General features: G+C 35.9%; 3 protein-coding genes across 3 annotated transcripts; all 3 read left to right on the forward strand.

The window, feature by feature from the left end:
* The first annotated feature begins 3,369 nt into the window (after nt 1–3,369).
* LOC140450902 (uncharacterized) lies at nt 3,370–18,341 on the forward strand. The gene is made up of 4 exons (XM_072544583.1): nt 3,370–3,535; nt 3,683–3,790; nt 4,213–4,979; nt 15,651–18,341. Exons 1-4 carry the CDS (start codon nt 3,370–3,372, stop codon nt 18,339–18,341), a joined length of 3,732 nt encoding a protein of 1,243 aa, XP_072400684.1.
* Nucleotides 18,342–36,426: 18,085 nt separating this feature from the next.
* Nucleotides 36,427–37,545, forward strand: LOC140450903 (uncharacterized). The gene is made up of 2 exons (XM_072544584.1): nt 36,427–36,988; nt 37,424–37,545. The coding sequence occupies exons 1-2, from the start codon at nt 36,427–36,429 to the stop codon at nt 37,543–37,545; spliced, it is 684 nt and encodes a 227-aa protein (XP_072400685.1).
* A 10,269-nt stretch (nt 37,546–47,814) lies between these two features.
* On the forward strand, nt 47,815–48,432 carry LOC140450905 (uncharacterized). The gene has a single exon (XM_072544585.1). It carries the CDS (start codon nt 47,815–47,817, stop codon nt 48,430–48,432), a length of 618 nt encoding a protein of 205 aa, XP_072400686.1.
* Nucleotides 48,433–72,089: the final 23,657 nt, after the last annotated feature.

Consider the following 72,089-nt stretch of genomic DNA (forward strand, 5'->3'; position numbering starts at 1 on the left):
TAGAACCAAGAGCAATATACTACTTCAAAAGACTGACCATGGTCAGAAATGCTTGTGGACGATGAGGGTATTCTTTCCTCTGTTCCCACAGAACATGATTCTGAGGTAGACGAGGATATTTTAAATGAGTCACGGCAAGAAGGGACTTTAGAATCAGACTGTGTGTTATTACCGAAAACAATGACACAGTTACTATCCACGCCCAAAGTTACAAATGAAGCAATTGGTAATCTCAGGGTTGAAAAAAATATAAAAAGAAAAGCAAAAAATGAGATATCAATTGATAAACTTGTCAATACTTGCACAAGTCTAGGCCGGAATATAGAACAAATTCTGACCAATAATGATACCGACCAAGAAGACTACCATTTTGCCATGGCGCTTATGCAGGAACTGAAAAAAATTCCAAACAGCAGCGAAAAAATTAAACTAAAGGCATCATTTTTTATGCAAATAGCTGTGTGGTGGATAAATATTCCAAATGTTTAAAACAAATAATTAAAAAGCTTTAAATCAGAATTCCATATTTATTTATTTCAATTCCTACATGAGTTATCCCAGTTTTTAGGTATTTAAATTTTAGTACAATTTAGGTACAATACAAAATACAAAGCTGCACTAAAAGGAAAAATATAACATGTAAATGGTTTGTTCTTTTATATATATATATATATATATATATATATATATATATATATATATATATATATATATATATATATATATATATATATATATATATATATTATTGTTAAAATATATACTGTCTCTTCTTCTTCTAATGCAAAAAAATAAACAGACAAAAGAAACAATACACCAGTAAGTTTATAAAGGTAAGGTCTATAAATCTGTGAAATGGGTGTTTGGAAAAAAACGTAGATGTAGAAAAAAAATTATTTAATTTTTGTCATATTTTGCTTGTGTGTATTAGTCCTTAAATTTTTGGTACTACTTAGCTTTAAAACGATTCCCAAAATATTATATTTTATTCTCTTGGTTTATTAATCGCACCACGATTAACATAATTCTCCTGCCATGGAAGCCACCCTTCTCGAGAAATAAAATAATCTGCCAATCTCTCCCTTTGCAGTTTGGCACAATGTGTTGCATTGTTTGATCCAACCTTGTTGACTGTTCTTAAGGAGTAGGGATCCTCTCTCCAAGTCCCAGGATGTAGGCAGTCCCAGATTTCAGAGTAAGGCATATCCTTTTCACTACATCGAAGAAAATTATGTAATACTACTGTAGCCTGCACAATTAGTTCGCTACCTTCTAGTTCCGCCTGTATGGTACGACGTAAAATTTGCCACCTCTGACTTAATATACCGAAGACATTTTCAATAGTTCTTCTCCCTCTACTACCTCTGTAATTAAAAATATTTTTTTCTCGCCCAAGTTATTTCCTGCATATGGTCATTATGTTTTGATGTAGAGGGAATGCAGAATCTGCAACAATATAATGGTTTATTAGGAGATCTGTTTTGGGTAAGGTCTTTGGGGGAGGAAGATTTAAATTTCCATTTAGTAGTGCACTCCCTAAACCACTGGCTTTAAAAATGACCCAATCATGGTTCGATCCAAAACCTCCAATATCCACCATTGTGAAACGGTAATTTGCATCACATGTGGCCATTAAAATATTACTAAAAGTTTTCTTGTAGTTGAAGTAAGTACTTCCAGATTTTGCTGGTGCTTTTATTGCAATGTGTTTACCGTCCACTGCCCCAATGCAGTTTGGTAAATTCCACTGCTTGTAATATTCCACTGCTTGTAATATTCCTCTGCTCTATTTTTCCATTCTCCAACTGTTGGGACTGGCAGTTGCGAGGGTGAAAGGACATTCCATAGTATTTCACAAGTATCTTTAATAATCTTATGTGCTGTTGTTTTGCCTATTCTGTAATTCCATGCGATTTCTTGCATGGAACAGCCTTCTGCTAAGTAACTAAAAACCATTAAAAAACTGAGTAAAATGCATTAATATTTTAATGAAGAACTTACTGCAAAACTAATACGAGTCGATGTTCTGGTGTCAAATAGCCTTTCTTTCTGTTTCTCTGTAGGTATGGTCTTGTTATACGTAGTAAATAATAAAACTGTTTTTTTGTTATACGTGTGTACTTAAAGAACTGTTCCTCATCCCATTCCAGCTCTTTCATACCTTTAAATAGAGTAACAAAAAGCCCTTCCTTATCACGCTTTCTATTTATGGGTCTTACACCAAACCTTCTTACTCTTCTTTGCTTGTTAAGAACTATGGCAGATATAGTCGCTACAATTGTTAAATAAAGTGGGACTGCTGCCATGGCCAAAGCAATTTTTCTGTTAATCTTCATATTTAGGATTTACAATTCAATATGTTGATATGAAAGATCATGAATTAAAATCTATAATGTTAGGAGTGCATGAATTAAATGAAAGGCATACTGCTAAGTATATAGCAGAAAAACTAGAAAATTTATGCACAGAATGGGACTTAAAGAAAGATTATATCACAATAGTCACAGATGGAGGAGCAAATATGGTAAAAGCAAGTGAAATATTTGTAACAAAAAAAAAATTAGGGCCGATTGTTCGAACGCTAATCAAAACTTGATTGTAAACAAATATTTAATTACAATAAAATACGTCATAGCAGCTGTCAAAATTGTTAAAAATTGCTTATTGTTATTGATTTGTAAATAAAAACATGAAATTAATATCAGAAAGAGTTTAATTATGGTTTATTTTAAATTAAAACGCAAAATAATAAAATAGAATAAAATAAATCAGTCAACCTCAAAATGTGGCGTATTTAATTTAATTAAATATTTGATTACAATCAAGTTTTGATTAGCGTTCGAACAATCGACCCTTAGTTTGTTTTGCAAATACACTAAACTTAGTAGTTGAAAGGTCAATTCAAAACACACAAGAGTTGAAAGAACTTATTAATGAAGTTATACAAATAGTTACTTGGTTCGATGAGTTACGTACTTTAACAAACTACAAATTAATTCAAGAGGTATGTACTTTATGTATATATTTTATTCCAAAATGTAGGATATAAGTTTCATAACATTTATTAATAGGTTAGCACACGTTGGAACTCAACATATTACATATTTTGTACATTGGAAAGATTTCTGAATTTAAGAGGTTCAATAAGTAACATAATAAATAAAAATATTAGTGCACCATTAATGCTAACAACTCTTGAATGTGACTATGTTGGTGAAATTTTAAATCTTCTAAGGCCCCTAGAAGAAATAACGAAGGAAATATCAGGCGATAAGTATCCAACCTGTGGTATGATCATACCACTAATAAATGTGTTGAATATGCAAATTTCTAAAACAAAACCACAGTATTCTATTAGTGAAATCCACTATGGCAGTATCTACCTTACTTGATCCTAGGTTCAAGAAGCTACAGTTCCAATATGCTCAAGCACTGGCAAAATCGATTATTGCTTTAAAAGAAGAATATAAATCGATATCAAATATATTGAATCTCAATGAAAGTGATGAATCATCAGATTCAGATCATACATCAGGTATATAATTAAATTACATTTTATATTATAACAATATTATTTATTTATAAACCAAGAATATGCTTAAGTGAAATGTTTGTTACAGAATTCAATTTATGGCAAGATCGCCATAAATTGTTAAAAGAAAATTGGATTAAATTCAAACAGAAAACAGTGATGCTGATAGTAAATTACCAGAAATCTCCATGTATTTTCAAACTCCACCAACAGGTCGAATTGGAGACAATCCTTTAGATATATGGAAAGAATTGGCAAGTATTTTTGTAGTGTTGGGACCCATGTCCCTTCAGAACGTATATTTTCAAAAACTGGAATAATAATTAACCAACAGAGGAATCGGTTAAAACCCAAAACATTAAATCAACTGTTGTTTCTACAATGTGTCCAGGACAAATATTGGGGGTTGGACTAGCTTGAAGTATAATTGATTGTATTATTAAGTTTTGGTAAAATTTAGTTAACCATTTTAAGTTTAAATAAATTTTACTGATCTTAATTATAGTTACTAATATAATTGGCTGTTTCATTTTTACACCAGAACTCAATTTTTAACTGTGGAGTGGCCAGCCAAAAGAAAAAAAAATGTTTTCCCCAGTGACCTTGAAAACATGGAAACTATCCTTTACATGTTGCATTTTTTCAAAGCCAGTGAATTTATGATTTTGATTCAATATCAGCATTCAGCTCGAGAATTAGAACGGGAGTCATCTCAAACCTCAAACATAAGGATCCGGGCAGTTTCCTTCTCGATTGCAAGGCCCTGCTTAAGCGGAGAATCCAAAACGCCCTTAAGAAAGACGAGGCAGTAAAGGTGAATATGACATTTGGTGGAGACTTCGAGATAGTCAGCGGAGAGAAAATCCTTAAGGATACAAAATATTTTACTACTTCAAACTCACCAATCGATCGAGACACCAATCTTGATGAATGGTTTGAAAAGAAAGTAATGGAACCCATCAACAGAGACTTGGAAGAATTCCAAGAACGTGATTCCGGATGGGCACTAAAGGCAGTTGTTAACCTGTGGGTAAATATAAACAAATATACGCCGCAACTTGGTTCCTCATACATCGAACTTATTCCTCAAATAAAGAGAAAGAAAGCATGCGTTAACGTCAAAAATGATGACGAGGCATGCTTTGCGTGGTCTGTCATATCAGCGTTGAATCCTGTTGATAAAGATCCTCAAAGAGTGTCAAAATACCCGCATTACTCCCAAGTGCTGAAGTTGAAGGGAATACAGTGGCCAATGTCGATGAAGCAGATTCCTAATTTTGAAAAACAGAATGATATATCCATCAATGTTTACGTTTTGAAAAAAGAAAAAAGAGATTTTACGACCCTCACAACTTATTTAACTAAAAACATGAATAATAAACATGTGAATCTGCTTCTTGTTCAAGATAAATACGATGATGCACAAAGTTGTATTAGATACCATTATGTATGGATAAAAAATCTATCCCGCCTCCTTTCTAAGCAGCTTAGCAAAAATAATCATAAAAAATATTTCTGTGATGCTTGTCTTCACTATTTTAGAACTGATTGTAACAGTCGTTACTTATACTGTATTGATATAAAAATAATTTCAGAGATAATGTAACAAAATACTGGGGTGTGTAGGAGGAGAGAGGTATAAGAAGAGTGGTCTATATATAGGGGATAAAATAGATAACAATTAAGTAAAGAAGTATGAAAGAAAAAAAATATTGAACGGAATGTGGCTAGGCTAGCAATGTAGGCAAGAGAATGACCACTAGAAACTCAAGGATGGATACGGCCAATTTGCATGCCTTTTAAAGACAGTAAATCAGGAAAATATGTATGATGGATAGAAAAGAAGATATTGCTATTAAGATTTCTAGCACGGAATTGATTAGCTATCTGCCACCTACCATGGAATTATAAATTTCCCTCAGAACATCCGAGGGAGAGTACCACTTCAACTCTATTAGAATCAGGGTCATTGGGACAAGCCACAGGGAGTATTATCTACTCCACCCTCATTTTTTCTCCAGCCTGCACCTAGAGGTAGGGCAGGACAGTCATCATCGGAACTGAGCCAATTAGCACCAGCTCCGTGCTAATTTCGGACCTCAAGGAGGACTTCGCTGGGACACCGAAACCATTCGGGAGTATCCTTCCAGACAGCTGTAGGAGGACAGTTGGTTTTTCTTCAGAACTATATATATATATCTTGTTTCACTAGTTCTAGTTTTTTTTTATAACATATATATATATTAATTAATATAACTCCCCTTGGTGTAAGGTATCGGTAAGTTTGAGCTCAAATTCTACCCAGAGATTATCTTCCATTGTTTTTTTGTATTAACCATTTATTTCTTTATTAACTTTAATTATTTCATTATTAACTTTAATTATTTCATTATTTGTCTACTTAACTAATTTTTTATATTTCATCTTGCGTTATTAACTCCGGTTATTATCCCTTCAGGATAATATACCGTTTCAATTGTTTAATTTGGCTTGTTCCCATTTATATATATTATTTTGTTTGTATGTGCATTTAGAGTTGTTTAACAATATTGTTGGTCATATTGTAGGTTAGTATGATATATTTACTTGGCTATACGTTCTTCCAACGTTAGCATTATTTTTTGTTTAAGGTTGTTTTTTAACCTAGATGTAGGTTGTACACTCTATATCAGAGTTATTCTGTGTAGTTTTCAACTTTTTATTATAGTTGTTTTAAACATTTCTTTTTTTTAAAATATTATATTGTGAAATTTTCATATACTTTTTGGTAACTTAGAGATTGTCAGAATCTAAGAAGTTATATTTAATAAACTTGAATTTGTTTTGCATATTTTTTTTTTTATTAATATTTCCTTACCTTTTTACATTTACAGCATTTTTGTTTATTAGCTCAACTTTAATTAATTTTAGCAGTATACGATACCTGGAAGAGTGACCGTTACTCTTTTTAGAGTAGTATCCCTCTTCTGGCGCCCTCAATTTGTTTTCTTTGTTAACTTTCATTATATCTATTTATTTTTCATATCTTCTTTTCTATCCATCATACATATTTTCCTGATTTACTGTCTTTAAAAGGCATGCAAATTGGCCGTATCCATCCTTGAGTTTCTAGTGGTCATTCTCTTGCCTACATTGCTAGCCTAGCCACATTCCGTTCAATATTTTTTTTCTTTCATACTTCTTTACTTAATTGTTATCTATTTTATCCCCTATATATAGACCACTCTTCTTATACCTCTCTCCTCCTACACACCCCAGTATTATGCTACATCGGCGTCCCAACGCGGTGCCTTTTCCAAGTTTTTGGTTTTAAGACAGTAGCTTTTAGCTGATTTCTTTTTTTTTCTTACTTGAGTTTCTGTATTTTTGCTTTTTCTTTTTTTTTACGTATATTATTGCTGATTTATTCTATCTTTAAATTTTTTATTAATACTAAACAGGTATACTTATACTGCTGTATTGATTTATTAGTTTATTTATTAGATTTATTAGTTATTAATATTTTGAGACCTCAGTGATAGGTTATAGTAGTACAACTTACATTCTAGGTTGAATTTTGTATTTTTATTGAGAACTTATATTTACTTACTTACCTACACATACTTATATCGTATATTATATAAACTTTTATTCCTACAGCCAACAGTATTATACTTATAGGTACTATTAATTGTTGCATATATATTAATATTTGGTTTAGAATAGTTATAATTTACATATAACTAGAAATTATTTTGAGTATTTTAGTAAGATAACTAAGGTATTTATTTGATTATATATATATATATACAGGGTGGCGCACCGAAAACGAAACAGATGCATTTACTGGCAGATGATTCCTTTTTAAAAAAAAACGCTTCGACCCGTCGATTTTGTTATCGAGGGGGAAACAAAATTGGCATAAAATCACATTAACATTTGCAGCCCTCTAAGCGGGGGTGGCACCATCCCTAAAATCTTAAATGGAAAGGGGGGTCGAATGATCCATCATTAAAAGGTCTTTCAACTCCCTTTACAATGATGTAAAATTCATGTACTTCAATTCAGTAGTTTTGGAGATTTATTGATTTAAAGTTTAAATACATCATCGTAAGAGGAGATCAATACATAGCAGCAAAGTTGTTAAAAAATAAAGAATGAACTGACCTGTCAGCCGAGTAAATGTTGAAAATGACCACCATTACTTTTCATGCAATAATAAAGATTTTGCTGAAAACGTTGCCGGACATTTTGCAATATTTGAGGAGTAATTTGATGGCACTCATTCACAATTCTTTGTCGTAAATCTTCTAAGGATGTTGGCTGAGTAGCATAGATTTTGCTTTTTAAGTAACCCCACAAAAAGAAATCTAAAGGTGATAAATCTGGCGATCTTGGGGGCCATTCAACGGCACCTCTTCTACCAATCCATTGACCTGGAAAGGTCTGATCTAAATAATGCCGAACTCTTAATGCGTAATGTGGTGGGGCACCATCCTGTTGGAACATCAACATATTCTCAACGTATTGACCATCATTCTGATTTTCAATTATAACTGTTAGCGCAAGATCTATGGCATTTTGCAGTAATTCCAAATACATTTCACCAGTCAAATTTCCAGGTAAGAAAAAAGGACCAACCAAATGATCGCCAAAAATGCCAGCTCAAACATTTAATTTTTGTGGCTGCTGTGTGTGTACCTCATGGTAAATTCTGGGATTAGAGTCCGACCAATATCGACAGTTATGACGATTTACTTCGCCATTTAAAAAAAAAGGAACATTCGTCGGAAAAGCAAATGTTAAATAAAAATTGTTCATCGTTTGTAATTCGTTCACTCATAACTTCACAAAATTCTAATCGCTTATCAAAATCGTCTTCATTAATTTCTTGTACAAGGTGAATTTTATACGGATAAAAATTATGGGCCTTTAGAATCCGTTGGATAGTACGTCGACTAACACCACACGAAGTTTGCAATTTGCGGGTACTTAATGTAGGATCTACAATAACTTGCCCTAAAACCCCCACTTCTTTTGCTTCGTTCCTTATAGGATTTTCAATATTACGTTTTTTATTGGCGACTGATCCAGTTTCCTGAAATTTAGCTACAAGTTCTAGAACATATTTTCGGTGCACATTATTGTTCTCATGTCGCTCATTAAAAATTTGTGCTGTTCTATTAGCGCACTGATTATTTCCGAAAAATATTTCAATAATTTCAACCCTTTCTGCCGTGGAATATACCATGGTTAATTTATGTATAAAGCAATAAACGATATTTTAACAACAAAGATTGGTCAAATCAATCGCAAACTAATGTACTATTTCCTATTTAAAATAAGTACGTGGCATTCTCTACTTATCTTTCTTCAAGAAACAACTTTTTTTGTCACAAAGGACACTTCAATTGCTATTTTTATTATTAATAAACCATGGGCGTAGTAAATAAAAGCATTTACTTATCAAGAAAATGCTTTTACTCAAATTTCTTCTGAAAGAAGTACAAACTAATTTGATGTACCTATTAAAGTCTACTTTAAACTTTAAATCAATAAATCTCCAAAACTACTGAATTGAATACATGAATTTTACATCATTATAAAGGGAGTTAAAAGACCTTTCAAATAATGGATCATTCGACCCCCCTTTTCATTTAAGATTTTAGGGATGATGCCACCCCCGCTTAAGGGGCTGCAAATGTTAAAGTGATTTTATGCCAATTTTGTGTCCCCCTCGAAAACAAAATCGACGCGTCCGAGCGTTTTTTCAAAAAAGGAATCATCTGCCAGTAAATGCCTCTGTTTCGTTTTCGGTGCGCCACACTGTATATATATATATTATTTTTGCTGGCTATTTTGATCTTGGTGGTGTGTTGCTAATAATTTGTCCACATTTTTTTTACAACTTAGGTATAATTAATAATTAGTATTTCATATTTCTGATCTTGGTATCACTTTGTCCATATTTTTCCTCTCATCATGTGTGCTTTCAAAGTTGAGCATCTTTTGGTAAACGAATTGGATTACGAATTGAATGTTAGGGGTATAACGCCTGCAGAGTCGGCAAAGGTTGAAGACAAACGCAAGCTTTTGCGTGGAGATTTAAAGCAGAAACAGGAAAATAGGAGTTTTACTCAGATTTCTGCTACACACATCCCTTTCGATGACCAACAGAAAGGAATATCCGAAACCTTAGATGATTTGTCGACGAGAATAGGAGATTTCAGGGGAACTGTACAAGATAACTTGTATGCGCGACTAACTTCTCGTTTAGCTCATATTTCTGGCCGCGTACATTTGTTACATTGCACTACTGAAGAGCAGGAATCTTTTAAAAGGACTGTTTCTCTGAGAATACTTACATTGGAGGGTGAACTTGATTCTAGAGTTAATTATATTGTTACATCTACTCCTAATGCTCCAGTCAATGTAGTTCCTAGCTTTTCGTACTCCAAACCTGTGCAAGTACACAAATGGGGTGTTTCATTTTCTGGTGAAAAACAGCACACTGATGTGATGTCATTTATAGAAAGGGTTGAATGTCTTCGTGTTTCTAGAGGTGTCTCTGAAGAGGATTTGTTTGCTGCTTCTGCTGAACTGTTCACCGGTACAGCTTTTACATGGTTCATGAATAATAGAGGTAATTTTTCTTGTTGGTCTGATCTGGTACACAAGTTGAAGTCAGATTTTCTTCCTTACTCATTCCAGGATGATCTATTGGACCAAATCAAAAACCATAAGCAGAAACCTGGAGAATCTGTCACCATGTTCATTAACACTATTTTGGGCATGTGTAGCCGTTTGGAGACTTCTTTATCAGATTCTGCTAAGATAAAAATTATTCTTAAATGTCTGTTACCTTTTTATCATCAACAGCTAGCTCTTATGGACATCCAAACTATTGATGACCTTACTGTAAAGTGTAAACGTTTAGAGGAAACGTTATCCTGGTCCTCTCAGTCTTCATCCACATCTCGACCTTCTTCTAAGTTTTCTTCTCCGCCAAACTCTTTTAGTCATCGTTCTTGGCAAAATAAGGGCCCTGAACGTAATGTGTCAGTTGTAAGTTCTATCGTCTGCTGGAATTGTCGTCAGTCTGGTCATTCGTTTGTTGAATGTTCGATCCCTCGCACTCGTATTTTCTGCCATGGTTGTGGTAGGGAAAACACTCTAAAGAGAAATTGTTTTAAGTGTTCGGGAAACGAATTGTCGGAGGTCCGTCCCCTGAGCGTTTCTCCGTCCACCATCCAATCAGGGAATCAAACCCAAACTTCAAACGAGACCGCTGGTCCAAGCACATCCAGCAACCCAAACCCATCTCCGAGTCGGAAAGGGAAAGGGGTAACTTTCAAAAAAGCAAAGCACACCACAAGACAAAATCAGTCCCGAAATTAACTACTAATCATGAAACGTTGAATCCGCCTGTTTTAAGTGATCACAGATGGTCAACTACCAATTCTTCTTTACCCAGTAGAGTTAAACACAATTCTAATGATTACAGTAGTGAAATAGTTCCATTATCAGTATCAACTTTTAGGTTTGTTGATGATGATGATATGTCTATGGTTGTACCATATAATATTTATAACCAATCAAATACTTTAGATTTGCGATTCTTTGTTGGCGATAGAGTTTTAAAGAGAAACTTTGTAAAATCAAGTAAAGGTGATGCTATTTCGGCAAAATTTTGCCAGAAATACATTCCGTGTACGGTTGTAAGGGTAATATCTCCTTTGGTATATGAATTAAGGGACAATTCGTCCAACAAACGAATTGGTCAATTTCATGTAAAGGATTTACTGCCTGATAACACCATCGACGAGGTTAGTTCTTCATCCTCAGAAGAAGACTAACTTAACACTTTCGTTTAAGCTAATCTCTTTCTCTGTTTGTCTTTAGCTTATTTTGATTATATTTTGCATTTTAGTCTAAGATTTTCTTAATCACCAGATAACGTAGGTACACCGCTATTTTTTGTATCTTTTGGCATTGGTTAATGACTTCTATAACTTATTAGATAATTAGTATGTATGACTTATCCATTTTTTTTTGTATTATAAATGATGCACTTTATAATGAATTAATATTCTTAAGTACTAATCTTCCCAGGAGAATTACTCCTTTTAACCTCATATGATACGAGGGTTGTTTAGTATATATTTACATATTTAGATTTATACTTATAGTTAATCCTATTAAACTGATAAGGAACTATGGAACTATGTTGTTACACTACTGGATCATATATTGTGTGTTATATCTTTGATATTTGATTCCTTGGTATTTGTTTTGATATATTTGTTCAATATTTGCCAATTTGGAAAGATGTTGTGATTTTTTTTTATCTTTGGTCTGCTTTATTCTCACTTGTCACGAAAATCTTAAATACTCTACAATAATTTATGTCCTGATTCCATATACAGGATGGTTCTGGAATTAGTTTGGAATTTTGAAGTAGGTAAGGATGACCGGTGTCCTTCTTATTTCTTCTTATTTATTCTTCTGAATTTTCTGTCAATGAATCTGTCAATACTCAGCTTTAGTGAATACGTGGGTTCGAGATTGTTGCTTAGCAACTGATCACTGCTGCTCAATTAGGTTCGTACTATATGTGTTTATTGCAGAGTAGGCAGATGTTTATGCCTCATAATATTTCTGGTCAGGAAATGCTCGCGACATGTCCTAACCATTCTTGTGTGATTGTCCAAATATTCCAGTTACCTTTTCACAACTTGATAGGGAAGTTTAATTAGTCCATATTAGTTATCTTACTTCAGGTTATGTTTTTTTTCTTTAACTATCCCTACACATGTCAAGTTAGTCATTTTCATTATTTAAGAGTTTAGACAAATGAGTTGTTCTTTTAGTGTAATCCCACTTCTTTCCTTAGGCATAAATTGCTGTTTAGATTTAGGACTATTCCCGGATAATTCCATGCTGCGAGAACTTGTTATAAATCTACAGTTTTGTTCAAAATTGGTTGCTTGTTCTCGACATATTTTTTTTATCGTTAGTAATGGTATTATAGGAAAAGTCCACCACTTATATTTTCTTAGGATTTCTATTGGGATTCTATCGGTGTCTGGTTATTCTCATACATCTGTTGTAGCCACATGCGAATACCAGCACACTCAAAATTTATTTAGCCTCTGAATTCCTTTAGTCCATTTTAGACTTTAGGTATTTATTTTTATCTTTGGTTTAGTTCAGTTACATATTACATTACTTAGTCTGAATAAGTGTGACAATGTTGCTTCACACTTTAGGAAATTTTGCTTTATTGTAATTACTTAGTTGGTATTGGCTCATATTACCGGATGAGGGTAAGAGCTAATTTAGTTATTAGCATTAGTGAGAATTGGCCCTTTCCTGATCGTTCTTCTTTGGATATGCTCTATTTATAAATCTGGTGTCCATCGATAGTCCGATTTTGGATTCAGTGTCTGATTCCTCACTTATTTGGTTTATTTGGTTATGTAGGTTCGTATCACCAGATGTGGGTGTACGTAGACCTCATTTAGTTTTGAGATTTAGTATTGGTGTCAATAGGTCCATAAATCTTCCTGGTCGTTCTTCTTTGGATATGCTTTTATGAATCTGGTGTCCATTGATAGTCTGACTTTGGATTAAGCGTCCTATTTCACATTTATTTTAGTTATTACGTCTTTGATATACTTTGGTATATTTACGATTTAGATTACTATTTGTGTTATTTGGTTTGGTGAGAATTGCTCCATAAATCTTCCTGATTGTTCTTCTCTGGATATATTACTATGAATCTGGTGTCCATTGTTAGTTCAATTTTGGATTAAGTGTTCAATTCTTAACCTATTTAGTTTATGATTTCTTTGATCTTAGTTTAGTATATCTCCGGGTGAGATATTGTTTGAATTGGCTCATACATTTGCCTGGTTGTTCGTCCTTGGATATACTTAATCTTATAAATCTGATGTCCATGGATAGTTCAATTTTGGATTTAGTGCCCAATTCGACATTTATTTGTCAGCAAGAATTTAGTTGGTATATTTAGTTAATATTTGGCTTTTAAGCATATTGTCGATTGAGATTTGGATTCGACTTTGAGTCATCTGAGTTTGTGGTGTCTGGCGCCATGACCATTCTTTCTTTTTTTTTCCCGTGATCTTTAGTTCGTGGTTATTTTTTTTTGTGTAAACTTACGGATCAACGTGGAATGTTAGGCCAGTACACTTAGTTATTGATACTTTAATTTTATGAAAAAAAAAATTTTGATTAAAATTTTTTTTTCCCGACTAGTAGGGGAATGTAACAGTCGTTACTTTTATTATAATTTATATTAAAATAATAAACAATTTATAGTAAAATAATTTCAGAGATGTAGTATGGGTTGCCTAACTTTAAGTGTTCATTTGCCCATTAAGTGTGTATTGTTAATAATTTAAGTTGTCACTCTGTTCTAATTTGGTACCATTGCGAACCAAAAAGATGACAGGAGATGAGGAGTAGTGGAAAAATGGCTCTTCTTGGTTAATTAACTGTGAATTAAAATTGACTTTTGATCGGAAGTTTGAAGTGGTACATACAAGTGGCAGTTAGCGAAAGAAAATCCAATTAATGCATAGAATTTCCTTCACTTCAAGAAGTTAAATATTCCATGTATACCATAACGATTTAATTGACGGTGTTTTCGCAAACTCGGGAGGTGAAGTGAGATTTCTAGCACGGAATTGATTAGCTATCTGCCACCTACCATGGAATTATAAATTTTCCTCAGAACATCCGAGGGAGAGTACCACTTCAACTCTATTAGAATCAGGGTCATTGGGACAAGCCACAGGGAGTATTATCTACTCCACCCTCATTTTTTCTCCAGCCTGCACCTAGAGGTAGGGCAGGACAGTCATCATCGGAACTGAGCCAATTAGCACCAGCTCCGTGCTAATTTCGGACCTCAAGGAGGACTTCGCTGGGACACCGAAACCATTCGGGAGTATCCTTCCAGACAGCTGTAGGAGGACAGTTGGTTTTTCTTCAGAACTATATATATATATATATATATATATCTTGTTTCACTAGTTCTAGTTTTTTTTTATAACATATATATATTAATTAATATAACTCCCCTTGGTGTAAGGTATCGGTAAGTTTGAGCTCAAATTCTACCCAGAGATTATCTTCCATTGTTTTTTTGTATTAACCATTTATTTCTTTATTAACTTTAATTATTTCATTACTAACTTTAATTATTTCATTATTTGTCTACTTAACTAATTTTTTATATTTCATCTTGCGTTATTAACTCCGGTTATTATCCCTTCAGGATAATATACCGTTTCAATTGTTTAATTTGGCTTGTTCCCATTTATATATATTATTTTGTTTGTATGTGCATTTAAAGTTGTTTAACAATATTGTTGGTCATATTGTAGGTTAGTATGATATATTTACTTGGCTATACGTTCTTCCAACGTTAGCATTATTTTTTGTTTAAGGTTGTTTTTTAACCTAGATGTAGGTTGTACACTCTATATCAGAGTTATTCTGTGTAGTTTTCAACTTTTTATTATAGTTGTTTTAAACATTTCTTTTTTTTAAAATATTATATTGTGAAATTTTCATATACTTTTTGGTAACTTAGAGATTGTCAGAATCTAAGAAGTTATATTTAATAAACTTGAATTTGTTTTGCATATATTTTTTTTTATTAATATTTCCTTACCTTTTTACATTTACAGCATTTTTGTTTATTAGCTCAACTTTAATTAATTTTAGCAGTATACGATACCTGGAAGAGTGACCGTTACTCTTTTTAGAGTAGTATCCCTCTTCTGGCGCCCTCAATTTGTTTTCTTTGTTAACTTTCATTATATCTATTTATTTTTCATATCTTCTTTTCTATCCATCATACATATTTTCCTGATTTACTGTCTTTAAAAGGCATGCAAATTGGCCGTATCCATCCTTGAGTTTCTAGTGGTCATTCTCTTGCCTACATTGCTAGCCTAGCCACATTCCGTTCAATATTTTTTTTCTTTCATACTTCTTTACTTAATTGTTATCTATTTTATCCCCTATATATAGACCACTCTTCTTATACCTCTCTCCTCCTACACACCCCAGTATTTTGTTACATGATGAAAAATTAAATGTTCATAAGGCATGCTGCAAAGGCCAATCAGATCATATCTGTGATAGGTGCTTACAACCATTTTCATCGGCTGTTCAGCTAGAAGCCCACACCAAGGATTGCGTAAGAATTAACGAAACAGCCATTAAAATGCTCGAGGAAAGCAATAAAATGTTAAAATTTAAGAATTTCCGGAATAAGATTAAAGCCCCCTTCGCCGTGTACGCGGATCTCGAGAGTGCTTTGAAACGTACAGGAGATCCTAAAAAACCTCAAGAACATATTCCTCTAGCAGCTGGTTATTTCTTTAAATGCTCGTATGATGACACTTTGTCGTTTTATAACTCATATAGAAGAAAGGATTGCATGAAATGGTTCGCAGATGAACTTAATCAGCTTGCTGAGAATGTCTCTACGGTGTTTTTGTGCCCATATGATATAAATATAACAACTCAGCAAGAGAGTGATTTTCATGCAGCCACTCATTGCCATATCTGTGAGAAACGCTTCTCTCCTGAAGATAAGAAAGTTCGAGAACATGATCACTTTATTCCTGACAATAATTATCGCGGCGCAGCTCACGAAGGGTGTAACATTAATTACAAAGATGCTCATACAATTCCAATAATATTTCATAATCTCTCCGGATATGACGCACATTTTATTATTAACGATATTGCTGCACACATCAAAGGCCCCGTAGATCTTCTTCCTATTACTAAGGAAAAATACATTTCTTTTACAAAACATATTGATGATGCTCGAATTAAGTTCCGTTTTATCGATAGTTTTCGATTTATGTCTTCTTCTCTTGATAAATTATCTTCTTACCTCCCCGAGTTTCCTAATCTCAAGTCCCAATATACTTCGCTTCCTGAGGAGAATTTCCATCTTCTAACTAAAAAAGGTATCATGCCATATGATTATATAGATTCATTTAAAAAATTCTGTGAGACTTCTTTGCCTCCTATTGAGTCTTTTTACAATAAACTTGAAGATAAGCCATGTCCTCGTCGACATTATCGTCGCGCTCAAGAAGTCTGGTCGTCATTCAATTGTGCAACTCTCGGGGATTATGTCGATTTATATATGAAAACTGACATTCTTCTTCTTGCAGATATCTTTGAGCGATTCCGATCCAGCTGTCTTCGAACTTATAATCTTGATCCTGCTCACTATTATACTTTACCTGATTTTACGTGGGATGCAATGCTTAAATATACAGGACAAGAACTTGAACTTTTAACAGATCCTGACATGCATTTGTTTGTTGAGCGCGGCATTCGTGGTGGTTTGAGTCAAGTTTGCTCTAAAAGACGATCTCGCGCTAACAATCCATACATCAACAACTGTGATCCATCTAAACCGAAAACGTTTCTTATGTACTTTGACGTTAATAATCAGTATGGTTGGGCCATGTCTCAATATCTTCCGTATGGTGGATTCGAGTGGGTCGATAGCAATATTGATGTCCTTTCCATTGCTGACGATGCTTCTGAAGGGTACATTCTCGAGGTTGATCTGGAATACCCTCAATATCTCCATGATCGTCATAAAGATATCCCGTTTTGTCCTGAGTCTTTAAATTCTAAGAATATGCTTCCTCCTACACGTCCGCGAGAGCAGACTAAATTAATGGCCTCCCTACATGATAAAGAAAGATATGTAATACATTATAGAGCACTAAAACAGGCGCTTGCAAATGGATTGATCTTGAAAAAGATACATAGAGTATTGAAATTCAAACAGGCTCCATGGTTAAAGTCATACATTGACTTGAATACAAATCTCCGGAAGGCAGCGAAAAATGAATTTGAAAAGGATCTTTTTAAGCTTATGAATAATGCCGTGTTCGGGAAGACTATGGAGTCAGTGCGCAAGCGCGTTGATATAAAGTTGCTTACTTTGTGGGAGGGTCGTTACGGAGCTGAAGCTAGAATAAGTAGTCCCCTGTTTAAGAATGCAACGATTTTTAGTGAAAACTTGGTAGCTGTTGAGATGCGTAGAGCTGAAATATGGTTAGATAAACCAATCTATATCGGAATGAGTATTTTAGACTTAGCTAAAACGATAATTTATGATTTTCAATATGGATACTTAGCTGGCAGGTTCGGTGAAAACTTTACAACTTGCTATACTGATAACGATAGTGTAATCGTGGAAATACGTGAACAAGACCCATATGTGGCTATGAAAGAAGATTGTTACAAATATTTTGATACATCAGACTATTCTGAGAATAATATTTATAGAATACCTCAGGTTAACAAGAAGGTGTTGCGCATGATGAAAGATGAGAATAATGGCCGCATTATGACTGACTACATAGGTCTTCGAGCAAAATTGTACACGACAAAAGTAGCTACCACTGAAGATGAGCTCGAAGAAAAACGTAAAGAGTTGAAAGACGAAGAATATGAGGATGAAGAAATTGAAGTAATTATTAAAAATTTTAGGTTAACAAAGAAGGCGAAGGGGTTGAAGAAATCAGTAGTAAACACTAAAATTACATTTGAAGACTATATAGAGTGTTTGGATGACTTTAAATATAAGACCGCCACGCAGAATCTTATAAGATCAGATAGGCATCATGTATATACAATTACCCAGGAAACGGTTGCGCTTAGCCCCAATGATGATAAAAGAAATCACATTCCGGAGTCTTATGATACTTTACCTTGGGGTCATTATTTGATTGATAATCAGATGGATGTTGATTAGAGTTAAAATAAAGCATGATTTTGCTAAATACTCAATTTTAACATTTATTCTTGATGATTTGATTGACTGTAAGATGGATGCAAATTGTATATTATCATTTTTTTAAACTTAATTTTTCCTTTTATCACTCATCGTTTTTATATAATAAATAAGCATAGCATATTTAGTTGATTTAATAGAGTCATTTTAAAACTTTATTTATTACAGCTAACATAATGCTAAATATATCTGGAACATACCCTTTTATTATATTCCTTTTCTCAACCTTTCCCTTATTCATCGTTTTTTTATATAATATGGTAATTCTAATAGATCTTAGTTGTGTATATATTATTTTTAAATTACGATACTTAAGATTAGCACATATACAAAAAAAGATATTTAGCTATGACCACTAAAAAGATATCTGATATGGACCGCTGGCAAATTAATGAACCGATCTTATTAAGTTAGGAGCTAGTGTTCGTACAGCCTCCTAGCAAGATAATCAATAATGGTCGTCTTTACCCCGATTTAGTTTTAAGTCTGTTCTTCGATAGGAATCTACGACAAAAGGACGCGGAAAACAGGACGCGAGACCAAAGGACGCGGAAAAAAGGACGCGCGAAAAAAGGACGCGCGAAAAAAGGACGCGTGGAAAAAAGGACGCATATTATTAATGAATTACTATAAATAGTTTATTTTAATTGACATTGGAAATTACCCCCTTTTTATCCCCATATGTTATTACAGAAAATGATTCTACCTAACCTAAAATCGGTTACGGTAAGAGTAAAAAGTGAAAAATAATTATATGAAAAAAACTTGCCCTCACATTTTATCGAGGCTTAGGATTAAAATATCTTAAGTAAAATAATAAATACTAATATAATGTTGATTCAAGATTTCTGGTATTGAAACAGGTTAGATTCCATATTATCATAATTATGTATGGGATTAGAAAAACCCAAGTACCAGCCCAGTAAGGGGTCTAATGAGGGTTTAACGCGAACCGGAAGGTTGGTAAATTCCGCAGGTAATGTTAAGAATGTAAATAGAAACGATTAGTAAGAAAATAAAACTTTCTAATTGTTTGATAATTGTTTTTAAGAAATGAATATTACAAAAGGTCCGATATAACAAAACATCATTAACCAAATTGTTTATATAGGGGAAACTTGTCGCGGTAGGTAATTTATTCTGTTCTTAACAAGAAAACATTTTACAAATTGATATCAGTCTGTTAAGATGGTGTTAGCGTTTGTGAAAAGCCAAAAAGGCAACAACTTGTTACTTTATAATGGATTTCTCCATAAAAAAGAGCGAGTGATTGGTGAAAAGACAATTTGGAAGTGTGCTACTTATAATAAGTGCAAATGTACAGGAAGAGTGCATACCGTTGTGGATGAAATTACAAAATCCACAGAACATAATCACGTTGCAGACACGGCAAAGATTGAAGCAAAAGAAGCTTGTAACCGGATGAAAGAAGTTGCACAACAACTGGAACACTCCACCCAAGGTGTAGTAAGTGAAATTTCTCAAGGACTTTCCTTAGCTGCTACGGCACAACTTCCATCAGTGTCGTCGTTAAAAAAAACTGTGCAAAGAGTTCGGAACGAGCTAAGAGGTACGCCCGCAAATCCGAGAAATTTAGAAGAACTTGTGCTTCCTGAAGAATATAAAACAACTACAGGCGGTGAGCTATTTCTATTATTTGATAGCGGGCCAGAAGAAGAACGTATTTTGTTATTTTCAACACAAAGAAATTTAAGATTTATGGAACAATGCGATCATTGGTATGCCGATGGAACATTTAACTCAGCACCACCATTGTTTTCTCAAATATACACAATTCATGGAGTGCGATACAGTAATGTAATCCCGACTGTATTTGCACTTCTAACGAACAAAACACAAGAGACTTATACACGTGTTTTTCAGCAACTAAAGGTGTTGAATCCGGCCTTGCGCCCTCTAACAATAATGATGGACTTTGAAAGAGCGGCAATGAATGCTGCACAAACTGAGTTCCCAAATGTGAGAATCCGCGGATGTTTTTTTCATTTCTCGCAGTGTATGTGGCGCCATATTCAAAGTGCCGGATTGCAACGTAGATATATTGAGAATCCTGACTTCGCCCTTCACCTAAGACAATTGACAGCTCTTGCGTTTGTTCCAGACAACCATGTAGTCAGAGTGTACGAGGAGTTGCTCAATAGCGATTTTTATACACAAAATGAAGAACTACTAGTGCCGCTGATTAATTACTTTGAAGACACTTGGATAGGGAGATTAGCTAGAAGAGGAAATCGAAGACAACCCCTTTTTCCAGCAAATGTATGGAATTGTTACGATTTGGCAGACCAAGATATACCTCGAACTAATTTTGCTGTCGAAGGATGGCACAACAGCTTTTCTTCTCTTCTCAATAGTGCACATCCGAATATTTGGAAATTTATTAATTCTCTAAAAAAAGAATATGATTTAAATGTTTTGAAAATAGAGCAGTACATTTCGGGCAATGTACCTCCACGCAAAAGAAAATATCAAGATACAGCAAACAGGATAAGGGCTATTGTTGCCGATTATGCTGACAGGCCAACTTTAGAATATTTGAGAGGCATTGCTCACAATTTTCAGTTGCAAACATAAAAAAAATACAAAAAAAATTAATATCAAAAATAAAACAAAAAAAAAATAAAATGACAAAAAAAAATCCAAAAAAAGCAAAAAATTTAAAAAAAACTTGTAAACACGCCAGCTTCTGCTGCCAGTCATAAGCCTGGATAAAGTGTGAAGGCAAGTTTTTTCATATAAATATTTTTCACTTTTTACTTTTACCGTAACCGATTTTAGGTTAGGTAGAACCATTTTCTGTAATTATATATAGGGGATAAACGGGGGTTTTTTCCGCGTCCTTTTGTCGGTATACCCCCAAAATTGCTTAGTGGCTTAGGTGGTGGTCTTTAGTCTCCTCCCAGTTATCAGGTGCGTAACACTTAAGTGATTTGCGGCTATTATTTTTCAGACTTCTTATCACTGCCCTATGCTCTATTCAATGCCCTCTTTTACCTATGAAAAAAAAAACCTATGACAAACAAACAAACCTATGATTTGTTGACAAACCTATGTATGTATGACAAACCTATGGCTTGTTTTTAAACCAGGAGGAGTAATTCAAATTTACCTTTTATTTTTTTTTACCTTTAATAATTTTATAATGCTATAATATTTATGGATTACCGTCTAAGGCCGTCATGATCAACCCAAAAAGAAGATATAATATATTTGCTGAATTTTCTAGCGACTTTCTTGGCTATGAAACTTTTTAGTTTACTCCTCCTGGTTTAAAAACAAAACATAGTGGAGGATTAGGTTGATTTTATGTCGGCATTCCAGATTATTGCATAAAGGTGGGTACACATATGCGAGCCGAACGGTATACGTACAGTACGCGTACAGATCCTTGAAAAATATTCTACATCGTACTAATCGCATACTTATCTCGATCCATGGAAAGCGACAAACCAACAACGAACACACATGTGCGAAATGATTCATTTTATTTATAATTTGGGTACTGATTTATGTTCCTGTTTTTGCTTGTTTAACAAAAATAAAATTATGTACAGTAATCATCGACGTATAAATAAAAATTTTATCTTTATTTATACGTCCATGACAATAATCAGTTTACTGTTTTCTCACGTCTCTCTAGGAAGGAACACGTCATTCACACAATGTCGATTTGATGACACGATAAAAATGTTCGCTGCGTCTAGTAAGCGCCGTCCAAACTGAAAGCCGAGCTTCCTTTGAAGTCGTGAAATAAACCGCAACAATTTGGTTCGCGACGAGTCACGATGAAACAGTACGCAAGCGGTTTTTTCTGCCGTACACATTAACGAATATAGCGTTCACAAACGGTTCGCGAACAGTTCTGCTCGCAAATGTGTACCCGCCTTAACAGTTTGTCGAATATGCGAAAGCAAATATTATTCTCGACGGGTGTAATTTCCTCAACAAAATAATTGTTTGCCTACGTTTGGAAGAGTATGTCATAATCCCACAGGTATTTCCCTCACTATAGTCGAAGTTGTTATTTCACGTAGATTTTACTAAAATACATTCGAGACATTATAATATTTACTTATTTAGTGTAAAAACATGTAAAATGAAAAAAATAATTTTGAAATATTACCAAGAGTTAATGGATTTTGGGAACAGCTTTGACCTTGAAAATGCCACAAAGAATATAACTAAATATCTCTTTTCTTACTCAGACTCTTTAAAGTCTTTTACAATATTTTAGAATCGAAGATATGTAATTATATTATTAATGTATTGGATTTTGACAAGAGCTATGCATTATGCCTATTTAGTACACAAGTTTATGTGAAATGTTCAAGGTCATAGCTGTTCCCATAATCCATTGTCCTCGACGCATCAAGGAATTTGGATATCGGTTAAAATACTTGGGAATTCCAAGGTTGGCCAAATCCAAATTTCTAATTGATTCGATGCAGGGAAAATCCACTTTCGCTTCGTAAAACAAAGGATTTGTTTTACATAAAAGCAGGTAGATTTTCTCTCAACAGTCAGTCGAGCTTGCCTCTTCTACTGTAGACCTAGTCGGTGCTATTATTGTTCCTACTAAGTTATTGTTTTATTTCTGATTTTTTTATATACCATTTTATTTTAGCATTATTGTATATTCAGACCTTTTCAGGTTAGAATAATATATTGATCTATATTTGTTTTGATTGTTTATTTTTCTTGTATTTTGTGTCTAAGTTGTTCTTCCGTAAGTTAAGAACACTTAGAAATATTTATCTTGCTTTTTCTATTTTATATTTTGATTTTGTACTTTGTATCTAAGTAGTTCTTTTCGGTAAGTCAAAGAGCTCTTATAAGTATTTCTCTGATATCTGACTTGTTATTTTATTGTGTGTCTAAGTCGTTCTTTTCCGATAAGTCAAAAGAACCCTTAGAAATATTTTCATATCGCATTATTATTTCCGATATTTTATCTAAGATATTTTCTTTCTTAAGTTAAGAAAATACTTAATACATTTGTTTCTTTCATTTTCTATTTTATGCTAAGTTGTTTCTTCCGTAAGTCAAGAAACACTTAGCAATATTTTCACATCTTTTCTATATTTGATTTTTCTTATTTTCTATTATAAGTCGTTTCTTCCGTAAGTCAAGAAACACTTATAAATATTTGTGCATTTATTTTACTATATTTGATTCTCTTGTTTATTTTCTGTTCTAAGTTGTTTCTTCCGTAAGTCAAGAAACACTTAGACATATTTCTATAATCTGTTTCATTTTTGCATTTCTCGTTTTATATTTTGAGTATTTTATTTTTCCACTCTAAGTCGTTTCTTCCGTAAGTTAAGAAACACTTAGAAATATTTCCATATTTTACTCTCACATTTACATATTTCATTTATCTATATTTCTGTCCTAAGTTGTTTCTTCCGTAAGTCAAGAAACCCTTAGAAACATTTTTTTCTTTGCATTATATTTTTATACCATTTAATTTAATTGTTTACTAAGTTATTCCTTCCGTAAGTCAAGGAATACTTAGATCATTTTTACCTATCTGTTTTCCATTTTTGCTCTGTTACTTTGTAACTGTTCCTTGGAACCGTTACCTATAACAGATATTTGTCACTGGAACTGTTATTTATAACAGCGGTAGTATTTAACCTTTCTACCAGCGACAAACCAAAGATGGTGAATACCCGATCCAATTCCGGGGATAGGAAGAAGCCCGAAGAGCCGGCGATGGGTCCTACAGGCCCAAATGCCCCCTCTCGGCAACATGGCGCCCAACAAACAAAACCCGAACTCACGACCCCAGGACCGTCTTCAAGCCAGCCTTCTACAGCTGACTTCATCTCTGCCCTAATGCAAGCGATGACGGCCCTATCCACTACTCAAGGCACTACACCCCAGATGCCTCAACCTGAGCCACCGAAGCCCAAGATCACATATATGAAGCCCCCTCAATTCTCAGGCCGGGACACTGAAAACCCTCTCAACTTCCTAACCAAAGCTGAGAATTTCCTAACCAAATATGACGTAGACGAGGACAACTGGATAGACTATCTCATCGACAACTCACTCCACGGCGATGCGAAGAAATGGGCCCAGAAGTTTACACACACGGACCTGCCGTACGACACATTCCGAGACCGTCTCCTAAGGAAATATAACGACCCTGCCGTGATTTCAGCCTTGACGTCAAAACTTCATGGAGAGCATCAACGGAAGGATGAACCCACGGAGGACTTTATCAACGGTAAATCAGCCTTATTCAGACGTCTCGCACCATACACCCCTGAGGACCAGAGGTGTATCACCATCGTAAACCAACTAAGACCCGACATCGCGATCTGCCTACGAGTGAACATTCCAAAGACCGAGGAGGACCTCCTAACAATAGCCCAAGGAATGGAAGCTGATACCCGCCGGAACACCGTCGCTAACAAACCCCAACATCAATCCCAGCAACAATCCCGACAGCGACAGCACTACCGTCCCCCACGTCAAAACAACACACCACGCCACCCTGAAGCGATCGAGGAATGGAGGAACCCCAACAGACAGTCCAGGATGCCACCGATGAGCCAACCACCACCTCCACTACCTCAGAACCAGGGAAACGCCAACAGGGGCGCCAACTAAACCCTGTTGTGAAGATGGTGCCCCAACTGAACCCGATTCAGACACGACCCTCGACGACAGGCCTCCCCCAACTCCATGGAAGGATCAACGGACAACGTGTGAAGATCTTAGTCGACACCGGTGCATCTGGGAACTTCATTCACCAGAGATTGATTCAGAGACGGGACCTGCAACGAGGATCAGGATTGGTTCAGCTGGCGTGCACGGGCAGCACGTCCCGCACCCTAGGGACTGCTGAAGTCAAGATTAACATCGAGACTCTGGATTCAACCGTCAACTGCGTGGTTATGGAGGACTTGAACCACGACGTTGTGTTGGGGATGCCTTGGTTGGAACAGGAAGAGGCCAATGTAGACATACCACGTAAATGTCTACACGTCGGTACCACCTGCAGAACCACCATTTACTGGAAGAACCCAGCAAAAAGGCAATCCAGGACGCAGCGGCTGGAACCCCATCAAGCTCCATCCTTCGCTTTGCAACAAGTTGAAAAGTTGATTCAAGAGTACGATGACGTTTTCGACGACCGTCTACGTCAGCCGACCACCAAGGCCACCGAAATGAAAATCGAAGTGACCGACGCCACGCCTATCAACGTTAAGCCCTATAAATATTCTACGGAGAAGAAGCAGATAATGGCCAAGGAGGTGAGAGAGATGCTAGCCGCAGGAGTCATCCGCCCCAGCAAATCTCCTTACAATAGCCCGGTGGTTATTGTAACCAAGAAGGATGGCACCCCCCGTTTCTGCGTAGACTATAGGAAGCTTAACAACGTGACCATCGACGAAGCCTCCAGCATGCCACCAATCCACGACTCCATCAAAGAGATTGGCACGGCTCAGATCTTCACCACCTTAGATCTGAAGAGTGGATTTTGGCAAGTCCCACTGCACAAGGACTCCAGCCCGAAGACAGCGTTCAGCCTGCCTGACGGGTCCTCATACGAATTTACGGTGATGCCCTTCGGCCTCAAGAACGGACCAGCTGTGTTCCAGAAGCTCGTGACTTCAGTCTTCGCAGGATACATCGATGTTTTCATCAAGGTATACATGGATGATATTATCATCTATTCAGAAGACTGGACCCAACACCAGAACCACCTCCGCCTGGTTCTAGAGAGACTTCGGACACACGGACTATGGGCATCCCTAAAAAAGTGTAAATTCGCAGCAGACGAACTGGAGTACCTAGGACACAAAATCACCTCTGCCAACACCCAACCTCTGGAGAAGCATGTGGAGAAAATCAAAGGCTTCGACACTCCACGGACGATGAAGCAACTGCGAAGCTTCATCGGGACAGCCAACTGGTTAAGGGATTTCATCCCTCGATTTTCGGACATCATAACACCCTTGACGGACCTCACCAAGGGTAATAAGAGACGGATGCACTGGAACGACGCCGCAGAAGCCGCCTTCCAACGTCTCAAGATCGAAATCGAGGGAGATCTCCTACTCCACCGACCAGACGCGTCCAAACCCTTCTGCCTCCAGACGGATGCCTCCGATGTCGGCATGGGCGCAGTCCTGTTCCAAGGAACCCAAGACGACAAGAGAGTCATCGCATATGCCTCCACGAAGTTAAAACCAGCAGAAACCCGTTACCATATTAACGAGAAAGAGTGCCTCGCATTAGTTTGGGCACTCAAGAGGTACAAGCACTTCCTCCAGGATCAGCACTTCACGCTGTACACCGACAGTCAGGCTCTCCTGTGGCTCCATCGGTTCAAGGAAGACAAGGCCAAACTATCCCGATGGGCCTTGCTACTTCAGGAGTTCAACTTCACCGTGATACATATCCCAGGGAAGGAGAACGAACTCCCTGACCACTTGTCCAGGAACCCAACCACGGAGAGAGAAGAAGAAGCTGACCAAGACGAGGAAGTGGTGCGACTTAGCTGGCCTACAACGGACGTGGAGGAAGACGAGTCCTTTCCTCTACTATGTATGATGGAGGACGTCGACGAGGATGAAGACACCAACCCCATCCTAGATGATCTGGTTGACCTACCACTCCAGGATAAAATCCGGAGAAGCCACCAGACACACCACGGTATGCAGCGGTTTCGGAGACGCTACCTAGAGATCTCCGGACGTGGACCACGGAACGAAGTCGAAGAAAACCTTCTCCGTGAATTCACACTAGTCGATAACGCCGCTTACTACAACGCTGGACCAGACCACAGGACGCTGATAGTACCCCCATCCCTCCGGAAGGACGTGATGAAGGTCTATCACGACTCAGAGGAGGCCAACCACCCAGGACAAGACGAGACCATCCGAGCCATTAAAAATATCTATTACTGGCCCACATTATCAAAGGATGTTCGCGCCTACGTCAAGTCCTGCCTGACCTGCTTGAGGACCAAAGCTGCTCCACGACAACCAGCAGCTCCTGTGATGCCCAGGGAACCCGCCAACCCCTGGGAGAGAGTGTCCTTCGACATTTTGGGACCATATCCACCAGCCAGAGGAACACGCAACCGCTACATCCTCTTGGCGACAGATTGCTTGAGCAACTGGGTGGAATATCGATGCGTCCAATCTACAAAAAGCCGGGACATCATCCAGTTCCTCCAGGAGGAAATCTGCGGCCGCTGGGGGAAACCTACCACCCTCATCACGGACAACGCAGCCCAATTTCGGACAGATGCATGGGAGAGATTCTTGAGACGGCACAACATCAAAGCCGAATTTAGCCCTATCTTCCACCAGAGGGCCAACCCGGTTGAACGCCGAGCTCAGGAGCTCAAAAAGGGACTCCGCGCCCGATGCAAAACTGCAAATGATCCGAAATGGGAATCCTACCTGGCTGACATCATGTTCAGCCTAAGGACACGGAGGAACGAGGCCACCCAGGAAACACCCGCTGAACTTCTGCTAGGCTATCTGCCACGGCGCGCAGAAGAAACACAGCGTGAGCATCGTCTGGCAAACACCGCAGCCAGACGAGACGAAAGGGTTGTCAGAGCGGTTCAAAAGGCCACTGTATATGCGAGGAACATGTTTCCTGACAACCCTAACGCTCCACCCGCCAGGAGGTTCATCGAAGGAGAGCAGGTCATGGTGAGGAACCACGTCCGAGGGAACTTCGGACCGACATGGACGGGACCACACACGATCCTGAAGGTGCTAGGCGATCATACCTATGAGATACACCGCGACCGGGACGTGAATAGGACCATCCATGTAGATGACATCCGCGCTGCTCCTCCACCTAGGGACGAACCTCCAGAGCAGGATTAAGGTTTATTACGACACGTGTAGATATCAAGGTGAACTGAGTAACCTTATATCTTCACGACGTCGTAAGACCTTCCTCAGGGTGAATTAAGTAGCCCTGCCAGAACAGCTGAGGATAACGGGGCCCTGTTACGAAACGTTACAGACACCAGGGTGAATCGAGTAACTCTACGTGTTCTGAAACGTCGTAAGGCCCCAGCCGGGTGAATTAAGTAGCCTGGCCGAAACACCTGGACCACCTGGACCACCGGGGTCATCTGGATATTATAATAGTTAAGTGTAACATATCTTAGTCGCTAGCGTAAGTTTGAATTGTATTTCTTTGTATTTCTTTGTATTGTATTTCTTTTTTTTAGGTTAAGGACTTTTTGTATTATTGTATTGTTTGATTTTTTTTTATTAATAAATTTTTTTAGCACCGTTAGGTCTTTCAGAGGAGGGGGGATGTCCTCGACGCATCAAGGAATTTGGATATCGGTTAAAATACTTGGGAATTCCAAGGTTGGCCAAATCCAAATTTCTAATTGATTCGATGCAGGGAAAATCCACTTTCGCTTCGTAAAACAAAGGATTTGTTTTACATAAAAGCAGGTAGATTTTCTCTCAACAGTCAGTCGAGCTTGCCTCTTCTACTGTAGACCTAGTCGGTGCTATTATTGTTCCTACTAAGTTATTGTTTTATTTCTGATTTTTTTATATACCATTTTATTTTAGCATTATTGTATATTCAGACCTTTTCAGGTTAGAATAATATATTGATCTATATTTGTTTTGATTGTTTATTTTTCTTGTATTTTGTGTCTAAGTTGTTCTTCCGTAAGTTAAGAACACTTAGAAATATTTATCTTGCTTTTTCTATTTTATATTTTGATTTTGTACTTTGTATCTAAGTAGTTCTTTTCGGTAAGTCAAAGAGCTCTTATAAGTATTTCTCTGATATCTGACTTGTTATTTTATTGTGTGTCTAAGTCGTTCTTTTCCGATAAGTCAAAAGAACCCTTAGAAATATTTTCATATCGCATTATTATTTCCGATATTTTATCTAAGATATTTTCTTTCTTAAGTTAAGAAAATACTTAATACATTTGTTTCTTTCATTTTCTATTTTATGCTAAGTTGTTTCTTCCGTAAGTCAAGAAACACTTAGCAATATTTTCACATCTTTTCTATATTTGATTTTTCTTATTTTCTATTATAAGTCGTTTCTTCCGTAAGTCAAGAAACACTTATAAATATTTGTGCATTTATTTTACTATATTTGATTCTCTTGTTTATTTTCTGTTCTAAGTTGTTTCTTCCGTAAGTCAAGAAACACTTAGACATATTTCTATAATCTGTTTCATTTTTGCATTTCTCGTTTTATATTTTGAGTATTTTATTTTTCCACTCTAAGTCGTTTCTTCCGTAAGTTAAGAAACACTTAGAAATATTTCCATATTTTACTCTCACATTTACATATTTCATTTATCTATATTTCTGTCCTAAGTTGTTTCTTCCGTAAGTCAAGAAACCCTTAGAAACATTTTTTTCTTTGCATTATATTTTTATACCATTTAATTTAATTGTTTACTAAGTTATTCCTTCCGTAAGTCAAGGAATACTTAGATCATTTTTACCTATCTGTTTTCCATTTTTGCTCTGTTACTTTGTAACTGTTCCTTGGAACCGTTACCTATAACAGATATTTGTCACTGGAACTGTTATTTATAACAGCGGTAGTATTTAACCTTTCTACCAGCGACAAACCAAAGATGGTGAATACCCGATCCAATTCCGGGGATAGGAAGAAGCCCGAAGAGCCGGCGATGGGTCCTACAGGCCCAAATGCCCCCTCTCGGCAACACCATTACCTCTACCTGTATAATTTGTTTACGATTAAAAAGACATTAATAGATTACGTCATATTCAAAGAAATATTACTTGCTAATGACATAAGTATTTGTATAATACAGTTAAATAGCAAAACAGGTCAAATATTTCTCAGTATTTAAAATTTGGAATTTTTTTTATTTAAAATTAACGTGTCTCGACAGCTTATGGCCATTGACACGGGTACAATAGTTTACAACATTATACATATTTTATATAGGTATAGGTACAAGAATTTAATATGAACATTTTTTTTATAGAAAGTTTAGAACAATAAAGCTTATCACTATGCACTGTTTATATTAGCTGAAATAAACTTGTTTCTTTTAAAAATCTAGGAACACTGTCAAAACGGTTTGGAACACTGAGAATGTCTTTTAGATTTCCTTTTAGGCTGTGCTTGTTTCTGGAAGAGTCATACTGGCAGCAGTCCACTATCACGTGTTTGATGGTCAGGACGTTATTACAGTAGTGGCATACTGGAGGGTTTTCTGATGCCATAAGGTATCCATGTGTGAGACGTGTATGCCCTATTCGTAGTCGGTGAATAACTGATTTTTCTTTCCTGTTCATAGAGGAGATATTGACGCGACATAAGCTGGGCTGAACTTCATGCAGCTTAGTTTTTGTTTTACTCCACAGGTCCGCCCATGAGCTGAGGATTTTTTGTTTTACCAATATTTTAAGATCCGTATGGATTTGGACCTCTTGGAAGGCTATGTCAGAAGAACATGCTGCTTTAGCGGCTTGGTCTGCTTTTTCGTTTCCCAATATACCAACATGAGATGGAGTCCAGATCATTATGACTTTTATGTTAGCAGAATATAGTTGGTTACAGATAGTGTGGATTTCCTGGACTAGCGGGTTTTTCGAGAAAATGCATCTTATTGAATAAATCGAGGAAAGAGAATCAGTGCAAATGGCGATTTTTATGCTTTCATTTGAAGTAGGACGGATTGAAGTCTTTAATGCTTGGAGTATTCCATATAATTCTGCGGTATAGATACTACAACTTTTAGGCAATCGCACAGAGCTTATTGTCGTCGTCAGTGTGGACACAGCGGAGCCACAACAGTCTTCATTCTTGGACGCATCGGTGTATAAAATTTCATCAAATTGTGTTAAGTTAAGGATGTTTTGGAAGGATTTTTTAAGGATTAAGTTTGGGGTTTCTGTTTTGTCGAATCTGCATAAATCAGTATTGAAAATTGGAAGATTGTGCATCCATGGAGCTGTCTTGGGGGTATAAATAGAAGTAGTATTGGAGAGGTTGATGGAATCTAATAAAGGAGATAATATTTGTGGTAATGTGAGAGACTGATTGGAAGCGTTTACTGGGGGAGGTTCTATGGGATTGATTAGATTTATTACCGGGTTACTTGGGTTTGCTGATATTCTTACAAAGTATGAAAGTAGAAGCTGCTGCCTTCTTAGATGGAGTGGTGGCTCTGAAAATTCAACGCACAGACTTTCAGCGGGGCTTGATTTGAAAACACCGAGTCATAGTCGTAGGGAAGTATTTTGAATCGTGTTTAGAGACTTTAGTAGGGAGCTACTAGATGTCATATAAAGAATACTGCCATAATCTAGCTTAGAGCGAATTAACGCTCTATATATTTTAAGAAGAGATTCTTCGTCAGCTCCCCAAGAGAAGCTAGCAAGAGATTTAAGTAAATTGATTCTTTGGGTACAGTTTCCTTTAAGTTTCTGAATATGCTGTCTCCAGATAAGCTTTTTATCAAAGGTGATACCAAGAATTGTCAAATAATTAACTGTTTGTAAACGAAGTCCGTTTAGAGTTATAGAAGAATAGTCTATGCTTTTTGGTAAAGTGAATTACTTTGGATTTAGGAGCTGAAAACACAAATCCAGCACGCGTAGACCAGGTGTATATTTTGTTTATTGTGTTTTGTAGCAAAGTGCTGGTGGTAGCTGTGACTCTGCCTCGGCAGTATAATATAATATCATCAGCATATATTGAGTACCTGACTGGTGGTTCTATATATGAGGAAAAGTCATTCATGCTAAGTAAAAATAAGGTAGTGCTTAAGACTGAGCCCTGAGGCAAACCGTTGTCCAAAGCATGTGGTTTTGATATTTTTCCATTTGTTAATACTCTAAAATATCGACTTGTTAAAAAAATTTTTAAAAATAAATAAATGTTACCAGTTAAATTATATTCCGTTAATTTTCTTAGAATTAGAGGTCTTTGTACAGTGTCGAAGGCACTTTGGATATCTAAAGTTACTGCTATGACTTCGCTTCTATTCGAAAATGCATTAACAATGTCAGTATGAAGTGTGACCAGGTTATCCATTGTACTTCGATTTGATCTGAAACCTGTTTGGAATGGGTCAAGAATGTTATTTCTTTCTAGATACCATAGTAAGCGTTTATTGACCATCTTTTCTAACAGTTTACATAGTGAACAAGTGAGAGAAATTGGTCTATATGATTTTAGAAGATTTGGAGGTGAGTCATTCTTTTTAATAGGAATTGTAGTTGCTTGTCGCCATAACGTTGGAAACTGGTTTTGAGACCAGATCTTATTATACAACTCTAGCAGTTTGAGATGTGTGTCTGGATGGAGATTTTTTAAGAATATTGATGGGATATCGTCAGGACCGGCTGCTGAGTTTTTCAATGAAGATATGGCTTCGTTTAATTCTAGGAGATTAAAAGGAAGTATTGATTCCATGAGGCTTTCTTACTTTCTTTTAAAATACGCCTAGAATTGGCCCTAAGTTTTTTAAAATTTATTAAATCCGTGGTGGTACGGGTCTTCCGGAATTTATTTAATGCTTTTTTGCATTGTTTGACAGCTATTTTGCACGACTCATTCCACCACGGAACAGGTTTCTTGGAAGGATCAATCGCGCATTTACCAATACATTCCTCAGCAGATTCAGTTAAACAGTTATTTAATAGTTTTACATCTGTATCTATATCATTGTTAAAAAGTAATTCATCGGTTTTTCCCTTAACAGTGGTTCTGAAAAGATCCCAGTTTGCTTGAGTAATTTTCCATTTTGTTATAATTCTTGAGGGCATTTTTGACTGGTCAGAGATAAGAATAGGAAAATGATTACTATCATAGAGACTGTTTAATGTGTACCATGAAAGTAAAGGAAATATTCCGGGATTACAGAAAGATAAATCTATGGAAGAGAAACTACCTGATTGGATGTGAAAGTATATACTACTTCCTGAATTTAGTAAGTTTATATTTACGTTATTTAGGAAATTTTCGATTGTTTTACCTCTTCCAAATGTGTTTTCGGATCCCCACATAGTATTATGTGCATTAAAGTCACCTACTAAGATAAAAGGTGTAGGAAACTGAGAAGTTAAATCTTCAAGATCGGAACTTATTAAACAGTAGTTTGGAGGGATGTATATGCAACAAATTGTAATTTTGTAGGGACACCAAGCTGTAACGGCTATAGCTTCGAGGTTTGTGTTTAGTGGAAATTCTTTATGGAAAATATCAGTGGAAACAAAAATTGATGCTCCGCCACTGGCACGAAGTTGGGTAGTTCGAATATAGTGGTAACCTGTAAAATTTTTAAGTTGTCCGGAATATTTATCAGTGAAGTTTGTTTCTTGTAGGCATAGAAAGTCGGGAGAAGACTCAGATATGAGCTGTTCAAGGCGTGGACGACGGGGATAAAATCCGTCACAATTCCATTATATCAGTGTGAAGGTTGAAATTAATATGTAGAGTGTTTGGATGTTTGCGAGGTTTGTGAACTATCAGACAGGTATTCTTTATCACAAGCATCCTGGGAATTATCAAGACTGTTTATACTTTCAGAATCATCTGTTGCAGAATGTATTTTAGTTTTAATTTTTTTAATTAAGCGTGTAATTCTGATTTTTGTAGACCTATCTTTAAAATTAGGGTTTATTGATTGCAAAGTTAGAATGAGTGATTTAATATCTGTTGTGAATTTAAATGCTTCTGAGACAGGGTCACAGCTGCCGTAAGCGTTCTCGATAAAGGCAATTATATTATCAGGAGGAACTGCAAAAGCTTCTGGGTTTTGTTTATAGGCTTCGTGTATTGCTTGCTTGGAGTCAGTGGATAGACTGGGGTCGAGAGAAGAACTACGTTTTCGTTTCTTTTTTGTGTTGGAGGTGCTAGAGGAGCTAGGAACTGTTTGTTTGGGAGGAAACATAGTTTGTTCTGTTGCAGGGTTTTCCCCAGATTGAAGGTTCTTATCGCTTATAGATGATACAGATTAGCGTGGCCTTTTCTGTGAAAGATGAGAACTTAAACATAGTTTATCTAACTTTTCAGATATTGTATCATTTTCGCAATTCTCTGGGGAAGAAGACAAATAAAATAGATTTGTTTGGGAGGGAGATGATTCAGAATGAGATGGAAATTGTGTATTCTGTTGCTGTGACGTTGATTCGGTGGGGGGATTTGGGAGGACATGGGAAACAGTAGGATTTTCAGATGATAAGTTGTCAGATGAAGTATTGGGGCAATTAGAAGCAACATGTCCTGATTGTTTGCATAAGAAACATTCCATTTTGTCCGTAGACAGAAAAATTCTATTATCATTGCCTTCAAAAGGAATTAACAAGGAGGTGTGAAGCTCAAAATTATCAGAGGGAGGAAAAATATATACTTGACGGCGGAAGCTAAGGATGTGGGAGTATTCATCACCTGGAATGCCCGCTTTGAGAAAGGACACGGGGGAGGCTATTTGGAAACCAAGACTTTTCACTGCATTTTCGGCCAGTTCATGGGGAATGTAAGGAGAGATGTTCGAAATTAATATTCTTTTTGTTGGGGAGACAAGTTTACGAATACTTAAAATAAGGCGTCCGATTTGAACGGTTGGATGGGATTTCAGAAGTTGATCAACGAGATTTGAGTTCACTAGATATATGCAGATCCTATTGTTAGATATTCTGGATGCAAAGGAAATATTTTTTGGTCCGATGATGTCACTAATGGCTTTAACGTAGTCTAGAAGTTTAAGGTTTTCTTCTGCGTGAAGAACTATCGCCTGTTCTTTTTTTGGGAAAGATGGTTTCGGTGTAGATTTTGCAGCGGTTACGTATGAAAGAGATGTAGTTGCTGGAATGTTGTTTGTAGCAGTTTGAAGGGCCATTGTTAAGGTAGAAACTGTAGGAGTATTGTTTATATTTGTACTGTTCATGTAAATACAGACAGTAACCTCGTTTTATTTCTCTTCTTTAACTAATTTTGCTATCCAAATTTGTATTAAAATCCATTGAATTGGATGGCCAGCAAGAACCAGCAGACTGGTAAAACCGGTCTCTGGTATGCACTTTGTATAAATTAAATATAATTTATATGATTTAATAATATAACAAAAGCAATACGTACAAAACTTGTCCAGAAATCACCTTTCGAAATTACACTATTAAATCTAAATTAAACACTAATTACTACCGATAAGGCAAACTGGATTTTAATTGTACTTGGCACACGTCTTACTCGTTCGAATGCTAGAACAGGAATCAAAAATTTGGTATTTAAAACCCATTAAATTCATGACTTTTTCCTAATGACAGATTATGAAACCGGGCATTAAATTAGTTAGGACTAGTGTAATATATTGTATACTGTCTTTCGATATGGCAGTAAATATAGACATTTTTATATACCTACATCCTAGATAAAATAAATCACTATAGTTACTAATTCTTTTACAGGCATTTCCATCAGAACAATCGAAAGAATAACAAGCGAGGTAAAATGTTCTTTGAAAAATACCGGCAGAGTCCATTTTTCCAGTCCAGGCAAAAAACGAGTCAGTAGATCAATCATAGATTTGCCGGAATACCAAATAAGCGACATTCGCAGAATAATTTACGATTTTTATAAAACAGAAAAATGTCGGGTTACGGTAAAAAAATTAAAACAAAAAATTCACAACGATTTGGATATCACAATTTCACAAACATCTTTAAGGCGACTTCTACGCAAAATGCAATTTCGTTGGAGGAAAACCGAAAACAACTGAAAAGTGCTTGTAGAAAAAAGTGCAATAAGAGCTTTGAGAATAAAATATCTCAGGCAAATCAAATATTTTCGGAGTCAAAATAGGCCAATCGTGTATGTTGACGAGACCTACTTACACAGCGGTCATACTTCTTCAAAGAACTAGACTGACGAATCAACCAGGGGGTTATTTTCAAATATTTCCAAAGGTCAACGACTAATAATAGTGCATGCCGGTGGGGATATGGGATTCATAAAAAATGGCTTATTAATCTTTAAATCAGATTCAAAATCAGGGGGTTACCACTCTGAAATGAATTCAGACAACTATGGAAAGTGGTTACAAGAACATTTATTACCTAATTTACCTGCTAACTCGGTATTAGTTTTTGATAACGCACCTTATCACAGCATTCAGTTGGAGCCGGCGCCTACATCAAACTCAAACAAAAATCAAATGATAGAATGGTTGATGCAGAAAAATATTTCATTTACACCTAGTGCTTTAAAACCTGAACTGTATGAAATAATTAAATATCATAAACCTCATCATGTAAAATACAAATTCGACGAAATTCTACGTGCGCATGGCCATATTCCTTTACGTTTACCTCCTTACCATCCTGACCTAAACCCTATTGAACTAATATGGGCTACAGTCAAAAATAATATAAGGCAGAAAAATGTTACATTTAAGCTAGCTGAGGTACAAAAACTCGCCGAGGAAGAATTCACTAATATTGATGCAAATGAGTGGAGAAAACGATGTTACCATGTCATTAAGAAGGAAGATGAGTATATGGACAGCGAGATAGTTGCTGATAACGCCACGCAAATAGCTCCAATTATTATAAATCTTGACAGTGACTCTTCCAGTACAGAGTTTTCTTCTGCCGAAGATGAAGATGAAGAAAATTATTAACAATCAATTTATTTTCAAATAGATACCACTTATTAAATAATATTATAAACCAATGGCTTACTATTTAAATTGAATAAAACAAAATTACAATTTCATCTTTCTAATAATATATTAAAGCTTGCGAAAAGTATTACTTTTTTAATTGTGTAATAATGATTTGACCTATACTGCTACGCTACTGAATATACTTATCAAAAATAGTAAACCAATAGGATGAATCATAGGGCGTAAACATAATTTATTTCTCTGTGACGTTGTGCGTACTCTCTCGCCAAGTTAGCTGGCGATGATTGTAATGTTCACAGTTGTGATAAAAAATGGAAATTCGCAAAAACGAAAAAGCTGGTCCTATATACATACCTTATCAATACGTCACAATAATTAAAAGTGCTAGGAAATCCGGAAAGCCGTTTACAGTACAATTTTACTGAAGATTCCGAAAAACAGAAACTAATTTGGAACGATTTTGAAGTATTAAAATTTTTGAAAGAAGAACCATATGAAGGGTAAGGGGAAAAAACAAACGATGTCCATTTTATAAGAATTTCAGGTAATCAACTCATTGTGTTGACAATATCCGGTCCCAAACACGTGCTAAATTGTATGGGAATAATACCAACGGTGTCCAAATAAGAAAGTATTAGAAAATACCCATACTGGTTTAAAACAAACGTTGTCCGCGCGGTACTGGTAAACAACCGACGTAGTCCAACTAGTTGCATAGCAACGACAGTTAACAGGGCGTGACAATTTTACGTCATGTTTTGTTCTTTTCGTCTTTCGCGGCAGTTTATGTCAAGATGAGTTCGAGTGAAGAATATTTGTGTGACGATCTGTTAAAAAAAACCAAGAAACGACAGAAAATTGGTCGAACTGCAGATGTAATGAAAAAGTTAAGATTGCAGGCTCACGAGTTAGGAGATGATTGTAAGTGTAAAAGACTGAAGTGTTTTGAAAACACTACTGCTCAAGAGAGGCAAAACATACTTAACGGATTCAATCAACTAGGATCAATTGATGCTCAAAACTGTTATTTAGCTGGATTGATTGCTGTATTGCCAGTTGTAAGTCGAAGGTCACGACAAGTCGATGGAGAACAACACCATGATGCTACCTACCGCTACAGAGTACGAGTGAAGAGAGAAAACATAGAAGAAATATCTGTCTGCAGTAGTGCTTTTACTGCAATGCATGGTATTACTAGATCTAAGTTGGTTCAGATTCAAGCATCTCTGAAAACATCCGGACTTGCTCCTGTCGACAAAAGAGGAAAGCATTCTTCGAAACATCGTCAGTTAACTTCTGATTTGAGTAACCAAATTCAGCAACATATTGCTTCATTTCGGGGCAGGTTAAGTCATTATAGCATTCAGGACTCGAAAAAAGTGTATTTAAGTGAAGAGTTAAATATTATGAAAATGTTCCAAATGTTTAAAGAAAAGTATCCTATTGCATCTGTTTCTTATGACACGTACCGAAATATCTTTAATAACAAATTCAACATTTCATTTGGATACCCAAGGGCAGATACCTGTAGCAAGTGTGATGAGTTTAATGCAAAAATCAAGACTTTTTATTCTGTTGACGATGCAGCACAGATAAAAGCTCTATCTACTGAAAATAACTTGCACAAAAGTCGTGCCCAAGTTTTCTATGATAGAAAACGAGCTGCCCGAATAAAAGCTAGGAGAACTTTTGAATATAAATCAATCGTCATGGACTACCAGAAAAACATTTCGCTACCCAACATCAGCACTAACGATGTTTATTATAGGAGACAACTTTCTATGTTTTCTTTCAACATTCATGTGCCGTTTTTTTACATATCCTGAATATGTGTCAAGGAAAGGATCCGACGAGGTATCATCGTTTTTTTTTTAATGAACTACCAACAGAAGTCCGTCATCTTCACATTTTCTGCGACTCTGCTGGTGGACAAAATAAAAATTTCACAGTTGTTCGGCTACTTCATTACATTGTCCCAGTGACGAAAAAGAAGCAACAGCTAAATCTACGTCAATTTTCACGTCGACTGAAAGAAGCCAAGTGTAAAATCAGCTAGTGGGCGGGGCCTACAATAGCTGGTAGCCTTGGAGACGCTCAGTCGGCGCGTCCTGAAGAATTTAGCGGGAAATCTACCACGTGTAGATAATTCCGCAGTTTAACCGAGTTTTTTAACTAGTAATATTTGATTCTGGTTGAATAACAAGGCAATTGCGGATAGTTTACACGTGCAACTGGGCGTAAAGCCCTCGGGACACTGCACAGAGCGTCAGGGAGACACTGCTCTGCCCTTTTAGGAGGGTAACCAGAAACAGATACTGATCTGTGCAGTTGTGAACTCAAGAGGAACCCTCTTATTGCACTAAAAAGAGTGATCATCCGAGTAGGGCCTGGGGAGACACCCAGAAGTGTGCTGGCAGCGGCCAGCAGACGAAAAAAAAACAGAGTCTTTCAAGTAAGCATCTCAAAATGTCGTCCGAACGCATCTTGCGTTCTCATAGCCGCCAGGCACTCGATGTCGATTCCATAACCGAATTCTCACCTATATCTCCTGCTAGCTCGATAGCATCCCTCCCTGTAAGACCACCCTCCAGTGCCTCTGAGGCAGCAACAGAGTACCACTCTACTGACGACGAGCTAAACTCCCTCCTTGACGAACTTGAAAACGTTAATCAACTCCAATTTTTCTGTTCGCAGATCCAGAGAAAAATTAACCTGCTAAATAACAAGCAAAAATCCCAAAAATCCACCGATAAAAGCTCTAAAAAAGCGATAAAATCCAAGAAAAATCCCGATTCCCGTCCCACAACCCCCCAAAATCACTCACAATCCACCGATACAGGAAGTAGGAGACCTGTACAACGCGCTAGAAGCGTCTCTCCTACCCCTGGAACCTCGAAAGACACTACAACAAACCATAAACCCTCAAACCTACCTATAAACCCTCCTAGACCGGCATCGCCGGCTCAGAATGCCCCGAAAACGCAAAAAAATGCGCCGATTAACACTACCACCGACCCAAACGTGAAGAAAATCTTCACGTATCGAATAGAAAACATCACAGATGACCTCAACTCACAATCAATCCTCTTCAGAGTACTTAACTCTAACGGGCTACTCCGTAATTATGACTCATTTGTAGTCAAGCCCCATCTAAAAACGGCTTTCCTGAACAGTCTTTCAGCTTTAAACGCAGCTGAACTTCAAACAAAAATACGTAACGTCACTGGCAGAGACCTAACGGTTTCTTCCTCTGTCAGACGGAACAGAAACGCACGAAAACACACACAACCTTCCACCCAGGCTAGTTTCCATCTAGTCATACGAGGGGTGGACAAAAATTTATCAAACGAGGAGATTGAAGAGCAACTTACAATCTCTAAGTTTCCCTACTCCAAAGTGGCGTGAATCATCTCGAAAGCCACAAACTCGCCCACTGCTCTAGTTAGAGTATTTACAGACTCCGAAACTCACTATGCTGAGGCTCTTAGAGATAAAATCCGCATCAACGGAGAGAGACTCACCTGTGAGATGCCATTATCAGCCACTGTTGCTCCTATCCGACCAAAATACTGTAGCAAATGCTGCAAAAGTGGACATCTCGCCTCTTCTTGCCAAGCGAGAACTCCACGATGCCCTAACTGTGGACAAGAACACAGTGCTAATCAATGCCCTAATCCACAAAACCCAAAATGCCCTAATTGTGGTGGTGACCATCCGGCGCATTCTCCGAGATGCCCGGCTAGGAGAGCGATCCCTGAGAATCCTGACCACATCCAACCCATCTTTCCTTATAGACAAGATCCTCCATATCCTCTCTCTCAGGATCTGAAATATCTAATTTATTATAACAATCTAGTACTAATGAACTTGTTCCCTGCTCGACAGGGAGACATAATGCAAGCGTCGAACAATGTAGTACAGGCATTGTTCGGACATGTAGTTAACCCGCTGCAGCACGGGAACAATGTTGCATTCCGATTTGTTCCAGTATATTAAAGCAACTAGTTTATGAATAACAGTGTTTTAGGGACAGTTAACTGCCAGGGTGCCAGTAGAAAACACCACCTAATTAAACACCTCCTACATACCTATAATATCCAAATCCTATCACTTACTGACACCCTACTTAACCACACTCCCTCATTCACCAACTATAATGTTTTCCATCGCCCGAAGGACTTTGTATCTAGAGGGAATGGCATTCTAGTTAAAAACAATATTCCATGCACACCTCATATTATCCCTCCTAATGCCAATGTCCCAGATACTGACTTCCTGGCAGTTGATATACACCTAAAAAATAATGAAAAAATCACGATAATCTCGTATTATAGACATCTACATATGCCACTATCTGATGAGCTTTTTGAGTAATTCTCCACACTCAATAAGGCCATCCTATTAGGCGATCTCAATTAACGACACACACAATTCGGAGACACATCAAACAATCAGGATGGTATTCACCTGACTGATTTATTACTAGAACTCCCCATAATTAGAATTGAGAATTCTAACCAAACCTATTTCAATCACAATGGAATGTCCATCATCGATCATATACTATGTACTGAAAACATGATAGGAAGATTCGATGATGAATGTTTCATAGGTGATTCAATCACGTCAGATCATTTACCACTACTGGTAACACAAATCTGACGGAACCACAAATAGAAATTCCTATAAAAAGACGAGATTATCGAAGAGCCAATTGGGACCTTTTCAAAAACTTCATTAATAATAATCTACCCGAGTTAGGCCATATAACAAACACTGATCAAATAGACACAGCTATAATTCAAGTAGATAGCCTCATAACAGAGGCTATCGAATAGCAATCCCACAAACCACGTACAACAAATATTCCCCGGCACTCCCGGCACGCATCGTAGCCAAAATAAAACAAAAACGCCGTCTCCTGAGGGAATATAAAAGGTACAGAGACCCACTAACAAAAACAGAATATAACAGGCTCTCTGCGAGTATCAGACTAGAAGTAAATGCGCTGAAAAACCAACAATGGAGAAGCATTACTTCGACGCTGGACTACAAAGAGGGCTCAAAATTCTGGAATTTGTTTAAAGTCCTAACAAAACAAAAATCACTCCCAATCTCACAATTAAAAATTGGAAATAACATTATTTCTACACCCAAAAACAAAGCGGAAGCGTTTAAAAACGTTCTCCAAAACACATTCCGTTCTCCGGATAACCCTAACTTTTGTGCTAACTTTAAAATTCAAACCGATCTACAAGTCCGTGAAATACTCAACACTCCAATCCGTCTCGAGGACATCATCAACAGTTCGATGATGGCCCCCACAGACGAAGAAACAATTAAAGAGCTGTGTTTCGTCAGTAAAAACACAGCTCCTGGCCCTAATAGCATACACAACAAATGCTTAAAACAATTACCTCCGAGTATTTTCACAGTTATAAAGACTATAGTTAATGCATCCATTAAGTTTTGCTATTTTCCAACCTCATGGAAAATTTCAAACACAATAATGATTCCAAAACCAGGCAAATCCCGGACAAATCCTGAATCATACAGACCTATCTCACTATTAAATACACTAGGCAAGATTTACGAGAGACTCCTTAAAAAGAGACTCATAAACTTCCTAGAAGAAAACAATATCATCCCTAATTTTCAAATTGGATTCAGGCCGGGACACTCAACCCAAAACGCATTAACAGAAGTAGTCTCTCATATCTCACAGTGCATTAATTCCAGAAATCATCTTGTTGTAGGCACGTTCCTCGACATCCAAAAAGTATTCGATCAGGTCTGGCACACAGGCCTGATAAGAAAGCTACAATCAATTGGATTGCCACATCCCTTTATAATATTAATGCACTCTTATCTATCAAACAGAACGGTCAGAGTTAAAGTAGCGAACGAAGTTAGCGAACGATTCACTCCTGAAGCAGGAGTCCCTCAGGGTTCCGTATTGGCTCCCATATTATATAACATATACACTTCAGATATACCTCAAGATCCGAGAGACTCCGTAAAAACCCTTCTGTATGCGGACGATACGGCTCTTCTCTCCATAGGCAGGAGGCCAACGGTATTCAATAGGGCTCAAGAACAGCTTAATTATATTAATGACTGGTATGCAAGGTGGCGAATAACAATAAACGCGGATAAAACACAAAATATCGTGTTTAGACATCCGACGTACAGAAATCCGCCCTTATACCTAAACCAGACGAGGCTCGAACACAAATCCTCTGTGACCTACCTTGGAGTTACAATATCTAAAACTCTAAGCTGGGACGCGGAGGTTTGTAATGTACTTAAGCAAGTAGGACGACGAGCAGCGTTACTGGGTGGTATAAACGGAAAATTCGGTGCCACAAACAAAGCGACACTATTGCACATATATAAAACCTTCATAAGGCCAATTATTGAATACCGTGCTCCTTTGTTTACGACAATAAAACGTAGACAAAGGAACAAAATCCTAGCATGCGAGAGAAAGATCCTTCGTAAAATATGCAGAAAGGTTAACTTCTATCCATCAGAATTAATACACATAGTTGCTAATAACATAGACAAAATCACAACCCGAATCCTATCCCTAGGCAAGAGATACACCTTGCGGACTATCCAGGGTCGCAATACCAGGGCCCAGAGAGTTCTCAAGATGCCTTGCCATCCTAGAGGGCACATAGCAGTCAGAAAACCTAAAAATAAAGTTCCACATCTCCCATCCGTCCTACTTAACATCGTAGGCACGGATCTCCCTGATGACTACTATGATGTCCTCGAATCAACTCCTTATGAGTACCGCGTAAATAACTAAAAGGACAGGGCGAGTTGGTTTCTGTGGTTCCCAACTCATTGCACAATAATACCTGATCCTAGGTGAGGTTGTAGCCACAGCTATCCTCCACGTTTGAAAAAAAAAGGCCAAAACAATCTGCTAAAGAATTGTTTATTTTTTAAAGAGTTGAGGTATTAAAATTAACCGCCAAACCGTTGAAGAAGATGTCCAAAGTAACAGCATCGAGCCGTCCCCACCCAGGCCATCAAACACCAACCGAAGCAGAGATACGTAAGTCCCTCCTAATCCGCCGACCGCATACGCTGATACCGCGACAACCAACCCCGTGAAAGCGTCGCTTGGCTCATTTGCATAATCCTCCGGACGACGAATTACAGTGCAATACACTGGTTCAGACGCTGGAGGGGACGTAGATGGGTCAATAAGCGACAACGGCGAATAACGGAGAGGTTGACGGCAGGTATTAGCATAATTAACACCAACCACCGGCGACTGCTGAAAATCCGATAACCGATGCTTGCCCCTGGCGCGCTCAGCCGTTGTCGAAATTACAGTGCAATACACTGGTTTTTACTTCGGCTATAAGCGCGCTAGAGAATTAAAAGCAAACGGATAGTTGGATTAAAGTAGTCAAAGAAATAAAATAAAGTTACATACGCCTAATATGCAATGACAAGCGGCAATACCAATTCTCAGCCTTAAAACCGATTCTAGTCCTGACATTAACGGCAAAATAAGACCCAAACAAACAAAATTCCATTCCCTGAAGAGGCAAAGGCCTAAAGCGGGGGCTCTCGCAAGAGAGAAAGTTACGAGACTAGCAGTACATTGTCCATGACATAAAGCGTCTAGATACTATTCAAGTTACATTCCCCATTAGAGGACATTCGTATCTAGAATGTGATAAAAACATGGGCTTGATAAATTTGAAGACTAAGATGGAACTACCCGTAGATTGGATAAATGTGTTAAAAGATGCAAGAAAAAAGCCGGAACCGTTCAAAGTTATAGACGTGGACCAGACATTAACGAAACAGTGGACTACATTTCTCCAAGAAAAATTTATTCGTAAGTGTCCAATAGCTCTGCAACAAGTAAGAGAAATTCGATTGGTGAAAGACAAACGCGGATTGGTTTTTTACCGAACCACTTATAATGGCATTTGGGAAAGCAAGCAAATAACAGGTAGATCAATAAAATCTGTTGTTCCAAGAAAAATGAAAGATGGCGAATTTGAGCTACCAAGTCAAGCATACCATAGACCATTACCGATTTCCCAGGCTAAGTACAACGATTTACAAGTTTTAAAACGATTTTGTCTTCAAAATGCTCAAGAATTTTACGAAACATTGCTATACAAAAATCTCTGTGTAGGCTTATGTAGAAAGTGGACAACGTTGGTTTTTAACAAGTTATTTGTGACGTTAACGTGCTTTTTTATTTTTTCAACAAAATCTAATAATGTTAAGTTCGTATTCTTTTGTTTAGATATTAATAATATAGTAACAAACTACTTAAAAATATTTGTATGCAGTTTTATTTATTTCTAAGATCATAACCAGCAGATTAGTCACGTTGATTAACTTTTCTCTGTAAGTTACTTTTGTGACATCGTTTGTTTTTCCCCTTACCCTTCATATATACTTCATTATAAAACTTCTTATTACCAGCGTGAATTTAAATCGATCAACATGCGAAATAAAAGAAGAAAAATGTTGGATGCTAATGAAGTTATTCCTTGAAAAGCTATACGATCAGCCAATTGCTTTAAAAGAAAACAAATAAAAAGATCTCAAAGATTTATACATAGTACTAAAATTACTGTAACCGTGGTAATCTTTAAAATTAGATTTTCTCAAAACTTGTTTTTGGAAGATACGACACTTGTCATCTCAGGGTGCGATGTGACAATCACCACAGATATTTGGACATCTGTGTCAAATGAGTCTTCCATATGTGTATCTTGTCACTTTGTGGATTCCCAATCTGAATTACAAAGAGTAGTTTTAGCGACCAATGTAATCAATGAAAGCAAAACTGCTAGAAATATTGCAAGAGTTCTAAGAGAAATTTTTGATGAATGGAATATCTTTGAGAAAATATCGTGCATAGTTACGGATAATGCAGCTAACATGCTAAAAGCATGTGAATTATTACAAAAAACCCATATTCCATGCTTTGCTCAGTCATGAAATTTGGAAGTGCAAACTTCCAAATTAATTTAATTCAACCACTTCTAAAGAAATGTAAAGACATTGTACCTTTTTTAAAATCTAGTCCCACAGTGACATTAAGATTTAAAGAAGAACAGATGCAATTTTGGAATACTTATGAAAAAAATAAGGAACCTTACAAATTGCTAAGAAGTTCCAACTAGAAGTTCCATCAAAAAGATGGCTTTAGAAGTGTTATAAATGCCTAGCAAGCATCCTGCTTCTTAGAGCAAGAACTAGGAGTTATTATACATGAACGTGGACAAACGAATATAAATGATGAAAATTTCAGAGAAGACACTCAGCTTAGACAACTAAAAGCAATTTATTTGCTTTTATGGAACAGAGAAAGAAAGATAAAAGCAGGAATATAAAAGCTGATGCAATAATAATTAAAAGGCAGTATCTCGAAAGACAGAACTCCGCACAAGAAACTGATCCATTATTGTTTTGGAAGGTAAGCCATTCTTTTGGTGTTGAACTGAAAACTAATTTATGAATTTTAGTTGAACGAGACCGTGATCATGGGCGCCCATAGGGGGCAGTTGCCCCCCCCCCCCTCCTATCATTAGTAATATTATTTAAAAAATCAGTATGTATGTAGGGGAGAGGGGGTTAGTGTGGACATAGTTAATTATTTAAAAACTCGCATTTAAATCTGCCGCCCAGTCTGTTCAGGAAGTGACTATTAACGCCACCGAACACCACGTAAAAGTTGGTTGAAATATTTTCTATAATATGGCCGCCAGTGACAGAAAGTGATTTTGTGTGTTGTATCCATTTATTTTCACACGGTAAGTAAAATTATACTAAAATTGAAGTTATTGAACTAATTGTATACCTAAGTTAGTGTATGGCTTCTGGAATATTTAATTACTAAATTTGATATGGAATGAGATAAAATTATCATTTTTCGAAACGTCATTCCATTGTTACTGTCAAACATGGCGTTCGGGGTTAGTGTGGACAAATCATCAGCTGTCCACACTAACCCCACAAATGATTATATTTCCAAAAATCATGTGATAAAAATCGCTTTTTTGTTTCAGATGAGGACTTACAGTAGAAAAACGGCGAGAGCTGATATTGATGAAAAAGTTGTAGAGCGTGCAATAAAGGATATCCTAAGAAAAAAAGGAAGCTTGAGAAATATTGCAGAGAAATATGAATTGAAAAAAAGTATGCTTCACAAAAGAGTCATTTTGGCTAAGAGGAACCTTCAAGATGCTAATATACCCTCTGGTGATGATTCAGGTAACGAAGATGAGTTAGAAATTGTTAGCTTGAATGTTTCTGGCGTCAATAAATTTCGAGGTCGCCAAATATTTTCTGATGAACAAGAACAACACATTGTCAATTATCTTAAGAAGGCGTCTCGATTATATTATGGCTTGACTTACAAGCAGGCTTGTACCCTAGCTTTTGAGTATGGTAGTGCTCTACAAATAGAAATTCCTTCGAATTGGACTAAAAATAAGATAGCAGGAAAGGACTGGATATATTCATTTATGAAACGACATGGAGATTTATCTCTTAGAAAACCTGAAAATACAAGCATAGCACGAGATGCAGCCTTTAACAAAGCCAACGTGGATTTATTTTTTGATAATTACATTGGAGTTTTAGATAAATTTAAAGGAAGGCCAGAAAGGATAATAAATTTAGATGAGACAGGTATACCCACGGTCTTACCACCACCCAAACGTATAATACAAAAAACAAATAGGAGCTGTGGCCTCTCAACAACGCGGTGAAAATGTTACAATGTGCGGAATTATAACAGCCACTGGACAAGCAATACCTCCAGTTTTCATATTCCCCAGGAAGAATATGAAAGACCGGTTCTTAGATGGTGCACCAATAGGGAGCATTGGTCTGGCTCATCAGTCTGGCTATATGACTGCGGAATTATTTTTAGAAGTACTAAAGCACATAAAAATGCACTTAAGTGCTTCTAAAGAAAACCCTCTACTGATATTAATGGATAATCATTCAAGTCATATAAGTTTGGAAGCTATAAACTTAGCTAGAGAATCTGGAATTACTCTTTTATCGTTTCCGCCACATTGTAGCCACAAACTACAGCCGCTAGATGTTGCAGTATATGGTTCTTATAAAGCTGCATTACGGGTTGCAATGGGAGACTGGCTTCAAAATCATCCAGGCAGGCCTATACAAATATATGATGTTGCTCAACTGTGTGGTATTGCTTTTCCTGTGGCATTTACAATGAAGAATATAACATCTGGATTCAGATCTGCTGGTTTATGGCCAATAAATCGTCTTGTATTCACCGATGAGGATTATGAAGCTGCCGAAACAACAGATAGGAATCAAGAACCACCAACAGCAATGAACCCAAGAAATCCTGAAGATCCTTAGCGAATATTAGAAGTTGCTTCAATCTCCACAAGACTGCTACCTGTAGCTCCCATTACGCTTTCACCATCAGTAGCAACTACATCAACAGCTGTAATTACTCCTGAGAGCTGCCGCCCTTTTCTAAAAGCAGATCGCTCATCAAACTCCAAAGCAAGAAAAAATAAAAAGTCGACTATTTACACGAGCACACCAGTGAAAGATCAGTTGGAAGCTGAAAAAGAGGCTAAAGATTTGAAGGAAAGACGTGCGCAAGAAAGAGCTGAAATGCGAGAAAAGAATAGAGTGAAGAAATCTCTTTCCTATGAACCAAAAAGGAGTAGGAAAGAATCTTCCTCTTCCAATTCTTCTACAGAAGTAATACTTGAATCAGAGGATGAAGGCTGGATGGAAGATGATGGTCAGGACAACGATATTTTTATGGACAAACAAATGGAGAAAAATGATTTCGTACTTGTAAAATTTATGGGTAAAAAATCGGTAACACACTATGTTGGCCAAATCGTAGATATTCGAGATGTGGAGGTACAAATTAATTTTTTAAGGAAAAAAGTGAATAATTTCGTATTTCCCGAAGTTGAAGATGTCTCAGTTGTCGACAAGAACGATATTGTCTGAATTTTGGAGCACCCAGTAGACACTGGCACGAAAAGGCAAGGAAGATTATTTTCATTTAATATTAATTTCAGTTCTTATAATGTATCGTAGTTTCTTTTTGTTAACATAAAGTTTTCAGTATTCCTGTATATGTTTTACTATGCGTCCACTATAACCCCATACTCTGTCCACTTTAACCCCACCACGGGGTCATTGTGGACAAATTATTGATTCCGATTTGTATCAAAATATTTGTTCTATTAAGAAAGATACAAATAAAATATTCACATCGAAAGTTGAGTTGATGTTTACAGTAAATATGTGAGGTGAGTTCAGCAATAAGAATCTTATACACATTTTTTAATTTGCTAATAAGTAAAAATGGTCCACAGTAACCCCCTTCTTCCCTAAGTGTATTTAAAAAAAATACATTATACTTCGCTTCATTCCATCAGTCTAGAACACAAATGGCATCACTGCTTTGCTAGTGAAGTACGCACTTGTTGAAAGTAAATAAACCAAATCTGCATCCCGTCACACCCGGTCTGGCCTCATTCTTGCTTTTAGTGTCGTACGCATAAGTTGCTATAAAGTGTTTTTTGTGTTAGTGCTCAATAATGCCGAAAAGAAAACATAATATATCAGAAATTGTAAGACAGCTACGAGACCTTCAAAATGCTGTCACAGAATTATCAGCTAACAACTCCTCATGTAAGTAATTTAATAAATTTTGTTACGGTTATTGGGAATTTTCCAACGCAAATATAACATTACTCATCTATGCATGCATAGCATCGAACCGGCTGCGGCTGACGGTGTCTTTGTTTACTTGTTTACAAAATTATAAGGTTAACATTGCACGTTAGATATTTTATGGGATTACTACGTAACGGTGTGTAGGGATTTACCTTTTTAAAGGCCCTACCACACAATATTTTGCCGTATTTTCAATAAGTAAAATACACAGACTGAATTAAAAAATGGTGTGCAAGGATTTACCTCATAGAGGCCTTGTATCACAAAATTGATAGATGTTTACGTAAATATAAACACATATCGAATATCGATGGTATAATGAAAACAGTTACGTAATCGTGTGTAAGGATTTACCTTTTATAGGCCTTACAACAAATTTTATTTTAACAAACAGATACAAAAATAAATTTTGCAGATTAGAATCTAACGATTTACATTAGAATGTTTTGTGCAAGGATTGATCTTTTCATAGACCTTTTAAACACGAATGTAATGGTAAAAATCTGTGTTTAATAAAATCTGTGTTATGCTTATGATATATATTGTAGATATAGCATTCGAATTTTTATTTAATTTAATTTTTTACATAACAGTGTGTAAGGGTTTACCTTATTTATAGGCCTTACAACACATTATTTTCTTTTAGCAAGCAGGTACAAATAATTTGCAGAATAAAATCTAATGACTTGCTTTACAATGTTTTGTGCAAGTATTGATCTTTTTATAGACTTTTCTGGAACGGTATATGGTATCTGTGATATTCTTGTGATATATATCATGGATATAGCATCGGATTTTCATTTATCTTAATTTTTTTGTTTATTTATTTGGTTATTTTCTTCCTTATTTCACTTCTTGGTTATCAGAGTCTGACATTTCGTTTATTTCAGACTCTGGTTCAAGTTCTGAGTCAGATTCGGACCCCTCACGCCGTTTTAAGAGGATTAGGACCAACCCCCTTGCTTCGTCGGATTCAGAGGAAGAAAACACAGACGAGAATGCACAGTCTGACTTGATTAATATTGCCCTAGGGGAGGACCCAAGTAAGGCAACCCCTCAAGGGATAGATCTCGATACAAAACTTGTCCCACGTTGGTCGAGCTATCTCACATCCGGTCTACCAAAAGAGACTAGGGACAAGTTATTGACCGAGTGGCCGTACCCAAACAATATTCAAAGTCTTGCCCCTCCCAAACTGAATGAGGAAGTCAAGTTGCTAGCCTCTAGTGAGGATATTAAAAAAGACTCCTACCTAGAGCATATACAAACTTGTTTGGGTAAGGGTTTAAGTGCCTTCGGAGCTGCTTTTAACCAGATCTTAAAAATGCCGACAAACAGCATTACGGATTGTGTTGGACCCTTGGCAGATGCTGCGAAGCTCCTTACACATTCCCAATATTTAATATCTCTCCATCGTCGACATGAGCTAGAACCTAGGCTCAATCCTGAAATGAGGAAAATAGCCAAGGTTGGTCCAGTAGATCAAGAGCTTTTTGGAATGGATCTTGCCAATAGGTGTAAAACTGCACAGGCTTTAAAGAAATCTAGTTTTGACTTAAAAGCATTTGTGAAGAAACCTTCATCAACGTCTTTAAACTGGAAGCTGCAGCCTCAGCGAGGAAGGATGAGGTTCAATCAAGACAGGAACAACTTGGGTTACGGAAACTACCCAAAAGACAAAAGAAGTCAGTTCTTCGTCGACGGGAGAGACAAGCGTTACAGCAGAAGGCAGAACAAACAAAATTACAAAACGGCACAATATCCCAGGAAACAACCACGTCGCAATTAGAGGTAAAATATGCAGGTAGACTTCGGAGATTTGTAGCAAAATGGAGCAAAGTTACTCGAAATCGTTTCATTTTGAAAGCTATTAAGGGATACAAAATTCCATTTGATTTAAAACCTTGCCAGAATCAATCATTTTTTAAAAAATGTTGTCATTCCGATCACCAGGCAATGAGGGCAGCTGTTGATGAATTGATAGAAATTGGTGCTGTATCACCGTGTAATTCAAATAAGAAAGGATTTATATCCTCATTTTTTCTAGTACCGAAGTCTAGTGGAGGAAACAGATTTGTTTTAAATTTGAAACGATTAAATTCTTATATTACAGCTCCACATTTTAAGTTAGATGATTACAGGTCTGTAAAAAGTTTAATTACTCCAGGTTGCTACATGGTCTCTCTAGATTTAAAGGATGCTTATTTTGGAATACCAATCAATAAACAACATCGTAAATTTTTAAAATTTCAGTACGATGGAAAAATGTTTCAATTTAACGTTTTACCTTTTGGTTTATCAGTCGCGCCATATTTGTTCACAAAAATTTTAAAACCTGTTACTCAATATTTAAAAGTTAGAAATATTCTTATTCTTAACTACTTGGATGATTGTTTATTGTTAGGGAGTACAAAATTAGAATGCATAAATAATCTAAAAATTACAATTGAACTGTTTCTAGAATTGGGTTTCATAATTAATTATAAGAAAAGTACACTCATTCCAACTCAACAAATAACGTTTTTAGGGTTTATCTTTAACAGCGTTGATATGTCATTGTCTCTAACTCAGGTGAAAATTACCAATACAATAACAATAATTCGGTCAATTTTGAAGTTTCAAACTTGTAAAATCCGTCGATTTGCGAGAATTATTGGTTCTCTAATATCGATTTGCCCTGCAGTTAAATACGGTTACCTCTACACCAAAGTCCTCGAACGGAAAAAATATTTAGCTTTAAAAAGAGAAGGTGGGGACTATAATAGACATTTATTTATTGATAACGATATTCGAACTGAATTACAATGGTGGATATCAGCCATACCACAAGCAAAAACATCTTTGCAGCAACCTACATATCAAATGATAATTTATTCGGATGCTTCCTTGTCTGGATGGGGAGCTTGTTGTGATGCAGAAAAAATTCATGGTTTTTGGTCAGAAGATGCAAAAAAGTTTAATATCAATCATTTAGAATTACTTGCTGCCTATATGGGTCTTAAAAGTTTTGCTAAACATAAAAGATCTTGCTCAATACTTTTAAGAATTGACAACACCACTGCTATCTCTTATATCAATAAAATGGGAGGCATAAAGTATCCTAAGCTAGCCTATTTAGCCCGCTGTATATGGCAGTGGTGTGAGACTAGAGATATCCTTATTTTTGCATCCTACATAGAATCAAAAAGTAATTCAGTAGCAGACGCGGAATCACGTTCGCTAACTATTGATACAGAATACTCGTTAAATCAAGCAGCATATAACCAAATAGTGGAAACATTTGGCAAACCGCAGATTGATTTATTTGCTTCAATATCGAATGCTAAATGTCCAAAATATGTGTCATGGAAGAAAGACCCCGATTCATTCGCTATAGACGCTTTCACTTTAAATTGGAACAATTACAAATTTTATGCTTTTCCGCCGTTTTCGTTGGTTATGAGAGTACTTAATAAAATAATATTAGATAAAGCAGAAGGGATTGTGGTGGTTCCTCTTTGGGAAGCTCAATGTTGGTATCCAGTTTTCTTAAAACTTCTAAAATTTAGACCCATTTTGTTTAAACCAAAAAGAGACTTAATGATATCTCCCTTTAATTGCAGCCACCCCATATGGTCGAAGATTACCCTGGTGGCAGGGATTGTATCCGGCGAGCGTACCTAAACCAGGGTTTTTCCGTAGAAATAACAGATATAATGTTGGCATCATTGTCAGAATCTACAATAAAGCAGTACAGTGTGGCGTACAGGAAATGGTGGTCATACTGTCAAGAAAACCTATTGCTCTGTTTTGATGCATCTGATAAAGATGTTATGCAATTTTTGTTAACAGAATATGAAAGGGGAAGTAGTTACTCCACTTTAAATACATTCCGATCGGCTATTTCTCTAATAGTACCAAATATTAAACAATCTGAAGCTCTTAATAGATATCTTAAAGGTATTTTTAAATTGAGGCCATCATTTCCAAAATATACTAAGACTTGGAATCCCGATAACGTTCTGGAGTATGTGTCAACATTATATCCGTTGGAAGATCTTACATTAGAGCAATTGTCGCCAAAGTTAGTTACCATAATATCTTTATGTACTGCACACCGAGTTCAAACTATTAACAGTATTCACATTAATAACATTTCCAACTTCGATGATCGAATTGAAATAATAATTACAGAATTGCTAAAAACTTCAGCACCTAATAAAAATCAACCTAAACTTTGCCTTCCGTTTTTCTATAATAAACCAGAACTTTGTGTGGCTTCCACTTTACTACATTATATTAATATCACAAAACCCTTGAGGGGAAATATAACGCGTCTATTTATAACTTACAAGAAACCATATCGGGCTGCCTCTACCCAGACACTCTCAAGATGGATAAAATCTGTTCTGAAGATGAGTGGTATCGATGTAAGTACATTTACCCCTTACAGTACCAGGCATGCGTCATCTTCGGCAGCGCTTAGATGCGGAGTTTCAATCGATACCATAAAAGCTACTGCAGGTTGGTCCAAAAATTCAGAAATATTTTTTAACTATTATAATAGACCAATCGAAACCCCCGCAGAATTTGCTAGAAATATTTTTAGGTTATAAGAAATACTTTGTTTGTAGAAGTAAGTTTCATTGTTAGTTACCTCATTACCTAAGAAGTAAAATATAGTGTCTGTTTAATTATTCATATTGGTTAGCTGCTATATAATAAAGATTAGTACTTAAACTGTATGATTTATTAAAGCCTAGTCGATCATGTAAACTCTCTAAACAACTGCCATTTGTGTTCTAGACTGATGGAATGAAGCGAAGTATAATTTGAGATTAAACGACTTACCTGTAAGGAAGTTCAATCATAATTATACGAGCTTCATTCCATCAGTCTAGAACAACCCACCCCTCCGGAGGTTCATCTCTCCACCCCAATTACATAATCGACTTTCACTAACGCAAGAATGAGGCCAGACCGGGTGTGACGGGATGCAGATTTGGTTTATTTACTTTCAACAAGTGCGTACTTCACTAGCAAAGCAGTGATGCCATTTGTGTTCTAGACTGATGGAATGAAGCTCGTATAATTATGATTGAACTTCCTTACAGGTAAGTCGTTTAATCTCAAATTACACTGGTAAACACACAAATTGCTGCCGGAAATTTTTTTACCGTTTCTAGGTAATTTGGGTCTGCTGAATCCAAAAATGCCACCAGATTTGCTCCATCAGATCGTTTTCAGGAAATACAACAGATCACATTTCTAACATATAGGGTAATTTAACGCAGCACTAGCTACATATATGTAGTTCTGCTACCAATTAAATAAACAAAACACTAATAAAAAGTAAGATATTTATTGTACAATAATGTACTTACAAAAATCATCACACATATCTGCCAAAAAAACTTAACTTTTTATCTAACCTAACCAGCATCACAGCACAAATCTGCTACTCAGCGTCACCTAATAACTTTCTTTTATATGATTTTCTTGCAAAGGCTTTAAAAGGACGGTCCCTTTGAAGACTCCAGCAGTAATCTGCCATCATGTGAGTGTCCCATCTTCCCTGATACCTCTCTTCCATCGTTTTGATATCTTGGTGGAAGCGTTCCCCTTGTTCCTCACTAAGGTCATCAAGATTTTCTGGGAAACGGTCTAAGTGGCTGTGGAGGTAATGAATTGTAATACTCATATGACAACCGTGTTTGTTAAAATTGTTAAGCATTTCTTCCACTATATCCCGGTAATTAGCTGATTTATTGTTTCCAAGAAAATTTTGCACAACTTTCACAAAAGAGCACCATGCATTACATTCAACTTCAGTCATCGATTCTGTAAAATGCGAATCTTTTATAAGTTGTCGTATCTGAGGCCCATCAGATATTCCGGCTTTCAGTTTTTCTTTACTAAGTGCAGGGAATTTGCTGGACAAGTATTCAAAACAAGGACGATTCTGGTCGAGGGCCTTTACAAATTGTTTCATCAGCCCTAGTTTAATATGTAAGGGAGGTAATATTATTTTCTCTCGGTCGACCAATGCTTCGTTAACTACATTAGCTTCTCCTTGAACTAAAGCATCTCTGGGATGCCATTTTCTTCTACTCCAGTGTTGGTCCTTAGCTCTGCTATCCCAAAGACACAGGAAACAAGGATATTTTGTATAGCCACCTTGTTGTCCCAGGAGAAAGTTCACCATCTTAAAATCAACACAGATCGCCCACTGATGTTGGTCATACTTGATGTTTTTTAGCACCAGCGAAATTGTTTTATATTCTTCTTTCATTTTTGTAGAATTCCCAATTGGTATACTTCCATATTTGTTGCCATTATGTAAAAGGACACACTTTAAACTTCGTTTGGAACTGTCTATAAAAAGACGCCAGTGATCTGGTGTATATTCCGATACACCCATTTTGTCTAACAGTCCTTTAATATTATTACAAAAAACCATATCATTTTGCTGAGAAAAAAAAGGCAAAAGATCTTTTTCTCTATTACGGTAGTATGTAATTTTGGTGTCTGGGTGAAGAAGATTCTTTTGCTTTAGTCTGGAGGCAAGCAACTCGGAAGAATCCTTTGGAAGGTTCAAATCTCTGATAAGATCACTTAGTTCTTCCTGAGTAAAGAGTTCAGGGCGTGTTGACTCCTCTTCAAAATCACTGTCGTCTTCCTCAAATCTATTAGTATGTAGTTAGTCAGATAACGTTTCGACATTATCCTCTGGTAACGTAGGTAGACAGCTAAATATTGGAATGGGTATCTGTTCAAGCTGATGTGGAATTGGTCTTATTGCTGAATCCAGGTTAGGATATGTCCACGTATGTCGATTGTTACGATTAATGCCCTTTATATTCACAAGACAGAAATAACAATCGTCAAAATGATTTTTTGGTTCCCTCCATACCATTGGTACACCAAACTTTAAACATTTTCGTTGTCCTTTCGTCCACTGTCGCAAGTTTTCCAGACAAGTTTTGCACACTACATGTGGAGCCCAGGATTTATCTTGATCTCCTAAATGAACACCAAAATAGGCTTGATATGCCCTTTTTATAAAATCACAAACTGGTTTTCTACTTTCTTTTACAATGTACTCGCCACATATGTAGCAAAAAACGTCCGGGTTATTCACACAACATCGCCTGCTTGTAGAAGCCATGGTTTTCAGTTGTCAAAAATAAACTCTTGCAACGAAACTCAAATTCAAACTAAATTTTACAATAGAACGCAGTTGACTTTATAGGAATTTATTAAGGCCGTTTCAGAGAAAATACTATTTACTTATCGGACAATAGTTAAAAAGCAATTAGCGCTAATTTCAAGTTATAGGCATTTCCAAGAAGTACACTTTACTTAGAAGTCATTAATATGTATTTTTATTAGAATTTGTTAAGTTGGTTTATAAACATATTGCAGTTATTGTGGTGGAATATAAAGAAATGTAAGAATATTTAAGTATTTGATGAGTATGTTATATCTCGAAAACTAGAGCTGATACAAAAAAAAGGTTTGTATTTTTGGAATCAGCACAGATGAATTAACCAAAATCAGTTGATTTTTTTTCGGCAGCAAGACAAAAATTTTTTTTTGTTGGGCTGTGTTATTTACGCATATTGTGGCGAGAAACTTGCAACAATACCTCAAAACAGCAAACAACCGGAAACTAATCTAGCTAAATACCGATAAATGCGGTAGGTACTTCCTTAACAATGCCTCGAATGCAAAGAGGGATTTTGAGATGTCGTGAGTATCAAGCCTTAATTGGTAGAAAGTGTACCTGTACCAACAATTTTAAACTTTATTTCGTCCCATGTCAAATGCAAAATTTACTCTCACAAAAAAATATCCGCTTAATAAATGCTACACGTTTTTACTTGTTTGACTTAAATATTTGGTATAGTGGCCTATTCGCATAAGAAATACCACAATAGAATTTCAATTGAAAATTTAAATCCTCTTATCAATATCTGTAAATTTTTCCCTTTAATCAGAAAAGGTTTTTGTTTTCTACGCCCGTTTTATAGAAATCATTATCTTCTTAAAATTTGTCAATACGTTCCTTGTGTTAATTTTCGTTCTTTGAATTTTTCAATGTAATTTGAATATTCTTTCTTAATTATTTTCTAAAATCTCTAATCTTCCACTTCCCGTAATGGCTTGATAATGATCTGTTCAAAATTCAACTTATCTGTATTTTCTCAGAAAGTAGGTAGGAAGATAGACTCGGGCAAACTTAAGTTTGGGAATATGATTCATAACTTGACGATGCGCAGTGATTCTTATTTACTAGGGTTACCATACCATGGAAACGGGCATGGAAACAGCCAGTTTGCTGTTCGCCAGTGTGGTAGTTAGAAGAGCGTTACGTATCTCAGCTCAGAGAGTGTTGACTTGTGGATTTAACGTCTGCTGAACTGATAGAAAACATCGATCGTGGTAGGTAAGTATTTTTATAGATCCCATATTAAAATGTTTAAAAAATATTTATAGTACGGAAGAGATTGCGTTGCGTTGCACTATTTCTGGGAATTTTATACTGAATAAATTAATTTAATTTATTAATCAGCATAACGAGCATCAGTTGCTTGTTCCGTAGCGGAGCTGAAGATGATAACGAATAAAAGTTAAAAAAAAAAGAATGTTGACATGTTAACTATGTGTATGCAAAATTTCATGTCAATCCAAGCGGTACTTTAAAAGTCTTAGCAAAAACTGTGAGTGACTGCACTATTATAAAAGATACCAACTTTCATGTGCTGTTTAATTGTACATTTTTACCAATACTTGAACAGCTGACGTTTAAATTCGTAAACTATTAGGGGCAAACTGTTATTAAATAAAATTAGTAATCAACGCGACCTCTTGTACTGCTGGCCTGGTAGTACTGGCCTAAAATAGATTTCTAAAAAATGTGTTCATACTTATTTTAAGTTGCAGAAGGAATCTTACTGAACATGCAGGATATTCGAAAATATCTTAAAAGGCCTTTACCAAATACCTCTGGATCCTTGGCTGATGAGCCTGCTTCGAAAAGGAAACCAAGTTTGGAAGATAAAAATCCGAATGCTGCTAAATCAAAAAATATAACTCCTAATATCGCAGCAGGAACGTCAAGTGAAATTTCCGGTTCGGTACATATTGAAAACTTTGAGTTTGATATCGGTGATTTTATTGATATAATGGACGCCATACATGCTACGATAAATCGTTACGATTTAACTGTACCGTTCAAATTACACCGATAAACGCTACGTGTATGGGGTAAAACTGCACAGTTTTCTACGATTTTTAAAAACGGTACCGTCGAACGAAACAGTACAAAAATTTCAATAGATTTATCGGAATCGGAGGAACTGCGTAGTTTTATCGATACATGTATGTTCGTATTATCGTTCAGTTTTTGCATGGATCTCAGTTTCTTAAGTACCTATACAAAATAAAATGGGGTCTCGCGAATGGCTGGAACAATTTATAAATTTGTACCATAGTGAACCTTGTTTATGGAATACAAAAGATAAAAATTATTTTAATAGGGACTTGAAACGTTCGGCGTATTCGAAATTAATTGAACATTTAAAACTTGTTGACTCCAATGCTAATAAAGCTGGAGTTATAAAGAAAATCAACAACATTCGATCAACATATAAAAAAGAACGTAAAAAGGTTGCTAACTCAAAGAAGTCTGGAGCGGGAACCGACGAAGTGTACGTACCAAAACTATGGTATTTCTCGATGTTATTATTTTTAGATGAGCAGGATGTAGCAAGACATTCTCGTTCCAATATGGATAACGATTCAACAGACAATGAGGTGAGTTATTTATATGCCTTTATACAGACCAGGGTAGAGCCCAGGAATTTATTTCGGTGGTGGTATATCCCCCCTCGGTTCGTCCTTGATACAGAGTTTCTCATTACGTCCGAATTTGCTGACGAAATGTAATTTTTTTTTAATTTTTTAATTGAAATAATATTTGATTTAAATTTCACACAATTTATCGGTTCAGAAAAACTATTATCTCATAAATTACAACTGCTAAAATATATAGGAAGCTTACTCAGTAAGGAATCTAAGGAAATATTATTGAAGGTGAAGTAAATGCGAAAATAAAACGAAATAAATCTTGTCTTGTTTAATATATTATTCTTACAAGTTTAGTTCTTTTAGTTTTAATTATGAGTTAATGTATAAAATTATTCTGCCACGGAACGCTGCCTTCATTTGTAAAGTATAACATGTATTCTTCTCTGACTTTTTTTTTGCTGATTTTGATGCTTTAATAACATTTGTTCGTTGCAAATTAGCAAAACTCGAATTCACCGGATCAAATCCTCGAGTTATTGACCCTTCAACAATGTTTTCTCGGTCGAAGCATTCTTGTTGACAGTAAGTATTGACTGACGTGTGCATTAAATAATTATGTAAAGCACAACTAGCCATCACGACCGACTCTATTCTTTCCGGGCTAATATTAATTTTTGTGTGAAAAATTCTAAATCGAGATGCCATTATCCCAAACGCATTTTCGACTATGCACCGTGCTCGTAATACACGGTAATTTAGAATTCTAATTTTATTGGTGGTCACTTCTGCTTGCCTAAATGGTTTTATTAAATCTGTTCTTAGTGGAAACGCATCATCACCCACAAACACATAAGGCAACTTTCTAGTGCTTTTTGCGACCACTTCGTCGGTTGGAATACACAACTGCTTATTTTCAAGTTTTTCAAAAAACTTTGTGTTAGCGAGTACTCCGCCATCCGAAATTCTTCCGTTAATTCCGAAATCACATAAAAGAAACCGGTAATTTCCATCAACGATTGCGAATAACACCATGCTATGATATTTTTTATAGTTGAAATACTCCGATGCACTTCCACGCGGACGAAAAATTGCTATATGTTTACCGTCCATTGCTCCTAGACAATGTGGAAAATTCCATCTCGTTTCAAACACTCTTGCCACGGCCTTCCACTCTTCTTCCGAGAATGGGAACTGTAATTAAAAAACATAATTTCAGGAAATGGAAAGTGAAGCTTTAAATATAAAACATTTGTTTCAGGAAATGGAAGGTGAGTCACCTGCAGGCACACAATCAACTACACCATCGCCTAGACAGGCAAATGCGCAAATGTTTGAGGAAGAGCAAAGTCAAGCAACCCAAAGTCAGGCACCCTTACAATCAACAGAGCAGCCAATCTCTAATTCAGCGACACAGTCAACTTCAACTGGAAGAACATCCTTTAACCCTTTCGCTGCGTAAAACGCACATGCGCGCCCTCCTATTTCTTTGTAAAATGCGTAAGGCGCACATGAGCGGCCTATGTATATGGTGATTTCCATATACATTTAAAATTGACTCAGTTTCAGGAGATCAAGAAAACTTTGTCCGCATTTTATTAAAGGTCACTTCTATTCATAGGTGGCGTCGCGGCTCGGTGAATCATGTGGTTAGGTTTGCAAAGCTATTCATAGGTGGCGTCGCAGATCAGTTACTCACATAGTTAGGTTTTCAAAGGTGGTGTCGTTTCAAACGGTTTAGTGTGATTATAAGTTTAATTATTTGTATAATAATGGCCGATTTAAATAAAGCTGGACCTTCAGGCGTAAAAAGACGTAAGACCGTGAAAGTGAGAAATGAAAAAAATCTGAGTGTTGAGGAATTGATGCAGTTTTTATATAATTCAGACTCAGATGAAGATTATGAAGACTCTGATGTAGATAACTGTAAGTAAATAAATGTAATAATAAACTTGTGGTCTGAAATTAATATTTTTAGTTGAAATTGAAAATGTTTCGGAAGACTCTTCTGGAAGTGATACTGAGGATGATGTACTACAGAACGAGTTAAATAATACCGTTGCAGATAATCCTGACGTACAGATTACAGACAATGAATGGACCGAAACAACTAGCGGTATGAAACAAATTCCATTTACAAAAAAAAGTGGATTATTAGTCGATAGTCCTGGTGATAGTGCGTACGATTGGTTTAGGCTGTTGTTTGACGATGAACTTTTAAATATGATTGTCTTACAAACTAACAGTTATGCAGTTGAAGTTCTTTCTACCAGCAAAGGATGTGACCGTTCAAGGATTTCCCTATGGAAGGAATTAACAATATCGGAATTGCTAATATTTATTGGATTAACCTTCCATACAGGAACAATCCAATTGCCTAGCATACAAGACTACTGGAAGAAAAATAGATTATTTTCGACTTGTTTTTCTTCATACATGAGTAGAGACCGCTATTTGCTTATAATGCGATGCCTTCATTTTGCCGAAAATGTAAAAGAAAATGAACCAGTTCCAGTAGATCGACTATATAAGGTAAGACCCTTGCAAGATCATTTTAATAACAAAATGAAGACGGTATACTATCCAGGAAAGTATTTATCTCTAGACGAATCTATGATCTTGTGGAAAGGAAAACTGGTATTCAAGCAATATCTCCCTAAGAAACGACATAAGTATGGAGTAAAGCTTTATATGCTGACAGAAGCCGATTCAACAATTTTGGATATCCATATATATGCTGGTGCAGGTGATGCAACTGCTGGTAAGTCTCATACAGAAAGAGTGGTGCTACACCTAATGCGTAATTTTTTCGACCATGGACATTCGCTTCATATGGACAACTATTACAATAGTTATAACTTGGCCAAATTACTACTGGATAAAAATAGTTTTTGTACAGGCACTCTGAGAAAAGATAGGAAAGGCTGTCCAAAAAACGTCGTAGACGCAAAGTTAAAAAAAGGCCAGACCAAAAGTATGTACCTCAACAACGTAATGGTTGGAAAATGGCGAGACAAAAGAGATATCATTTACATTTCAACTGAATATAAAAATGAGATGGTAACCGTAAGAAATAGACGAGGGGATGAGAAAATTAAACCACTGCCAATCATTCAATATAATAAATATATGGGCGGAGTAGATCTTCAAGACCAAATGTCTTCTTATTATCCGCCGACACGCAAAACTTTACGTTGGTACAAAAAAATTGGCATACATCTGTTTCAGCTATATTTGCAAAATGCTCATAGATTGTATAATAAGTACCACGCAAATAACAAAATGTCATATTATAAGTTTCGATTGTCAATACTTGAAAAGTTATTACCAGAAAAATGTCAAGGAACAGCAGTTGTAACGGCAGAAGTAGCAGTTACTTCGGGTGTAAACCACACACCTTCAAAAATTGAGTTACATAATGAACGTGGTAAAACTCTTAGAAAAAAATGTCGGACATGCAATAAAAATAAGATACGTAAGGATACTATTTATCATTGTCAAGAATGTCCCGATAAACCTGGCCTCTGCTTAGGCAAATGTTTCAGAGAATATCATGTATCAATATAGAAAGACATTAGGAAAAAATTAATATTTTGTATACTTTTACTTTACATTATATGTTATTTGTTTATTTTACATCCTGTTTGAATGAATAAAATTTTAGTTTAGATCAAAAAAGTCGATTTAATTTACTAAATACATAAATTTGTATCAAGCGCACAAGTGCGTCCTCCGCATTTTTAAAAGAAATTCCTTGAAAACTGCGTACAGCGCACATGTGCGTCTTGCAAAAATTCAGAAGAAAAATTATAATAATCCGTTTTAACATATGTACAAAAAACAATTGTTGAAAAAATATCGCATTTAGTGTTAAAAAACTACTGCCGCACTGGTCAGCGATATGTATTTATTTGACGCAGCGAAAGGGTTAAAAGGAAACGGTCAAAAACTACTGAAAATGAGAAGCTAACTACTGAGGTTTTGCAGACAGTGCAAAATCATTTCAAAAAGCCGACAGCTACCAATGACAGATTTGACATTTTTGGAGCCAACGTTGCAGCTAAGCTCAGTGACCTTACGAAGCATCAACGGATTTTGGCTGAAAAAATTATAAATGAAACTTTATTTCACGCAGAGATGGAAAATTTGACCATGTCTCACCAAGTCATAGATTCAAATAATATTGGCAGTACACGTAATTACGCTAACAACTTTCCTCTTCCCGTTTCACATAATCCCAACTACTGTAATACCAGCCCCTCTGTTACCAACTTTAGCCCAGTGCCTTCTGCGATTTCAGATGAATACCAAAATCCACAGGATTCGGCGGCTAGTTATTTGACACAATTTAATATTCAAAATTTATAAATATTATTAATGTAATATTAACATAATCATATAAAATTATTATATAATTACATTAAATAACATTATTAAGTCATTATTTTCTTATTTCTTACCTTAAAATAGTCCTTGCGTAAAACTTTATATATGGCTTCACACGTTTCTGGTATAATATACCCTAAGGCTTGAGCTGAAATTATACTCGAGAATTTCAAATCTTCATAACTTCTTCCTGTCGATAAAAACCTCAAAGTGGCAACAAGCCTGTCATGGGCAGGAATAGCATTTCTCATAACAGTATCTTTCTTTTCGATAATTGGCGCTACCATAGACAGCAGATGTAAGTAAGTATCATTATCCATTCTTAGAAAATTATGCCAATCTTTTGGAAATATTTTTAATTCCTTCAACAAATTCACATGAGAATAAACTTCTCCTTTCATCAGCCAGTCTTTACACCAGATGCTACGATTTTTCCGCTGTTTTTTCTTTTTCAAGACGAATATTAATCCCACGACCGCTAACACGTCGTCGTCAGTCGAAGCCATCAGGAACACGAACAAAAATTAAATGAAAATTGCTCATGAAAATTGTTGATTATTTATAAGAAGAGAACTGCACAGTTTTAACGGTACCGTTAAATCGTAACGATTTATCGTAGCGTGTATGGTAGTTGAATGAATGACGAACTTTACAGTTTTAACGGTACAGTTAAATCGTTATCGATTTATCGTAGTGTGTATGGCAACCTTAACTATGGCTAGTAATCTAACGGACTCACAAAAATATAATTTAATTACAAATATACCTAATCCAGATAGAAATTTTAACTTTAAGGAAAATTGCAATAATGCCCAAAAAGGCAGGTACTTTAGATACGAATGGTTTAATCAATTTCCGTGGATAATTTATTCAAAAAAATTACAAGGAGCATTATGCATATATTGTGTGTTATCTAGATCGCCTGTAAAAAGGGGATATCAAAGCCTTTTCATTTGTAAAGCTTTTGATAAATACAAAAAATTTCACGAATACGCAAAATCTCATGAAAATTCCGAATGACATAAAGAGAGTCTTATAAAATCTAAGTTTTATTGATGTAATATCACAAAAAAGTCTCAGTGTAGATTTGCAATTAAATAAAGCAGTTCATTTAAAAATTGAAGAAAATCGATCTAAATTGTTTTCTATTCTTTCAACAATCGTTCTTTGTGGAACGAGCGATTTAGCATTGCGTGGAAAAGAATCTAACGATGGGAATTTTGTAAAATTTCAGGGCCGAATCTGGTGACACTCGTCTAATAGATCATTTAAAAAGTACAAGTGGCAAAGCAAAATATACTTCACATAGAGTTCAAAATGAGCTAATAAATATATGTGGCTTAGTTGTTCGACGGCAAATTATCGAAAAAATAAACCATCCAAACACAATCGCATTTTCCTTGCTTGCCGATGAGACTGCAGATATATCTGGAGTCGAACAACTATCTATTGGGGTGAGATATGTTGAAAAACAAACAGTTAACGGAAATATAATTCATGAAGATTTTTTGGGTTTCGTACCATTAAATGAATTAAATGCTAAATCAATAGCACTTGAAATTTTAACATTTCTTTCAAAAATTGATTTAAATGTGGAAAAATTGGTGGGGTTGGGATTTGATGGATGCGCGACTATGGCTGGTCAAGAGGGTGGTGTTCAAAAAATAATTAGAGAAAAACATCCCAAAGCATTATTTTTTCATTGTGCCTCACACAAATTAAATCTGGTTGTTAATGATTTAAATACTGTTAGAGAAATTCAGAATTGTGTGGGAATTATTAAAGATGTCATCCAATTTTTTCGTGATAGTACTTTAAGACGGCGATTAGCACCAAACATGCCTTTGTTATCCGAAACTCGCTAGTCATCAAAATACAAATCTATTCGAATATTTTCAGAAAATTTTATTGAAATCAAAAATGTTTTAGAAACAATAATAGCAGATAACAAATTTAATTGCTCAACAAGATCAAGAGCACAGCAGCTTTCATGTGCTACATCTGATTCCACTTTTATAATTTCCCTAAATTTGATTTCCAAATATTCTTCTTTCTTAGAACCCATAGTAAACATTTTACAAACTAAATCAATAGATATGCTGGCAGTTAAAAATCATATACAGTTATTTCTTGATATGATAACAAAGCACAGATAAGAAGCGGAAACAACTTTTAAAACAATTTTTGAAAAGAGTACAAATGATGCCGAATCTCTAAGTATTACCCTTGAAAAACCACGAATCCCTCCTAGAAAGCCAACACAACAGTCAAACCATGCGGTTAATTCCGCTGAAGACTTTTTCAGAGTGTCATTATTTATTCCGTACCTAGATTCTGTAACATTTTTTTATATAATTAAAATATTAATTATTTTTATTCCTTTTACCCCCGTGATGATACGCTTATGTTCGGTTTACCGTCTTCAAAATTTTATTGAATGCCCGGAATTTCCTTGCGTCCGAAAGGTTTTTAATCCTTTCCGTCTTAATCCGGGTCTTTTATGATAGATTTGTAAATATTCCGAAGGCTCGTATAGTAATTTTTCTGTAAAGACCCAATCTCGGGATTTCATATTTTATCACGTGCCAAATTACCTCGAACTTTCCGATAGCCGTTATAACCTTACCTTCTCAGAAATACATACAACTGGCCTATGATTTTTGAGGGAAGATATCCCTTCTTTTTCTTGGGTAATTTGGTAAAATTTTAGAGGAACCAAGTCACTTATCGGTGGGCATTCGTCGAGTTAAGACGCTTAGTTCACATTATCGTATCTGCTACCTTACCGTCTCTGTGCATTTTTCTTTATAAGTGTGTATACACTTATTATTTTGAGTTTCTTTATCCTATACTATATTAGATTAAATATAGTCATAAATTCAGTGTTTAATACAAGTAATGTATTAACTTCCGTGAATTAAAGCAGCAGTCGTCAGGAATAATTACTGTAAGTTGACATAATCTTAATATCTCCACCTATCTGGGCAAGTAACATGGTATAGCATCATATCATCTTCCATTATCTGGACGTATCCAACGATCATACATGTCATCAAATGTAGTTGAGAGTAGCTACTGAATTTTGCAGTCAATTAAAGAACATTCTATACTTTTTTTTGTTACGAACCAAATAATCGACTTAACCAAGTGCGGTTTGGTAAAATTTTTATGTTTTCACTTCAGTAACTTTTTTGTATTTTTGTAAATTTAGATTTTATTAATTTTTGTTATCTTTGGTTTTTGTTATAATTTTTTATTCATTTTTTTTGCTGTAATATCTCGAGATACGCCAAAACTTTATTTGTGCATGCTTGTGTTATACTTATATCTTTGTATTGATATTTTCTAATTATATTTCTGCCTATTTTTATATGTATACCACCATTTTATAGTTGTTGGTATATTTTTATTACTTGTGTTGCATTCAGCAGCGTCGTAATTTTGTTGTTGTTTAATATATTGTTATTGTTTTATGTATGTATTTTATTTGTCGACTCCTAACAAAGTTCCCTGATATATTTGCTTACCTTTAAATATAACTATACCTTTGACCAGTAGAAAGATCAGGCTTATTAAGTTTCGTAGGTAAGTAAGTGTAATACCTTTTATATTTATTTTTTGTTTATGTAGTGTTGACCAAATTTATTCAATAATTAACTGTGATATATTTTCTTGGGTTTGATCTCTGAACCTAAATATCTTTCCTTATCTCTTTTCTTTTCTACGGTTTCTTAATTTTCTCCTTAATCCCCAAAAGATTAAGGGGCGCCCTGTTCCCTATCTTATCTTATCTTTGGTAATTTTACCCATCTATCTTTTTGTTTATTTCTGTATCTTTTTCTAATATCTCCTATCGTATCTTTACTTATTTCGTCCGTTGGACCCATTCCTGGTTCCAAAAGCTAGTTTCGAACCCACGACTCGCTCTCCACCAACCATCTGGCTGCCGTCCGCAGTGTCTCCATTGGTGACCTTTCTAGCACCATCTAAAAAAGGTTTCCGAGGTTACAATTCTTTAATTAGTTCTCTTGGCGTCAGAAGACAATATTCCTGGTATGTTATTGTATAACTTGCATCCCAAAAACATAATAAAATTAACTGAAAAAGACCTCGCCAAAATAATAGAAATCATAAATAATTTATACAAAATTACTAATCTAAAAGAACAGGCATCATTGTGGCTCTATTATTGGAAAAGTCAAACCAATTTAGATGTAGAAGATATTTCAATGATAGAGCTACTAGACCATTGCTTATTTTACCCAGCTATAGCCCAAGCTATAGAAATTTCTCTGTGCCTTCCTCCCACTACATGCACGATTGAAAGATCATTTTCAACTCTTCGAAGGGTTAAAACCTGGATTAGGTCCACTATAAGTGAACAAAGATTAGATGGACTATGTATGATGAGCGTTCATAGAAATAAAATAGAAAATAATCGAAATAATTTTATTAAAAAAGTAATAGATGAGTTTGGACAAAAGCCCAGAAACCTTCAGTTTTTATTTTCACAAGATACAGAGCACTAGCCTTCAATATCAAGTTTACTTTTTACGTTTTGTTTTGTTTAACATTTTACCATTTTAGATTCTATTGGGAAATTATTCGTTTCAATAAATTATAATACATACAATACTAACTGAAAAAAAATGTTATTTTTTTTATAATAAATTATAACAAATAAATTTTTAATGAAATTTCTTCAATTGTTTACAACATAGTACAAATTTTTAATGTCAAATATAAATAAGTTGGCACCCAGCGAAGTATTTGAAGATTGCACACATTTGACTATTTATGCAATTTCGGCTAAGCATGGTAGTAGAAGGGTGTACACCCTACCCTAACCCTTTCAACGTAGTACAGTTTTGAATATTTGTTTTAATTTCCTAGTAAAAGAAATTTTTCAATTCAGATATTATGTTAGCTACATATTATTTAAACTACACTATTGCTTGTGTTGCATTTCGTATCTCAGAATACCTGCTTTTTTTTATTACTATTTTTTAACATCCTTGCTTAAAATTGATTTTTTTATTCCTACATAAAAAATTTTGTGTAATAAAATTTGTATGTATAAAGTCATACCATAAAATATGTTGTTAATAATTTTTTGTTTAAGATTACTTTTACTTTTCTGGTATTTCTTTACTGTTTGTAAATCATGTTTATATTTTTACATTTTTGCAATCGGCTGTTTTAGTTTTTATTAAGTTGTATGGATCAAAATAAAAATTTGAATTGACTTGCCCCCCCCCCTTGGATTTTGATATATGGGCGCCCATGACCGTGATGGAATTGAATCCTATGCAAGAACTGGCTAAGCAGTATTTCTGTATTCCAGGAACATCAGTTGAATCTGAAAGAAACTTTAGTTCCACAGGACAAATTTTAACAGATAGACGGTCCAGACTTCGAGCCAAATATCTAAATATGATCATATTTGTTATCAAAATTTTTTTTGTTGATGTAATAAAATAAAAAAAAAATGCTATAAGGTTACTTGTATTTTTATTACATTAAAAATTCTAACGCCCGATTTCATAATGACAACAGTACACTTTAACTAATGTTCACTTTACACTAAAGTGAACTATGGTGTTGCACCCGGTTTCATAATAGCTACAGCTCTTTTCATTAGTAAAAGTAAACTTTAGTGTTTAATTTAGTAGGTTGGTCATGTCAATATTGCCGGGTTTTTGTCAAAATCGAAATAATCTTGTATATATTTTGTATCTTAAATTGTGTGTCTTCTTCTTCTTGTGCCACTCCTATCGGAGATTGGAAATCATCAAGGCTATCCTGACCTTGTTTACAGCTGACCTAAAGAGTTCATTAGTGGTACAGCCAAACCACTCTCTCAAATTATGCAACCATGACATTCTTCTACGGCCTGGATTCCGTTTTCCTTCTATTTTTCCTTGCATTATATTTTGAAGTAATGCGTATTTATGTCCTCTCATCAGGTGACCCAAATATTCGAGTTTTCTTCGTTTGATCGTTGACAAAATTTCTGGGTATTTTCGTATCCGCATTACTTCAAAGTTTGTAACTCTTTCAACCCAACTTATCTTCAGCATTCGACGGTAGCACCACATCTCGAAACTTTCAATATTTTTTATATTGTTCTGTTTGAGAGTCCAGGCCTCTACACTGTATAATAGCGTGTTAAATACGTAGCCCCTTAGCATCCTTAATCGGAGAGGGATGCTTATATCTATGTTGCAGAAGAATTTCCTCATCTTTATGAAAGTGGCCGTGGCAATTTCGATACGTCTTTTTATTTCATTGTTTTGGTCTCCAGTTTCGTTTATTGAAGTACCCAAGTATTTGTAACTTGATACTTTTTCAATTTGAATGTGGTTTATACTAATATGTGGTGGTTGTGTCATGTTCTTACTCAAGACCATATACTTGGTTTTTTGATATTGATACTTATGCTATAATTGTTGCAGACAATATTTATATTTGTAAGTAATCATTGTAATTCTTCTACTGTTCTTGCGACTAGTACAGTGTCGTCTGCGTATCGAATATTATTTACAACCTCTCCAGTGATTACGATTCCTTCGTTTGCTTGCAAAAGGGTTTCCTGGCAGATGCTTTCACTATAAACATTAAATAGCAGCGGTGACAAAATGCATCCCTGTCGTACTCCTCTACGTATTTCTATTGATTGTGATATCTTATTTTCTATTTTGATGTTAGCTTTCTAGAGATGGCTCATTAAAGACATTGTTCGATGTTCTGAACATTCTTGTGCATTGGATTTCTTTGGCAGTGTAACGAATGTAGACAACAGCCACTCTTGAGGTATAAAACCAGTTTTATATATTGTGTTAAATAAGTGCAATAGTATACCTATTGAGTCATCATTCAAGAGCTTTAGCAATTCAGTAGGAACCTCATCAAGTGCCGCTTTTACTTCACATTTTAGGATTTCAGGTCCCGTTTCACCATTTACCTGAACAATGTTATTTCTGTTGTCCTCAAACAATTCTCTTATGTATTCACTCCATCTATTAATTTTTTCTGTTAAATCTATAACAATCTTTCCGTATTTGGTCTTAAGCAAACTTATTTGATGTCTTCTTTGAGTTCCTGTAATTTCTTTTACTTTTTTTATGTACATGTAATGTGTCATATTTTCTTTCATAGTTTTCTACTTCTACACATTGTGCTTCAATCCATAATTCATTGGCCTTCTTTATTCTTTGCTTTATATTCTTATTAACCTCTCTATATTTTTGTGCATTATTCTTCATTTTACGTCGTTCATCCATTAGTTCTAGTATGTCTGGTGTCATCCATACCTTGTGTTTCTTTGCAGATCTGGTTAGGTGTTTCTTTCCCGTAGTTCTTATTGTAGTGTTTATATACGTAAGTTTTTTGTCTATGTTGTCTGTTCTGCGGATTTGACTTTCTGCTATTCTGACGCTGATGTTTATTTCTTCTTGCACTGTTTGTTGTAGGTGTTCACTTTTTAGCTGGCTTAAGTCTAACGCTGGGATGATGGATTTTCTTATTTTCTTTGGTCTAGCTTCTATCACAGATACTACTGGATTAAGATCCGAACCGATATCAGCTCCAGGATAAGTTTTAGTAGATTTCATGGCATTACGGCATCCTTTTGTCACCATTACGTAATCTATTTGGTTTCTGATTACTTTTTCTTGAGTGTGTTGAGGTGACGTCCACGTATACAGTCGCCTTGGGGGTAATTTAAAGAATATATTAGATATTATTAAGTCTTCACTTTGACAAAACTGAACTAAACGCTCACACCTTTCATTTGTTACCTAAGCCATATTCAACGACATTTTCTCCAAATTTAAATCACCTACCTTGGCGCTCAGATCGCCCATTACTATGTTAATGTGTTGTCTCTTTGTTGTTCTCATCACCTCGTTTAAAGTATTATAGAATTGTTCTATTTCCTCTTCGTCTTTGTCGGCTGTAGGAGCGTACACTTGTATGATGTTTATTATGTTCTTATCTTTCAATTGTATTAACATTACACGCTCTGAAAATGAAGTAAAGTTTACTACAACATCTTTCCATTTTTTTGAGATGATGACTTCAATTCCGTATCGATGGGTTGTGGTGTCACTTCCGGCATAATAAAACATTCG

The sequence above is a fragment of the Diabrotica undecimpunctata genome, chromosome 9 (assembly GCF_040954645.1).
Source record: "Diabrotica undecimpunctata isolate CICGRU chromosome 9, icDiaUnde3, whole genome shotgun sequence".
NCBI classification, from domain to species: domain Eukaryota; kingdom Metazoa; phylum Arthropoda; class Insecta; order Coleoptera; family Chrysomelidae; genus Diabrotica; species Diabrotica undecimpunctata.

Coding starts and splice junctions, on each gene's coding strand:
- LOC140450902 (XM_072544583.1), top strand. CDS start 3,370: ATGGCAGTATCTACCTTACTTGATCCTAGGTTCAAGAAGCTACAGTTC. Junction 3,536..3,682: donor AGATTCAGATCATACATCAG/GTATATAATTAA, acceptor AAATTCAAACAG/AAAACAGTGATGCTGATAGT. Junction 3,791..4,212: donor TATATGGAAAGAATTGGCAA/GTATTTTTGTAG, acceptor ATTCAATATCAG/CATTCAGCTCGAGAATTAGA.
- LOC140450903 (XM_072544584.1), top strand. CDS start 36,427: ATGAATTCAGACAACTATGGAAAGTGGTTACAAGAACATTTATTACCT. Junction 36,989..37,423: donor TCTTGACAGTGACTCTTCCA/GTACAGAGTTTT, acceptor AATAATTAAAAG/TGCTAGGAAATCCGGAAAGC.
- LOC140450905 (XM_072544585.1), top strand. CDS start 47,815: ATGTGCGGAATTATAACAGCCACTGGACAAGCAATACCTCCAGTTTTC.